We start from the raw sequence: 57045 nt of genomic DNA, 5'->3' as shown, positions 1-57045 counted from the left end.
TGCCGTTATTGATTCTAAATTATTTCAATTCATCATCATATTTGCCGGGTGATTGGCATCCATTCGTACGTATTTGATGTCAATATTACAAATTTTTAGATCAAGGAAATATTTGCAACCTATTTCCTATAAATTTATAGTATTGTTACAAATATTAATTTAAGACTTATACATTAAAATCCATGATCAATAATCCTTTGCTGCAGTGTTGTTGTTGTTTTTATTATTGTTTCATTTAAATTTCGGAAATAATTCTTATAACAAGTCATGCTGATTTTTTTAAGTAAAGTTTGCTTAATAATATAATTTATAAATGCTATAATCTAAATCAGAATAATATTAGATAAGTTAACTGTTTTCCTATTATGTAAAGCTGATTGAATATCTCATTAATTATTAAAAATGTTGCTGTCAAATAAAATTAACAATTATCTTATAATGTGCAATCTACTTTATATTGGTTCTTTAATTAAAACTTAACTTAAAAGTTTACGTTATAAATGTTATAGTAAATTTCATTAATATTAAGTAAGTTTTTTTTTGTATAATGTACGTGAATTGAATCTTTCAATAATTAATATAATTATTTTGTTAGGTATTATGCATGTATTTACAGTTGACTATAGTATTTATTAGTCCGTTTAAATGATGTTAGGTTTGTTCACAGGACTATTTCAAACAAAACGTGTTTACTTTTTTTAACACTATTATTTTGTTCATTATATTTTTTTTATATATATATATTTGTTCTCTTTTTCAATTTTACTAACTTTTAATTATTGCATGTTTAAGTTTTAAACAAAAACTCGGTGCGAACATAAAAGTTTTATGTGAATTTTTGCGCAGTTTTATGATGGAAATAAAATAGCTATATAAATATATTTTTTTTATGATGTTTTCATAGAATTACATACATTACATTAAGAAAACCATAAAAAAAATAAATTGAAATGGAAACCGTATATAATAGATTCATTAGAAAATATGCCTATGGCAGTACCTACTCTAGTAAAAAATAATAGTTTCTATAGTCGTTTGTATATTTGTAGAATTGATAGAAAATAAGAAATCAGATCAATATTTTTTTTTTAAGTTTTATACAACAAATGTGAATTTATTTTGTCAGAAAATAATGAAAAAAAGATTCGAAAATAAATTCAAAACATACGATATTTGCAATTATAGTTTCGATTTTACGTTGATGAATGTTTTGATCTATTTTTATTTATGAATTTAAGTTATTTGAAAAATGTAATATCCATTTCTCAAATAAATGCATACAAACTATATATAAACAAATACTGTTGAGTTACATTTTGATTTATGAAAATATTTCAATTATAATACTTTGCAAAATATCAACACAGAAAGAATATTAAATGGTAAATTTAGTTGAAAATTATCACTGTTCATCTTTAGTATTTGTAAAGCAATAAATAATAAAGATGATGAAAATGATTACATTATCTCTTATAAGTAGATATAAAAAAAACAAACAAAGTAAAATTTATCTGAAAATTTATTTCAAAGTAAAAGAGATATATCAGCGTAAATTTCTTAAAAACATATAAATATTTGCAGTTATTTACATAAGTCATCATTTTCATATATTTTTTAGATCTGAGTATGTAATTAAAGATTCTAGTTAAATAATTTGGTCAAAACTGTGCGTTTACTGGTACAGTATAAATAAAATACAATAATAAATTTAATATAAAAAAAGCAGTTGAAAAACTCTGCACTAATGCACTAATATATTTTTTTTCATACTTCATATTGCAAAGTAATATCAGTAATAACTAGGTAATGTTTGAAATAAGTAGCAACTGATGCAAATGCAGTTCTTTTTCAATTTTTATAGACAACGGAATCAATAATAGTCAAAAGTTATTGGTAAACCTGATATGCATTTATGTCTCATGTCAATTAGAGTATAGATGAAGGCAGCATAAAATTAAAATCAATTTGGATAAAAAAAATAACACTGTTACATTGTTTGTTCTATATTAGTATTTTTGTAAGCAATTGGTATTTGTACTACTTTTTGCACAGCTGCAGAGCGCACTTGTTTGTTTTAGCTAAGTACTTTAGTTGGCTTTGTCGAATGCACTGAAAGCGCATATTTGGGAGTAGCTGTGAACATCAGCGCTAAAGATCCACCTGCAAATGCTAATAATTAAAGGAAAAGAATGCCACTATAGCGTTCTAGCTGTGAAAGTAATGAAGGAAGCATTGTATGTAAGGGTATTGAACAACATGTAAATAGGATGAGAATATATCGTGTCTTTCTTGTCCAAGCATTGTCAGTCCAATTAGAACAACAAGGGAAATGTGCTGAACCTCAGCTGTACTCAAAGCAATTCATTTATGATCTTAAATATATCGTATTTTGTTGTTAAAATTTAAATTAATTAGCATTACAAAATTATATTTGTAATAAAAATTATTTATTTTTGGTTTGTTTATAATCGAAAGAGTATATAATTTTATGTTTAATTATTAAACAGCAATACCTCGCGTGGTGTGGCTTCGATCAGTCCGGATTTACTATAGTACAATTTTAAAATCTCAAAAGAAGCTAAATTTTAATTGTGTAAAATAAAAATAAATTCTAGAAAATAAGTAAATCTCTTTTTGTGAGATATAAGATTAAAGTCCTGGATTAGTCCGGTTTCAAATAGTCAGGAACCTCAGATTTTTACATATAAAATTAACTTTCAATTATTTCATTTATAAACAGTAAACATTTATTATTAATTAAGATAATATAGTAATTATATATTATAATTATATCTTTTATAGCGTACAAATATCGCGCAGTGCGTATTCACCTTTCTATTCACAAATGAATGTTAAACCGCAGACGTTTAAATTGAAATTACATTGAAAAGCATGCAATGAAATACGGAGGTAATAATATTTATTTACCAAAGTCTTTCATCCTATTAATGATATTTATATAAAATTGCATAATAAAAATAAAATATAGGGAGAAGAAAATTACAACAATGGGGGGAAATCCTTGGAAACGCATTTACCGGAAATTATTCTGCAAGAATATAATGGCTTTATAAATAAAAGTTAATGCGGTGCTTCACTTTTTTATCCTCTATCTCGTGTAATTGCAATAATCAATGTAAAAAACCATATTTCCATTGAGAAATAAAATGTGCATCCCTATTTAATAATACTGGAAAGTAGGTTTAAAAGCTGCTTGCTCTTGTCCCATTTGTTTTATACGCATATATATATATATTTTTCATGCACTCCGTAAAATTTATATTATGAATGCGATTTTAATGCCGAAACAATGAGAAATAATATTGTGTATTTTTTGAATATTAATTGAACGCAGTTATTTCAGAATGTCGATATGCAAATTAAGGCTATTTATTTTGAATATGAAGCGTATAACTCTGGATATTATGTATATCGAGAAAACGTCCATATTATTGTGATGCATTTGCTATTAAAAATGGATTTTATTTTGTCCGGTATTTTTTTAAATTTTAAATAAAAGTTTAAAAGTTTATTAAAGATTATAAAAAAGTACATTGTTATATTTATAAATAGAATTAATTCAAATTTGGACCGATGTCTAGGTTGGACTACTAGCAAAATATGTCATTATATCCTTGTAAAGTATATTTATGTAGGTATATTAGTTTTTATGACTATAGTTGTTTTAATAATATAGTTCAATATTAGTGTTAGCTAAAATATATTCAATTTGTCAATATAACCGCTTAACCATTTTGTCCTAGGTGGTACTAGGTACCAACCAAAAGTTGTTGTTCAAGGAGTTAAGAAAAGATAATTTAAGTATACTTAACATAGGACGACTTTAAATATGTTAACTTAACTTAAAATGACTTAATTTAAGTTTTTTTTATATATATACGGCCCTATTTCTAAAACCCTTTTGGTTGTTGTTTTCACACAATGGATTTTATTGTTGATGAGATTTGTATCACATTTTATGATAGAGACAACCATAGACACTGCACTATCAGCCTTCCTTAATTTAAGTTAAGAGGACAATATTAAGCAGACTTAAATTATGAAAATGATTTAATTAAACTTAAAATGACTTACTTTGATTATAATTTACATAACAACTGAAGTAGATATTAACTTAATTTGAATACAGTTACTCATGATGAATTTTGTTAAACTGAGTCGAGTATAGTAGATATCAGTTGCCCAATTTGGACCGCCGTCTAGTTTGAACCACTAATAAAATATGCCATTAAGCATAGGTTTATGTTTATGCGTTGTTTATCTGAAAACTGACAAAAACATGTTTTTTTCCAAGTAATGATACTTATTTCAAACTACGCTGGACGCGTATTTCTTATTTTTTGACATATGGACATATTATATATAAAATAATGAAAGTCTAACACTAATACACAAAGCTTTACAATTTTATTGAATGAACATTTTACTAGAGATTTTTATTGTAATTGCTTTTTAAATTTTAAATATTGGATATAAAAAAAAATCGGAGAGAAATTCCACGTGCGTTTAAGAAAATAAAATAAAGCGAGATGTTTTCATCCGTCCAGAACATAGGAATTCCAGCACAGTTTTTCTTCTCCCCCCGTTAGAAACTGAAGGCTTTGGTTGAATCCATTAATATTTCAAACGCTGGACGCAGCATATAAAATGTATGTGCGGCACACACTAAGCAACTGTATCTCTTCAAATATTTACAGCCGCAGTGAAAATTATTATTTTAGAAGGGAAGTTCGGATAGGAAGGACGAAAGAAGAAAAAAACGAAGCCACAAACATGAAAAAATAAGGGACGTCTGGTATCAAACACATTGCCGAAGCGAAATCGAGCCTTCAAATAACGCTCGTAAAGATATCGAATGTCGACGTAATGCGATTTTAATATTTTTGTGTGCAACTTTCTGAAAAAGTGAATAAAAAAAAAAAACAGTACAGTCATATACTTTAATACATATATCGCAGTGGAATTTAGCGTCGTAAATAAGTTTTCGATCACAGATTAAGTTCCGCTTGTAAAGCCAACTAAGTATATGAAGTCTACGAAGAAGTGAAAGGGGTTTACAAAACTAAATAAATACACACGGATGTAAGGCAATGCGCAGTTGGGACTTTTGCCTCCGATTGCCAATTCATTTTTAATTTCCTATCGGAAACGTTTTCCGATACTTATTTGCTCAGGAAAATACTTGAGCTTAAGAACGTGGTTTGGGGGGAGGCAATTCAATCAATCGGCGGATTGATTTATTGCAGTTTCCGTTTTTCCGCTTTTGTTTAAAAGGGCAAATTAAGTTTGCTGCGGCTTTTGTGCGCTTTGAAATATTAGGAAGGGCCCTTCCGTGCCCTAGATGGAACGTCGATTAGTGCGCTATTAGAGGAACTCTTTGGGTAATTGTCTTCCTCACCGCACCTCGCAACCTTCTCCAGCAAACCCTCGAGCTATCTTCAATGAGTATATGAGATGAGAGTGTGTTTTAGAGGCCATCACAAAGACCCGAAAGATTCCTGCCTTTCGGGCTCTGCCTTATCGCAAAAGAAGAACAGACGAGTCGAGGCGGCTGCGATCATCAAAGGGATGTACTGTTTTAATTAGATATTTCGCAATTACAACTAGCTCTTTGGGCATCGCGGCGTATGTTTATTCAGGATCGGGATTTCAGTTAACCACAAATTAAAATATTTAGTTTCTACTCTACCGAGATTGCATTTTGCAAATACCTAACTAAACTTATTAAAGTGAAATATAGTCGATTCCGCATAACGGGACACACCGGGACTAGTACATTTTGTCCCGATTAAGCGGCTGGTCCAATTATTCAAAGTTCCACAAAAATTACAGGATTAGTGTTTTTTAATATTGTATTTTTGCTTAGGTTTGTTTCCGTTCTTTAGGATTTGTCCCTAATAAGCAGCTATTCCGATCAACCGTTGTCCCAACTAAGAGGAATTGACTGTAGTGTATAGCCCTTGCATTTGTAACTCAGTGCATATTTAACTTAGTCCTTTAATTGTGGACGGAAATATCCTTACATTTGGAATTCAGGTCATCGTAAGTATCATAAGTATGATCACCAAATACACATTTATATTTAACAAAACCAATATAATCTTCCCTATTTGTCAGGGCAACCCCTATTTATCTGCTGAACAGAAACCAAGATGTTTTGAAAGCGTACACCCCAAATTTATGAGACAATTTTTGGAAATATTTTGTGATATATAACATATAAAAAACGTACTCCAATTCTCATATTCAATATTCTTTTCGTATTTTGAAACTTGGTTATCTTTTTATGCGGTAGATACGTTCCACAGGAAAACGCATAAAAATAAATCGCACAAAAAAGGACTAGACACACGTATGAAAATAAAGGATACGTTCCATAATTTTTTAAAACCGCATAAAACTAAATCAATGAGTTACAATATACCGAAATTGCATAAAAAAGGGTTTATTAAATTTCAGAAAAATAATTAGTCTTACTATATTCTTTCTGAATAAAAACTTTAACAGTCATAGACAAGTTTATTAAATTTCAGCAAAATATAATCATAACATATTCTTTCTAAATTTATACGGAAAAATTTTACAAAAAAAATACAGAAATTTTTTATGAAAGTTAATCTTTCTTCACATTTTTTTCTTTAGAATTATCGTTGCTATATGAGAGTGTTCAGCATAATTTGCGAACTGGTTCGAAATCACTTTCATCACTAGAAAAGATAGTCAGCATATATGTTGATTTTTTTCCCTTGACAATATAATCCGTGATTAAACTTTGCTATTGCTATATCCATAAATGCAATTCTGAAGCTCGCGTTGAAACTTGAATGCTCGTTGCTTCTTGAAATAAAAACCGCATAACTTCAAAACCGCATAAAAAGAGGACCTAGTGTACATACATTTTTTTCACATTTTTTTATTCACTATATTAACCTTTCTATCTATTTCAATAAGTTTTATTATACTTTATATATTTTTATTCAATATATTTTATATTGCCAATTTTCAGTAAATTTCTTTAATATTCTAAAAATTAAATGTAAAACGCATTTAATTGACGTTTTCCGTAAAAATTATGTTTATATCGATGCATGTTGTTATAATTAGTGTATATCCTTTCTTTAGTCATTAATGAAAACAATCATTTTTTTTAATTATTAATTACTTTATTTTGCATGTAATAAATGTTTATAGTTTTTACAGTTTTCAAAGTATGAAGAACAGACATTTGGAAGTCGTAATCCTGGGTGTAAAAAATACGAGCTATAAAATTAAGGATAATCTACGAACAACCCCAAAAATACTCCATTTATTACATTTCATTAATTCCAATTTGGTATGTTTATATTACTTTATTACTGGATTTAAGTGCCAATAAAGGGTATTGCTGTAATTGTTATGTCTTTATTGTGGTTCAGAGAAATAAAATGTATAATAATCAAATTAAAAAAGAAGAAACAACAGTTTTTTTTTTTACAATTTGTCAATGATTGTAAATTTGTAATTCATGACACATCGACATAAAATAACAATGAAAGAAAATATTAGATTATCTAGAGTTTTGAAAGCAACTGTCAATACTCATTACATTGGTATTGTTTACATTGATAACTAAATAATATAACATATTTGACAGTAGTTGCTTTTGAGTTAAGTTGGAATTTCACGACCAAAAAATATATTTTTTTTGAGAAAAATATAATAGTCACCAAATATATTTCAAAATGGAAAATTTTAATCCAAATAACGTGAATTTACAAAGAAGAGATGACAAATCGAAGCAATTGACTAATGAACAACTTGAAAAAGCTCTTACAGTGTATGAAAAACAAAGAAAAATTAGAACACGGTTCTACTGATAGTTGGATTATTCAATTTAAGCCACAACCAATATTGATTTATTTAAACGTTCTCGCTTTGGGTATTTTTACCCTATTTAATGATTTTAACATGAATCTTCTTCAAAAACAATTTATGAATTGATTGACGTTTTTATAATATTACAAACGTGTATCGAATCAATTATGCTAATAGGGGGAGGCAATTCCAATAAATTTCCTCATATAAATATGGTAAAACTTTTCACGACTAGCTGAAATGTATACAAAATGTATTTGTTCAAAAGAAGCATTCAACAAGGCTAAATGTCACTTTAACTAAATTTGGATTACACTAAAATTATTTGTATTTAATTATATTGTGTTAATAAAATGAATTTCATATTTTTTTATATTTAATTTTAGTTTTTGTAAAAATTATTAAAATGTATACCATATATTCGGACAGAGGGATTAAAATAATAAAGATATAAATAAATACAATAAAACAGTAATCAATGCAACAATACCTCGCCTAATGTGCTTCGAATATTCCGGATTGACTATAGTTTGCTTTCAAATTTGTAATTTGTAATTTATGATTAAATGTAAGTTTAATTAACTTAAATATAGGTAAAATCTAAAATAATACCAGTTACAATTAAAAATGTATATATTTCATAACTAATAATTACTTAAAAAAAGTATTAACATAATTAAGATTATTAAAAATAAGTTGAAAATATTTACATACAAGATTTTTGTTGTTGTTTACTTTAAAATCAGAAGAAATATTTTAAAATTTCCTAACATATTTAAAAGATAATTAATTATTTAGTATTGTTGTTTTCATCTAGTCAATAAATTATAATTATTATGAAAAGATATATTTTAATTAAAATTAAATTCCATCGCAGCATCTAAGAAATATATAAAATCAAATAATTTAACGAGATTTTTATCATTCAGTTACATTTTTGTATGTATAATGGAACCTCGGTTTCCAGACAAAATTTCAGTTCAATACATTTCAATAGAAAAATATTAGAAAAATGATTTCTGTTTAGATGGAAAGACTGCAGTCAATAGCCTTTTGTATTTTTTTATAATAAATTTTGTTTGTCATTGTTTTTGTATACATGAAATATTGTTTTTTCCTTTATACAAATCACTTTTGTGTTATTTTTTTTGTATATATGTAGTTCCTCGATTACTCCGGTTTCAAACAGTGCATAACCGATTACCCGGACTATGCAAAGTATTGTTATATACTCAGTAATAATGAAAAAGTTGGTCACAACATCAGAAGCTGTATTCTGAAACGAGATTTGTTTGTTTTGTTGTGTTGGACTATTTACGAAGGTAAATAAAAATAAAGTAAACTTGTTTTTTATACAGTGACGACTCTATTTTTCCCCTAGCCCGTGTCATTAAATCAAGGGAACCACCGGACCCGAAAACAAACACATCCTACTCGTATTATCTAACCAAGGCATCATGCATTATAATTAATTTTAACGCTAACTGAACAGTCCGCACCCTGCGCAAGGGGGTTGCTTGATAACACCGCATCCCCTAATTATTCCGGCAAAATACGGGGCGCAATTATTTACGAGACTTCGCGCCTAGTTAGCGGCCTACAAAACAAAAATCCTGCCACCATTTCCGCATCCCTTTAAATAGGTCTGCTGACGTCTGTTTTTTTTTTCACATTTCCACCCTACGTTGTTGTTTTTGTTTCGTATCAAGCGAAAGGCGCGCTAATTATTTTAATATTCATGGATTTTAATTTAAATTGAAATATGCATTTTATGTATCACTATTTACGTTGGTTTTCCTTGTAAAACCCAATTTCGGCGCTCCGAAGTTCCGTTACTTTGTTAAGCGGTCCAGAAACTTGGGAGACGTAGCAGGAGGTGGAGGAAAGAATCCTCGGGGCATTTAAATTGCCTGCACAATAGCCTACGCGCAGTCATGTAACATTTAAGATACAGCTTCCACAATGGCCTGTGTAAATACCTGATCTTTTTGGGTGATGAATTATAAAACGATTGGGTATGTTCCTCTTCTTCCTTTTCCTTCCTTCCTCCACTACCATCCAACATCCATCCAAGCTGCGTGCCACACAACAATGAATGATTTATGCACGCGAGAAAAACCCGTGTTACATTTGAACAATTAATCTCTGGGAAACCTTGAACATTAATTTGCGTACAGGTCTGAACGCGGGAGGAGGGCTTAAATCATGCGAAATGCGCTCAATTAATTTCAGTCAATTGGTTTGAGTAGCAGTCTTGGCGTAGCTCAGTTCATTAATCCCACTTGCAGAGGCTGTTTGTTGAGGGAAATCTGGTGCTGTGTTGGCATTTTCTTCTTTTTGTTTCTTTGTTTGGTTTACTCTCCCACCGGAAAATACATTAATCCCGTTTAGTTGGTTGCCTGTTTTAAATTAATTATTGGTTAATCAAGGTTTCTGCTATATTTTCCTATAATACTACATGTGTTTCTATCGATTAGAACAACATAACTATTATTAATAACAGAATTATGTATTACAGTTACTGCTCTGTTAAGGTACATAAATTATGTAAGTAAACTTTAATAGGATGATTAATTTACATATAAATACATCTGCACATGTAGAAATTTGGTTTGATAAAGTAGTTAGTTCTTGGTAGATAAACTAGACAAATATAAGTTAATAGAATAATTCAGATATAAATGAATGTATATACAATCTCTTTCGCACGAAAATGCTTGACGATCATGACGCTCTGACGTCAGCTACGTAATTATGTTGGAAATTATTATTTCGTTCACACTAACGTACTGGACGTTCGTACGAACGTACATTTTAATGTTAGACTACGAAATCATGCTGGAAATTATTTTTAATGGCAGATCCTTCTCTAATAAATTCAATATATGGTGTTTGCTTGATTAATGTACATAAATTAAGCGAATGTACGTTAATAGGATGATAAATTAACATATGAAATCTTCGTTTGCACTAAATACTCGACGATCATATTAACGTACACTCTGACGTCAGATTGCATAATCAGGTTGGAAATTATTATCAACTGCAAATCTTATCTAATGAATTTAATATACAGTTAACGTACATCAATTAAGCAAATGTACGTTAGTACGATGATAAATTAACATATAAGCAAGTTTCTATGTACTACTTAACAGTTACCCTCTGACCAGTTTCGAGTGAGAAGCTACTACTTTTACCCTGGTAGAATAAATCGACATCATCACTTTTGTTGCTAATTTTTTTTTGTCTTACTTTAACTGGGGCGATTTGCACCTTCTGCGCTCCATACCATGAACTGCTGCTTGGTTTCCAGGTCAAACTTATAGAATTCATTAAGATTCATTATCTGTTACGATTTTACTAATAGCGCGAGAATATCCTGGAACTCATTCAGCGAATTTATTCGTGCAGCCAAAGTGATTATTTAATATTTGCGACAAAACCATGCCAATCAAGCCCAGTTCATCAACCTTCACCAGGGCTACATTTCTAACATTGGTCGAATATTTCGGGAAACCTTCACGAGGTTCGTCCTCAACAGAAAAATGTCCGGTCAGAAATCTTTAAACCTACTTGGAAATAGATGCATTCACTCCATATACATTTTGGCATTCCTGAAAAATTTGCATAGGTTGTCGTCGAAATCCATAGAGAATGACAAAACAAGTTTGTTGCTGTGTTGGTGGTGGAATTTCTTCCAACCTTACATCACTAATCTTGCACTTTCTCCTATCCGTTCTGACCAATCTTCTTGAAATTTGACATGAAATATCGCTAGACTTAAACAAATTGAGAAACAACTTTTGTTTTTTCAAAAACGAATTAGTTAATGCCAACTTAGCGAACTTTTGTTAGACCCCACGTAAATATTTATAATAATTTGGTATACATTTAAGATTTTCGTTCGCACTAACATATATATTTTAACGTTAGACTATGCAAATATACTGGATCCCTCTCTGATCCCTCTCTGATAAATTTGTTAAATAGTTCGTGCTTGGTTAACGTACATAAATTAAACAAATATACGTTAATAGAATAATGCACATATAAATAAATATATTTATATTTTTTGGTATATGGGTGAAATATTCGTCTGTACTAACGTATTCAACATTCATGTGAATGTATATATTGTATGTTAAAAGTTAGTATTTAGAGCAGATTTATTATACAGTTAGCGCTTTGTCAACATCCACAAATTAAGCGAATATACGTTAATAGAGTGATGAATTCATATATAAATGTATTTACTAAATTTTGGTATATATACGGTATACTCGTTCGCACTAAAGTACTGAATATTAATACAAAGATACTTTGATGTCAGAATGCGCATGATGTAGAAAATTCCTATACTCAGCTTTCAGACGGAGTATTTAAATTTTCATTCTAGGAGTGCCTATTTCACTTTAAACGACAAATGAAATACGACTTGATACGAAACAAAATAGAAAGCACATTAATATGACTTGAACAAATTTCATGTTGCATTATATTGCTAATAATAATTTAATATTATAAATGTATCGTGAACAGTCTGGTCCTGACATATTTGTACGTTCTTACGAACATTGTACATTAGTTTGTTCAGAAGCTGTAAATAAAAATGTACGTATAATCAAACGTATGTTAAAAGTGAGTAAGTATTCATATAAGATGTATAATGGGAATAGTATATTTTGTTTTGTAAATTTAATTTAATTTATTTATATAGTATGTTCATGCTTTAGTTAATAAATATTGCGGTATTAGTAAGAACAAAGTAGAATAAATTAATACTTAAGAAAGAGACTTAAAAAAGCATTGTTCTCGAATTGCTTTATTGTACAATATGAAACATTTCAAGCGAAAATTAAATCCTTATGAAATTAATTCAATAAATTAAAAACTACGGACTATACACGTGTCGCAAAACAGCCTTCTTTCATTCTTTTCATTTCTATTTTTAATAATAAATTCTCCAAAAAAAAAAATGTAATAAAAAACTTTGGCTTAATGGTTTAACTTTGCGGACATTTCGCCACAGCAGAAGGGAAAACCGCTTTATAACAATGCGGGGAATAGCAAGCAAATGCATTATATAATTTGCATTTTGCCCACCTGCATTCGCAAATTACACGTTACCTGTTGTTTCCTTTTTCTCTTAGATTTTCGACGTGCTTTGTGGTCATAAATGCATTATAATGTAATTTTGAATTGATTTTCTCTGGTTTTTTTCAAGTTCAAATATTTAATGTGTTATATAATTGAGCCAGTTTTGATGCGTGGGAAGCGCCCACGAGGTTCAGGATCTTCCAATTTATGTGCGTTTAAGTTTCCTGGAATTGCCTTTAATAAATGTTAATAGGGAAACGGGTAATTCTCAAAAAATCGATTAAAACGGCGCCGAAAAAAAATAGATTAAATAAACGTGCGTTAATGGTTTAAACTGTTACGAAAATAGAAACGTGATGAAAGGGCGCCGCAGGCGGTGATCACGCTGAAATCCGAAGCCTCGAAGCATTCTGTTCATCAGCACCGGCGAATGAAAATGCGAATTTAATTCATTGAAATAAAGTGAAAAAGAAGTTTTCCTGTTTGCGAAATTGATGATGAAAGCTTCGTTCTTATTTTCCCCTTGATCCCCGTGTTTCTGCAGGAGGCGGATTACGTAAACGCACTGTGTGAAAGGTAATTGGGGGAATATGCATTGAGGCAGCGCGCCATTTCTCATTTCCGGACGGGGGTCGTCTATTTCCGCCGCGGATGGGGCTTCGGTTTCCCATTTTTCAATTTGATTGTAAAACTAATATTTCATTACAGCAGCTTCCCGCATAAAAATTTTGAGCACGTTTTCAGCGAGTCATATCCCTTTCGGGTCATGAAACACCTGAAATATACTGATGCAGCAGTGCTGTGCGGTTTTCTTTGACAGTTCAGTCAAAGGTGAAGCCAAATCATATCATGTATTACTTGTATGCTGCCTCACTCAAATCCAACGTTCGTGTGGATGTTTAATATTGTATAGTATTTCATTTTTATTTATGTTTTATGAAGACAGAGTGTATATTTATAGTTTATTTATTTCAATACACGCTTTTCGTATTTTTTTTACTACTATTTTTTACTTAATTGACTAAATTTTAGAAATTAAGTGAATTTTATCCACTTCAAATATGTTTATATATTTATATCAATTAAAAGATTTGCATTTTGTTAATGTTTTCCACCATTAGTGTATATTTTATATCATAATTATAACACTTTTTGAATTAACAAGCATAACTAAATTATATTTAGATTATTTTAGATTTTTAGTTTCATTTAAAGCACATAAATTGAACAAAATTTTAATTAATCTTATAAAATTTTAATCTATTTTTCTGTGTATATTTTATGCATATAAAATTCAACTTTCATGAAGGCGCTTCGTATGCTTTTACTCCTTTTTATATTTTCTATAATATTTCGAAGAATGTATAACAAGACGAAAATGTAATAATTAATATTAAACTTAAAGTTGATTTCAAGATACAAAATATTAATATCGTTTATTATCAAATATATTACTGGAAACTTATATAAAATATGATAAAGTGTACTAAACACTTACTGTTGGTTTTTATGGAATTAGATGATACTTAATCTAAATTGTCAATAACTGTTGAGTGGACATGTAGACATTATATTGTTTCATACTATAGAGTAGGATTAGCAAACCGGGGTAACTTAATTATTGGGGTAATGTAGACGTTAAAATATTGTACATTATTTAATGTTAAAAGCTGCAAAAGCTTCTAAAGTTTCATATGAGAAAGCAGTCAAAAAGTTGCTGTTTCTTGCAATAATCTATACTTTTCTCCGTTTGAAATCAATTGAGTAACATAGATGTAAATATATTTATATTTTGGGATAATAGCAGATATCATAACCTGTTATAATTTATCACTTTCCCTAACAAAATATGAAACAAAATTATCATTTACTGTTCAGTTTCACAAACTTGTGGAAATTACATTGTTTGATAATATAGGGTAGGGGTTAGCAAATCGAGGAGAATTACCCCAAATAACGTAAAAATAAAATTCTTGGGGAAAATGTGGAAGTTAAAATATTGTACATTTTTGGATGTTAAAAGCTGCAAAAACTTCTAAAGTTTGTCATCTACCCTCTTCTCCCTTCAAATCAAGGGAGTAATATCGATGTAAATATTTTGGGGTAATATGAGAAATAGGTTCCCAATCTCTGCTATAGAGGGAGAGCAAGTGCATACTTGAAAGCAAATGGTATGGACAGCATATTTTCGTATAATTCAATGTAATTCTAGGTTGTTTACTTTTATATTAATTTTACTAAGTAATTTCCAATATAATTCACACAATATTTTCACAAATATTTAATGTAGGTTTACGAATATTTGTAAACAAATAATATATCTATAAAAGTTCAAATTATTTTATATAATTTAATTAGTGTTGATGTATGTTGTTCAACTTTTAATATTAACGTAGGGCAGAAAGAGCTGGTTAATAATACAAAGATATTTTTTGTTTTATTATTATTTCTTAACGTATTAAATGGAATTTATCATATTTATTGGCAAATAGTTTTTTTCCCCGAATATTGTTTTATTATACTGAATATTTTTAATCATAATATCGTGATACGCTATATAAATTTAGATTTTACTAATTGAACAACATAATATTTGTTGACACAAGCAATTTCATCAACATAAATATGCTTCTAAGTTTAATTAAATTTATGAAACTTGAATGAAAATATTAGTATTTTAAAAATATCTGTAATATTGTAATTTTTAATGAAATTTATATTTAACCAATCACATGAACTAAAATAATAAAATTTCGAATATAATTTGAATGAAACAGCAATCAGAATGCAGGTACGATAAAATGCCCACAAAAAATCCTTTTGATTTATTTATTGAAACACGTCCACTGTAATAAATAATAAAGCACGTTTCAATATTTAAATATGTCACCGCTTTTTGTTATATTACTGCAAAATCGTTTATTGCAGCATGTCACAGCATGCCGACATATATTGTTTATCTTTTTTTAGTTCAATGCTGTTTTTTGTATTCACATATTTGTTAGTAATATTCGTTCGTTGCGAATTCCATATTTTATTTCATAAATTTGTTATGATTTTTCACATTCCGTGACAAAATATGAAAAATAGTATATTCATAGAATCAGACAAAGTAAACCTATTAATGATTATAGAAAACTAACATTTTTTGATCAGAAAGACCAAAAATCAATAACTTATTGCAATGATTAAAGTGTTTTTATTTTTATTTTATAGTTTTTGTTTGTAATTATTTATGTAAATGTTTATTAAATCATTATGCAAAAATGTATACTGTGTATTCTGTGTTATAGCGTTAATAATATTGGCGTTGTTTGATCAATCAATAATAACAAACGTTACATAATAATATGCCATATAGCAAAAGTTTATTTGCGGTTAACAACAAAAGTTTATCGATCCCACTGAACATGTGTATTTTCTACGTCTGCTATTATATCCTGTTGTAGTCCTTTCGGTCTTCCCCGAGGCTAGTATTGTAGGATACGCTTGTGGTCTTCCTCTTTACATATACATATACATGCAGATAAGTTTTTCCTTACTTCTCATTTTCAAAGCTATTTTGATGTGAACAAAAATATACTTGTTGAATACATTTCTTTTTGATTATATTATATTTTCTTATTGCTCAACCAATTGCATTTATTCCTATATTTCATATTTAATGTATGCCTTATTTTTGGACAATTTAACACCAAATTAAATTTTAATTGAACAAACTATAGTTTATGTTTTTTATAAGATTTTTTTGTCATAAGATTATTATTTATTTCTGTTTTAATAATAAATTTTGAAATTTTGTTCTATTTAGATATTATGGTTTACTTTATAATATTTTATTTCTGTTGTTTTCCAACTTCTAATTAACTTCTTAATACTACTATACTACTAAATACAATTTGGAATATATATTTACAAGTGTTATTATTTTCTTTTGTTGCAGTTGTAATAAATAATATAAAAAAGATTATATGATTACTTTGTTGTAATATTAATTTGATGTTTTCATGTTTTTTTTTGTGTGTGTGTAAATTAGGCATTTGTAAGATGTTGAAAGCATAAGAAATGAAAGGACTTTTACAAATAATAAAACACGAACGAGATATTTATCAAAACGGCTAGAATGAAACGGCACTCGGTGTCCAAGAAATATGAGTTTGGCCGGCCTTTGAGGAGCTAAGGTTACGAACCGTTTCAACCTTTTCGTTGATAGACCAATTTATAATATTTGTGGTTCAATCTTTGGATCATCTATTACAACTGACTCAATTTATTTTAAAGCGGAAAATATTGTACAACTTTAAAAGAACACAATTTCTTATCTTAATTACAATAAAAAATAATATATTAATTACATTTGTTGTATTACAAAATTATGAAATATTACAAAAGTAGCAATATTTATTATAAATAGAATTTGAATTAATAATATTTAACGTGTATCAACTTGAGACAAAGTGAAGTATACTTTAGTACAATTGTCGACATTTGTATTAACAAAAGGCTGAAGAACTTCTTGATATCAAAAACTAAATTTCTTCTAATAATGAAGAAACTGTATTTTCTTGTAATAAGATTATTTAAAAAAAAATAGAAATTCGCTGAAAATTTAATGTATCAGTTTCTTTATTTACTAACATAATGTAAAATGTTTCTATTTGTGACCAATATCTTCTTTTAAATAAATATAATATAAATAGAATTTAAAACTAATGTGCAGATATTGAATTTGTAGGAAATACGGAATGTTTTATTAACTGTATGTATACATATTTAATTGGTTTTAAATATGGATATAAATATGAAAATACCAAAATGTATGAAATGCGGAGTTGTTAAATAACATAATTCTAAGTTAAATTTTGACTTGACTAATCATTTTATTTTTATTTGATTTATTACTTAAGTAATTTTTATAATTATTTCATTTTTCAACAATATTTATCAATGATTTAATACATTAATATACATCACTGTATAAATAAAAAAAAAACTATAAGTCGGTATTTACAGTCTGGCTTCAATCAGTCCGCATTTGAAATTTTAATTGAATGAAATAAATATAAATTCTAAAAAAATATTATTTTATACATAAATAATCTTTTTGCGCAAGTTAATTTTCTAAGAATTTATTTCCTAGATTAGTCCGGTTACAGACAGTCTTCGACTATTCAAAGTATTTTAGTATAATGACGTAAATTACACAAATGTTTATAGGTAAGTATACATTTGTGTAATTTACATCATTTCACAGAAATAAAACAAATTGTTTAGTAATTACAATTAAATTTTTAAATATCAACTTATTTTGTTTTCACTTATATTATGTTTACTATCGTCAGAATAAAGTAAATATTATTTTTCTTCGATTGAATTCAATCAATTATAAGTAAACCCGAATCGAGTTTTCTGACCACCGCAGTTTGCACAGTGTCGTAAACACAAGCACTTCGTGCGATCGCCTCCCTTCGATGAACAAACAACATCATACGAAATACATGAAAATCGAATGCACTTCTATTCTATACACAAGTCCACTATCATAAACGAACTTGAAAGCGATAGCCATTCCAGATTATAAGTAATTATGTTTCTCAAATTAATTAAAAGCTCGTACAATATCTAATTTAAGTACTTTTTCATTAAAATAATGAAATATATACATTTTTTTTCAGGAAATTGTATTTACTTAGAGCCCTATTTCATAAAAATATTTTTAACATATAAAAATCATGAAATATCGGAATAGGAATAGTTTTGTATCGAATTAATAAAATTAGATCAATAAGTACACCATTGATTTATTTTTTTTGTACAATAAGTCATTTGAAATTCATACGGTTATTGATAAAATTGTACACTCTGTCATAAAAGTATATAGAATAGGAACAGTTTATTATCAAAGTATAATAGCATAAGTAGTTTTATGTGACATTATTTTAAAATTGTTTGAGAAATTTTAATTCATACTTCATTTAATTTTTTTGTATAAATTGAGAATTTTATAAGACTTTCAAATATTTTATAATTTTAAAATTGTTTCCCAAATTAATTCGAGTATGAATTGATATTATTTTTTGTATAAATTGAGAATGTTCTAAGACATTCAAAAATTTTACAATTATCGATAAAATAGTATGCACAAAATCAATGCACAAGATATAATGTCATAAAAGTTACCTCCTCTTTCTTTATAGTTTATTTCATGAATATTATGAAACATACAAAAAAGAATGGACTATTATCAAAGATTCAGATCATATGAAGTTTTGATGTTTTGGAGATGCTCGAAAATACTTTAGTTTAATAGTACAGTAAAACCTGTTTTTGTGCCATTTTATCATGAAATCTAACCAATTCCAACGACGTTGGCACCATTATAATGTTTTGCATATTTACGGGAACGCGACAGCTAATGCCAACTCGGCGACGGTCATGTCGGCGACGGATACTCAAAATAATATTTTTAAGAAACTCACTTATTTCGTATTTTTTTATGTGATCCCTATCCACAGCATAAAATAAGGTTTTACTGTATTTCTATAAATAAAATTATTTGAACAAATAATTCAATTTTTGATTATATTTTTAAAAATATTATAATTTTATAAGACATTCGAAAATCATACTATATGCGATGAAACAGCAATAAAACAAAAGTACTTATACTGAGTTTTATAAAAGAAGCGTTACTTTTTATCACATTGTTTTTTTTTATTAGAATATTTTCATTAAAGTTTTTTTTATCCTGATTAATAATATGCTCGGAACCAATTAATTTTTATTTTTTTATTTAACAAATAATGATTTTTTTTTGTAAATATATAATATACCTAAATTATGTTTTTCATGAAACATTGAAAAATCGAATGTTCGAAAGTAGTTCATTTTTATTCTGTTGAATTTTGTAAACTGACCAAAAATAATAATAATAAAACAAAATTTGCTAAAACTCATATCCGGAAACCCTTCCGAAACATTAAATTAAATTGCGAGTTGTTATGGCTCATGACAAGAACTTTATTGACGAGGAGTCATGTACACGGTTTTACGTTGATGCCGAGCATTAATCCCATACACTGTCGAAGCCTAAACACCTCCATTACAAAATTGCAGGACTTTAGCTGACAGGAAGATGGAGCATCGTACAATAAGAATTTTACTAAGAAAAAAAAAACATTTGATTTGTCTTGTCCTTACGGTTTTTTTATTTATAATATTAAAAAAAGTTAAAGTATATTCTCACTATTAACGTCTATGAATATTGCTTAAGGTGAACACACTAGGGTTTACACAGTGAGTTTTATTAAAAGAAGATGTTGCGTTTTTCTTCTTGCAGCTCGTACGAAGTTAATTACCGTTTGCTCCAGTTCTGCGACAACCTTTGTGGAAGAAAAGAAAACAAAGAAGGCGAGCAGGGAATAAAACAGGCAAGTTTATTTAATAATCCCGAGGATCTCATGTGAAGTTTTCCAGTGCAAACATTTCCAAAATATCCATAATGTTTAAATTTAAATTAGAATTTTCTCTGGATTTAATTAACAGAGCAGCACAGCCGCAGCGGAATGCTCGGTATTTAATATCATCTAGGAAATGTACAATATTTCCATGCACGTGCACATGCAATATGTGAAATATTGAGCTAACGCACGATGATAGTTTTATTTTTACTAATATAATTTTATAACTGTGTAATTATTTCATTTTTAGCTATGATTGATATTGACAAGTGTTTATGTAATCCTTAATAAATGGTATTTGCTTAAATAACAATGGTTTATTTCATAAATTCAAGGTTTCTAAGAAAGTTAACAATATTTAAGTAGCACAACAAAACAAATTACAACAACTATAATTTCGGTTTCAGAATAAACTTTTCCTTCCTCAATAGTGTAACTAAGTTCCCCTTTCTTTGTAAATAAAGATAAGTTCTTCTATATTTTATCTATTCGTAGCGTTGATTTTTATTCTTTCAACCTAGATTAATATTTTATTAATTGCCTTTGTTTTGTTTACATTTTTTGAACAAAATATTGTCATAATTGTTTGAATAAGCTCCGCAATTGGATTATACCCATTTCACATTGATTCTTATTGGGTAAATGATTTCTGCTTTCAATTTTCAAACGAATTATTGGATTGTCTGGAAAGTTCGTGCCGATTTTTCACGAAAATTTAAAATCAAAATATAAATTTTTAGATATGTATGCACCATTTTTGATCTATAAACCTTTATTCATCTTTCACGAAACTTAAACATTACATTCTTTGATGGTCGTTTTTAATGTCTTGATGTTAATGGAATTTTGCAAAGACCCAAATTTGTGGAAATCACATGTCGTGTAGTGCGGGTTATTCTCGATCAATGTATTGATTTCATCATTATTACTAGTAGAACTTTAAGACTGAAATCGTCAGCTCTAAATTTAGAAAATTATGTTTCTAAAGTTCATTTAGCTAAAGCAACTTCTCCGTAAGCAGAATATATCTTAGTTATTGCTTAGAGGCATTTTTGGTATTACAGTAATAGAAAAGTATAAAAGTCTAAAATGCACTTTGTTTTCTTCCAGAGTACTAAATATGTCAGTTTAATATGATCCAAACCAAACTTTATCCAAAGACGGTTGAAATCTCACTTTTTAGAATACATACACAAGTTCATTCATCGGCACGGATTTTCAGGATAACCCGACATGTTGTAGTCTCGGTTCTCGAACAAAATTAATTTTAGTTAACAATGGTTACGTTGATTCTTCAGCAGTATTAAAAACATACAATTAAACTTAATTCTATTGTAAATACTCGATTTTTGACAAAAATAATAATTGCCAGTACAATCGTCATTTAAATTAAGTGCGATTTTGTTTTGCAACGTGTGGAATGATTGAAATGTTGCATCGACAACGGGAACGTGAATATCAATTGTTCTGAATTTTGTTTGTTTTTTTTTATCATTGTTGTTGAAAGTTTTAATTGACGTGGATGAAATGAATTGCGTCGAAATGAAAGCGCTTTGAGTTTTGATGCCGAGCATTTTTATATTTTCTACGGTATTATTAGTTTTTATATTTCGCTCGTCACATCACAGAATCAATGAGATTTGTTTTATTCAATATATGTTTTTGTTTTTGTATTTGTAAAATGCTTGTATAATTCTGCCCAATGTGTTGACAAACTTTACACTTTTGACCAATTGATACTCTCACGAATGAAATCTGTTTAGAAATGGTTCATTGAAATGATGGCTAAAATATTGAAACTTCATTCACTTTAAAATCCAGTCTGAAACATTTCAACACATTGAAAAAGACAAAGAATTTTTTGGTATTTTAAATAGACAAAAACTATATTGAAAACATATTGTTATCACTAATTATTTCCAGAAAAGGTGATAGCAGATAAATTTTTTGAAATGGATTTATTTCCAAAAAACTGCATTTGTAGTATAAAATTTTTACTTTTATATTATATTATTACTATATAATATTATTACTATATAATATATTTTTACCAAAACAAAATAAAATTTATGAAAATACTGAGCTTCAAGAATTGTTTGTTCAGTGCAGTTTTATTTCATTTAAGAAACGATTAAAGTTGATGTATACTAATAATGTCCATCAGACCAAAAACGTAAATAATCTATTGCAAGGCTTATCAGAATGCGTGTTTACGACCATCTTGGGGATTGTTACCTATTTTAAGAGCTGCTGCGCTCTCAAGAACTAATTACAGCATAGCTTATAATATTAATGGATTTAATCATAAGCATCCAAGGATACATGCATGTCTTCCCATAGAAACTACCAATTTATCGATGCAAACTGAATGTATGTTGATAAACTAGTATAATATTACTGAACAAGACATTGTTTTCTTGATAGTTTAAATAACAAATATTGCATATATACAATATTACTAAAGATTCAATGATCACAACGAAAGGTTACATGACATTAGACTAGAACAACTAGAAACTCTAATATTGCAATTGGTTGCATATTATATTCAGTTAACAGTTTTAAGAATCGTAGAGTATAACACAAGTATAAACATTAGTTTTCACACAAAAGGATGTTTTAAATATTGTGCCGCATTGAGTAAGACGTGGCGAAGTAATTGAAGTTTGCTTGTAACACTAATTAATAGTTTATAACTTCTAGTTAACAACTTATATAATTCTTCCACCAATGTAACAAAAAAAATATTCGACTAAATAAATGAAAATATCGAAGATAAATATAAATAGAAAAATACCAATTTATTATTTTCAAATTGAATATTTCTTGTTCAAAGAGATGGCATGTTCCTTTTCTCAAAATATACGATAGATAGAAAATTGATTGGCTGTACGAGGAAAGGAAGGGCAAGTTAACCTCTTGTTTCTTGAAACGTAACGTGCATTTTATAGAAAGTTAATAAAAGACATTTTGCAAGGAGAATCTTGCATGATTTAAACGTATATTATAGTGAAACGTTCATGAATCAATAGGAGCTAATTGAATTTCCCGCAAGGATATATTTAGTATAACCTGAATTACGAAAGCGATATATTATGAATTTATATTTTGGAGTAATAGAGTTTGAGAATTCCATTTTAAATTTCCCGGTCATAAAAAGATATTTACTAGGTTCTTTGATATATTATGATTATGAATATAGAAGAAAATTAAAGTATATTAAAAAACTAGTCTATAAACTCGAACAACAACTAGAAATTAGATTAATATTCATATAGTATAATTTCTCAAAAAAAATAAGTTGTGGTCAATATGTTGAAATAATTTGAATAAACAACTGATAAAAACTGATTTTCAATCTCAATCAAATTTGATGTACAAACAATGTTCGAACAACTAGAAATTTTATTAAAAAAGGACAAAAACTGTTTTTAAAACTCGAACAAAAATTAAAAATTTGTAATAGATTAATTTCTCAAACAAAAATTGTCGTTATAATATTTAATCATCTTGAAATTCGAATGAAAATAATTGACAAAAATCTTGATAGGAAACTCGAATAAAAACTCGAAATTGGAATAAATATTACAACATTAGACATTCAGTTTAATTTCTCAAATAGATATCATGAAATGAATTACCATAAAATCTGCATTTGTATGTCGAACAAAAACCCAAAAGTCGTATAAATAATCACATAAAACACAATAGAGTGGTAGTAATAATATCCGAAAGTTGGAAAAAATAATTATGATACAGTAGTAACAATAATATTAGAACAACTTGAAATTTAAAAAAATCAAGTAGTGGTAATAATGAAACATAACTGTCAACAAATGGATTTGTTTTGTATTAACATTTACAATTTAATTTAGTTATTCATAAATAATAATAGTTCAATCAATGTTAATTTATTTGTAAAAAAAAATAATAAACATATGTTACTATATCAATTGAAACGAATACAAATTTTATATGTCAGTTGAAGAATCTCAACTATCATCATAAACATTTTATTACAATATGATACTAGTTTTATTTCATCTGACAGTAGTGAAAACAGCACAATTTTCCAGTCTACCTGTCATATAGTCACCGAAATGCGCACAATACAAAATATCACACAAATGAGCGAAAGAAAAAGACTGAGAGAAGAAAACAAAAACAAGTTATTATGTCTGCTTGTATTTCAGAATTTTAATTAACAAATAGTAGTGCATAGGTAAAGCTCTACTGTATTCGGCAAAAGCATTTCCTACCCTATATTCGGTTGCAATCACGTTAATAACATTCCCGTCAAGGCGTTTGCATTTTGCGTAATTAAATTACAAAACTGTGAGTTTGAGTGTGTATATACCTCTGTTCATGTGCGTCGTATATATATGTGTTTGTATGGATTTGCACTTGCTGTGCTTTTAGAAGCAAATATTTATTAATGTAACGAGATTTCGTTTACCTACGATTTTCATTGTAGCGCAGCAACAATCCAACGTTGCTCTGCTAATCTATCTTCCCTTGTCTGCATTCCATTCTGCGCTCTAAATGCGCGCACACACACACTCTCTCTCATAGCTATACTAAAAGCATCTCCGAGTAAGTGTGTGTGTCGAGTTACCATCAACCCGTCGACTTCTTTGTTCAAATGGAAGGAAACGTTGCATATTATAAATACTTAAAAAAACATATACTCTCGCTCGGTGTGTTTAGGTTTAGGTGCATTCGTTCCGGAGGCACGTGCGAACATTGATTTTTTGCAAACGGAAAATGAAACTTTAATTGATCCACGGAACACCTGCTGCTCGGATATAAACGCTTCGGTGGACTCATTAAATAAATAATCAAAACTGGAATACCTTCGATGCACGTTTCGCACATCCAATCGATATAAAGAATATAATATTGATATTATATACAATATTTCATGAAATACCAGTTATTAGTTAATTTATAAAATAACATCAATAGAAAATAAAGTATTCTATATTTTTATACTTTTTGTCCTATTTTTCGAGTTAGTTTGTTTTTTTTTTCTGTCTAGAATCCACGCAGGTACACCATGTACAAAATAATAAAATAATGTAATATAAACAATAACGGTGTTACATAACATTTCGTTTTCTTTTCCAGAAGCAGTAAAGATAGAAAAATCAACATCATGTCCGGCGGAACTTCGACCTCACCTGAGCCTCATGCAAGTGCGCCACCTGCTTGTGCGCCTCCTGCTTGGATTTGTCCATCTGAGTACACCGAATTTTTAGGTTTTTGAAAAATAAAAGAATGTGCTGTTTCTTTGTGCTTAATTATTATAAATGAAGGAAAAAAAAAAAACAATTTTGTTGAAGTTTGGGCAAAAATATCAGATACCTTTGGGAATTCAATTGTTAACTAAGTGCCGTTTTAGAAGAAGACCTTAGTTTCTGGAATTGAAACTATGATTGTCAAAGGTACAAAGTTTTTGCTGACAAATCTGATTTTTTTTACTTTTTTTTTTATAGGTGAAGTTCAAAATTTATATCTGTCCAGAGTCATGTAGATGTTTAAATATATCACAATTATCTTTTGAAAAAAGTAAGGTTAGAATAAATTGATAGTTGTCACTGAAGATGTGAGAAGCTTAAGTCAATTTTAGACATTATATGCTTTTTATTTCCAGGAAAACATACATTTTATATAAGCAATAAAAAAACAGACATTACGTTGTAGACAATCCAATATTTTTAATACATACACTAGTTATTTCACAGAATAACATATTAAACGAATAACTGCCACATTATGATAGATACGGTTAACACTATTGTCCTTAGTTTGTCATAAAAATACTATTAACATCGATTACATTTTATTCATAAAAAATATTTCACTGTTGCTCCTGTTTTATGTATGTGCAGCGTTTGTAGCTCCTCTTTACCTATGTTCGGCTTTGAAAACGTTTGAAATGTTAATGGGAAACAAGCACAAAGTCAAAGAGATTACACGAGCGACGAAATAATAAAAATGCAGTAAAACTATATAAAATATCGAAAACATTGTAAAGTACCCAAGTTTTTGTATATAATATTGTGGTTAATATTCATTAGTATATTTATAATATCGTTGTATTTTTCAATTTATATAACTAAAACCAATATGGTTTTAAATATGTCAAATATAATTGAGAAAATTTGATTTAAACTCTATAATTTCATATAAATTTAATTGGGTTGACAGGTCTATACTATATTAGGTTATGTTAGGTTACGTTAGGTTACATTAGATTGTGAAGTTCTATTAGCTTATGTCAGGTTAGTTTCGATTGAGTTAGGTTATGCAAAAAGTAATTATGTGCAACGAAAAAAAAACTGTGGTTAACGTATGTAATTTCATTATTATATTATGGAATAAGTGATTATTATTTCATACATATTTTACTATATTTGTATATGTAATTATAGAATATTTTTCGCAAAAAATATTATTTGTTTAATTATGTAATTAATAACTAATTATCTCTTGTTTCTTCACGTTATTAAAAATTAATTGTTACGTTTTTTTTAATTAATTGATAACTCCTAATGTAGTTGTCATTAAATAATAAAAAAAATACAATTTTAATTGAAAAAATAGTTGTTTTTCTTAAATTTAACTATTAAATCTACTGTTTTTCAATTTACACTTTGAATTAATTTTCATAAATAATTAAATTATTGTCAATAAAATAACAAATTGTTATTTCTTTAATCAAAAGTTACTTTAAAAGTAGAAAAGCCCTTAAAATGCAGTGTGAATTATATATATAAAAAAACAACTAGAAAAAAAAACTAAGTTTCACGTACTGTGTAAATTGGCTGAAAACTTTCTTCTTGGATGGAATAAAGAAGCAGTTGAAATGTTGGAATAAGTTCTGAGCAGTCGACTGGCATAAAGACAAGTTACATTTCTGATGCAAGTCGGCAATTACAAAAAAATACTTTTATGATAACATTAATTATCTTTATCAATGTTCATTCTAATGAGAAAATTAATCTATTTTGTATACTTGTGAAATACGTCAAAAATAATGGATTTAATAAATCTAATATCTTACACGCTTTGAAATCGTACTAATCGAGGACTTTAAAATTGCGCAAAAAGAAACTTGATTGTGTAATGGAAAAATAATGTAAAAAAGAATTTTTAAAATTTTCGTACGAAGTATTGTTTACTGTTATATAAATACGTTTTTTTTTAAATTTATTTGCTGTTTTTTCAGTAAATATGGTAATTATTATTTCGTTCAAAATATAAATACAATTTTTTTATTAATATTGGAAGATTTAACTGAAAGTAGTATTTGTGTTTGTTATTTATGTACTTTAATTAATTTTGTAGGAAAATATATTACACATTCATAATGTTAATTATTATATATCCACCTTTCCTATTATATAAACTGAAAACTAATTTTCTCATATATAAAATTCATTTTATAAAATCCAAAATATATACGTAATTACTATTTAAAATATGTAAAATTGTAGTTCATATATATTAATCATAAAAATAAAGTTATTTATATGAAAGTTTAGTTGCGCAAAGTAAAAATAAATTTTATAAAATTAGTACACACATTTTTTTATACAAACATTATTGTTATTTTCTCAATAAAAAAAAAAACTTGACTGTACATTTGTGTGTAGTTTATTGTTGTATATTAAATACCTCGATTTGTCCAAAATCAAATAGTGCGGGATATGGACATAACAGATTACTCGCACTAGTTGCTATATTTTAATTAGAGCAGCGTTTCTCAAACTTTTTGGTTCGCGAATTAGAAAATCATCCCGGAATGATCTATCATCAATTTTTCTGCATATAAAATAATATTTTCTAGATTATTTAATTTAGATAAGTAATGCTTCGTTAAGCAATACTAATCTGTAGTATTATAGTTTATCTTCTTGCTATTTTATATTTTTTCATATTCAGAATTGGATTAATGTACGGACTTTAGGGGCTACAGCACAGAGGCTTCCGCTATGTAAAGGCTAATTAATTTAAAAGTTATTTAATTTGGATTTATGCATCCATTTTATAAATTATGTACCAAACATTGAAAACTTCTGATATCCTGTAGTAAACAATGAAATAATTTATTAATTTACTTAATAATAAAATAACATAAGAAATTAAATGTTATATAGTAATCACTATGGTTTATATAATTACGAACTTAAAAAAAAAAATCGGTTTTCGTATCTCAACTTTTCTACGAATCTGAATTTAAACATATATTTTTATTTTTAATAATTTGGATACAATCTTGATAATATTTGTACAAAAACTTAATGAAGATAGTTAAAGAAATAAGCCGTATTTGTCTTAACGTTCTGTGGGTATGGTAAATTAACTAAAAACTTTACTGAACTAAAACTTTACAAATAATTTAAGTTTTTTTTTTTTTCAATTCACGTAACAGAGACGATTTTGTGTCAACATTTTTATCTTTTTAATCAAATAATTAAAATAATTAATTATTTGATTCAAACCCTAGAAATCAGCTTAAATGAAAATTAGTATATTTGTAAAGTTGTATATTCAAACCCTAGAAATCAGATTAAATGAAAATTAGTATATATTCAAGAAATTAACTTTTAATAAATGTCAACTTATTTTCAGGAATATATAGAAAAGACTGAAAACGTCGTAACAAATAAAATGTTTAGTATTAATATATGGTAAAACAGTTAAATTTTCATGATTTCAAGAATATAGTGAACAATATTGCTAGTTAGAAATGTATTAATCCTAATTAACGTGGTTTCCTATAGAAAATGCTCTATTTTTCCTATTCATATAAGGATCGTTTTAAGGTTTGTATCAACTGATTCATCGTGACGTAAGCATAGCGCCGATTTCTTAACCATATAAAGAGATTTTTCTAATAAACTTCGCCTTTTTTTATGACCAATATTTATTTAATAATAACAATAATAAAAAAACGTTGCCAATTTGTAGATACTACAAAGTATAATTCAAATTTCTTAATTTATAAATATTTGTAATTTTAACTTATTTATATAATTTTATGGTAATTCATGTAAATTGCCGTTATAAAGATTTAATTAGCATTAATCTGGGCTTAAAAATTGCATTCTTATATTTTCGAACATTTTGTCAATAAATGTTTTCAATAGTTTAAATAATTTAACATTATAGTCAAAATGGTTTCGAACAATATCAAATCGCATTTAGTGAAGAGATTGTTTTTGAACAGAGGGAATTTTAATTCAAAGAAATTACTTATTATTGTTACTTTATGCAGTTTATGTTAAAAAATAAATAATTATACACATTTTTCATGTACAATAAATTTTAGGTTATTTATCTACTTCATTTAGTTTATCGAAATTGCAGTCACTAATAGTATTAATAATATATAAATATAATAATAATATATAAATAATATATAAATGTAAAGTGTACAACACTGAGTAGGATTACAACTAAGTAAAAAACTGGGACAAGTTATTTGAATCTAGCTAGCTATTGTTATATTGCTGAAACGTCTTATAAATAGTGAATTTGGTTTGTGGTGGTAGGAATTGTATACCTAGGTGAACTTCGAGTTCCGCATGGTAGTCCTGCCTCAATGATATTTCATCTGCAGCTACTAGTTTTTTTTCTTCAGTTAAACTGGCTACAACTATAGAGCATAGATAACTTTGTCGACGTGGCATTATCTACGTTCAAGTAGGAATGCATAAAAATAATATTTTTCAGCGGAAAAGTTTCTCGTCGAGTGGAAACTGCAATACAAACAGACGCAATCTTACGGAACGCTATTCAATTGAAATGATTTATATTGTGGTGGAAAAAGTGGTAAAATTTGCGGAAACTCTTTATTTGAACGCACCCGGATGTTTAAGCCATAAATATCAGTTCCGTTTTATTCTCTAATTTTATTCTGAATTTTGGATAATATTATAATAAATTAAGCGACGCGAAAAACTGTACATGAATTAGGTGTGGACAAACAATTAATTGGTAATTGCAAGTGCACATCAAAGTGAAAATTTATGCGCTGCACGTACAGTGAGAGTATTTGAAATAATTATTTTCATGTAATTTAGGAAATAATTACGTTCAATTATGCAGCCAGGTTTTGCATGAAATTCCCTCGATGACAATAAAATCAATTTGCATCGAACGGCTATAAAATAATACTCATTATAGGCATGCAAGTGAACTATCAAAATTGAGAGAGTGAGCAGAATGCATTTACATTTTACGAGGACAAAATTGAAACTTAATTAACTTCCATAAACAGTATCTTTCATTAAATGCGCAATATGAATGCGAATTTGTATCGATCGCAAAAAGCATATCCGAGAAGATTTAGTTACAATAACCCAAAACTAAACGGACAATAAACAAACGCATGAAATGAAAAAAAAAATGTAGGATACAAAATTGGGAAACGTGATGATGATCGTTTATCATTTGTAATAGGATTTGCTGGGCAATGCGAATAACGAAAATCCACGAAATAAATACAATGGATGGCTGTATTGGTTGTAACCTGGTTTAAATGTGTGCGCTGTTAATAATTCCGTTTGTTCTAGTCGGCCGTGTAACAAGCTCGGCATTTGCGATCGTCTGCCTAACAAACGTTAATTACAATTAATACATTCGTCAAACAATCCATTAATGTTCGTGATTACATTTTGCTATTCGCGCTTTCTGGTTCATTTAGCAGTTCAGTAAAACCTGTTTCTGTGCGGTAGATAAAAAAAGATTTACGATATACAAGAGAAAGTTCATCCAAACAAAAGTAAATAATTAAATTATACATGGAAACATTTTAAAAATACTTAATTTCACATTTTACATATGGAGACGTTTTCAAAATGCAGCCTGTAATTGCAAATGATTGTAGAAACTCAAAAAAAAATTCAAAAATACATACAATTTTGAACAGTATAAAAAATTACAATACATTACTATAAATGTCTTTAATTACTAAATAAATAAAATATAGACAAAAATGTATCTTCTCATTATATATTTCAATAACAATTCTTCATATTGTTGAAGAATTCGATTTTCCTCTTCACGGTATCTTTTTGTAGATACCAATGAAAGTTAAACAATAAATAATTCCAATATATGATTCGAATATGAAAAAAATGCAATTTTCAAATACTAAATTGCATGTTACTTCTTAAATGTTACTAACTGAGAAAAATTGTGTTTGGGATTCGAAGCAGTATTCGGAAATCAATGCGTTTTTTAATTTGTTTTTTGTTCGAGAACCAATTGAAACAATTCAAGGAAATATTTTCAGAGTAAACATTTTAAAACATTTTTTTTCACAGATGCTTATATTTTTGGTTAAGTTTGTTATATATCAAAGTTTGACATACTTTAATATATAACATATTTGTTATTAAATTTAGTAATATTTCTCTAAGTTAATTTAAAAATTTCTAATTTTTATACTTTTCATCTGTGTAATCACTCTATGGCCCGTGTGTCAGTTTTGTAATTTAAAACTTGAATAAAATCATTTAAATGCGTGTTCCATTTCCATTTTCATAGAAATGTTTCTCCTAAAAAAAGTTTGTTCTATGTTATTTGTTAGAAAGAATTACTTGAAGTTACCTTATATGTATTTAGTTTAGATTCAAATTGGAAGAAGTTAATGAAGATATAATAATAATATTATAGTATAAAGATATTAATTACCTTAATAATTATAATTTTGTTAGATAATTGGTTATAAAAGCTACATTGAAAATAAATAGCTTACAATTTATCATTATTGCATGGATCATTTCACAGAATAAAAATGAAACGAAGGAAAGAATAGTTCCTGTTTGCACTATTTTGTTAGAAAATAAATGGGATTGTCGTGAGTTATGGACCGTCCACAGAAGGATAAATTTAGAGAGATTTAGGTATTCAACTGGTGCTATTTCACTATATCAGTGGTGATATTTAGCCTCACAAAATTTACGATTATGTTCACATCAGAACTACATAACTTATTTAGTAATGTATATAGGAATTATCTATTATACTGTTATAATAAATATTTTATTGATTAATCAATAGAACATAAATATGTTTTGATATTATTTATTATTTAATAAATTTAATTAAAAGAAATTTTAAAATGATTATACAGTTGGATCGGATTATGCTCGTTCAGCAAGGTTCTTCTGTATTATGTAATTAAGAGAATAATTTCTATTTGATATTTGAGTACAAAAAAAATAGTTGACAAAAAATGATACGATATTATGTAAATAAATAAAATTTATATAATAAATAAAGTTTTCTTAAATGTAAAAATATTGTGCGCCCAGGTATGATTACGTATTTGTGTTGGATAGTGTAGAGAAGAAAGAATGAAGATGAAGTGGAACGTTTAAAAGTTGACTACGTTGCTATTTCAGAAGTAACTTTCTCGTGAGAAATTCGCAAGGCGGAGATAAGAAAAGTAACAAAGTGCTTATCACACGGCATCTCGTATAAAAATCGTGGGGAATTCCCCCGTAGCCATTTATTCCTAACCAGAAATGTTGTTCTCCACGGAATACTCATGGGACGAAATACTTCCATCAGGAGTTCCCTTCAATTTTAAATTACTTCTGGCATTGTTCTTCACGTCGAAAAAGGAGGAGCTCTTTCGATTAATGGCATTATTGTGAATTGATCTTCGAGAGGAACAAATGAATGGATCTTTGTGCGGGACAAAATGAACTATTTGTATTTGGAACGACGAAAATAAAAGAAGGGAGGCCGACGTTTCCGAATCGTTTCATGCGCGAATATTGTGTATCGGCTTACACGATATTTTATACGTGGAAGACTATAAATTCGAACACGCGATATTCTTGATGAGTGGCTCCACTCTGCAAACGTATTGATTCCAAAGGGAATAACAACGTTAACTGAAACAAAAGAGGATCAATCGACATAAAAGAAGGATATAATATCAGTGAGAGAAGTCCAATGAATAATTTCTGCTTTACGAATTTCAATAAAAACAAAGTTTTGCTCATTTTTATTTACCTAATGTAAATGGGAAGTGAAATTGTGTACAGTATTTAAAAAAAAAATGGGGTCAAAAAACTGGATGTTTTTTTTATATCAAAATCAATTATTATCAAACAAATTTAGTTAGATTTTATATTAAAATTACGTAATCATAATAAACTTAGCTTACTTATTAATATACAATTGTCATCCAATCCATTCCAGGGATTTCCAGCCTGCTTATTTATTACTTATTGAACTTTTATTCTTCAACTTTTATAACTTTCTTTGTAACTTTTCACCTAAATTTAGTTGTCTTTCATTTCTCGGCAACAATTAAAAATATTTCCTGCCTGTTTACTTATTATTTACTAAACTTTTTGCAATATTTGTTTTTATATCTCCTTGAATTTGCCGGGAATAATAATCGCGAAAATCCATGTTCAATTTATCAATGATATTTAGTATAAATTATTTTTGTATTCATATTTTATTATTCTCTTGTTATTTAATAATATTTGAAGATATATTCCAAAATCTATTATTTTAATAATTTTGTTAAGTTAGAATAATAATAAGTTTGATATATAAATAAATAATATCAAATTACTAAATATTTCTTTCTACAAAGATAAAAAAATAATTGTACATATCCTTATGTTAAGATACTTTTTCTTATATACTTTATGGTAAGAAGATGAAATGAAATTTTCATTAATCTTAAATATTGAACTCAATGAAAATTTCTTCATGTTATCTATGTTATTCTATAGTTATATAAATATGGAAAATATACTTAGTTGGCTTTACAAAATTTAAAATAAATATGTAAATGTCAATCAATGCAAAATTATTGAATTTTTTTTATCGGGAATTGGTGTTCAAGATATTGTAACCATGTTTAAGCATTTATTGTATAAATTAATTAATGTTTTAAACTTTACGAAATTTTAATTTAATATGAATAGTGCGAAATATTCGAAGTAGATCACATGTTGGAAATTAATATAATATATAGTTGAAAGTTTAAGATATATTGTGTATAAGTATAATAATTAGGTATATATTCTAGAATATTAAAAAAGGGGATTAATAAATTTTACACTTTTAGTTCAATTTTGAACGGAAATTAGGAATTGTCAATTAACATACCAAAATGAAGGGAAATGGAAAAATATACTACCTATTCATGTTACTATTTGTAATTTAAATTTTTATCCATGAACAGAGAAAAAAAATCTTGGATACTGAAGTAAATATGTAGTAATGGAAATATTTCGAGAGGATAAGAAACCAAGAAACTTCAATGAGAATTCGAAGAAAATTAAGGTAAGTTTATTATATGTTTTTGAAAGTTTGTAAGATATATTGTTTGTGTTTAATAATGTGTATATTCCAGTACATCAAAAACCCGTTTGTATACGTAATTTTTAAAAGAAACCAATCTAAAGACAATTATTTCATCCATCGAAGTGTGGTCCATCCGCTTCGATGAACCCTAATCATGTCTCTTCTCTTTTAAAGTTCCCCAACAGAACACGACTTTAATCTGGTCAACGACTCTCTTCCACAGACTTGTCAAAACCTTTTTCCCCCAAGGATAAGATGAAATAACTCATAATCCATTATTAATGTTTTCACCATCACCAAATCATTTCCAGCTTCCAAAACTACGTACAAATTAACGCCTTCCACCATTATTCTGATGTTTGACTTTACTTCGTGGAATAGAAATTGAATGTTTAATAAGCTCGGCTCAAAGGGTTGCCCTTCTTTCGTATGCACCGCGTTTAATCAGAGCCCTTTTGGACGTTCCCTTTTTTATGTTTGAATAGCCTCTAGTTTGTTTTTATTCTCCTTTTGGAAAATTATGACAAGGATTTGTGATCAATATGGAACTGCACGTATCGCATTGTTGTCATCCTCCGTTGTTTCGTTCCTTTGGTGGTGTCGGCTATAACTCGAATATTGGCCACTCGGATTATCCCTGCATAATCCATTTTACTTGACACAAGTGAAACCTCGTTTACGGCTGATTTTTATTCCGCTCGTAAAAGACCGATGAGCGGATTCGCTTTTTATTGCATTACGTAAGTTTGTCGAGGGACTTATCCTTCGTTGCTCCCCAAGTCTTTCCCAGACTAGTTATAGCTTCGTTTGCAAGAGTTTCACAATTTTAACTTTCTATCCATCAAGTTTAAAGCACTTTACATGCAATAATGCTAAAGTACTTCCATAAATACCTCAAACATATCTTTTAATTTGATAAGAAGGTCACATATTTTCTTCCATTTTTTTATATCAGATTTTGTTGCGAAGTTTTATAACTAAATGGTCATTGATCATTTCTTCTATGAAGATCATCGTAAACGTAACTATTAAATATTAATATTACTAAATTACATTAAAAAAATAAACTTCAAATTAATTTTATATAATTGGGAACATTGTAAAAAAACACAGTCGTAAAATGAAGTCGTTTCACCATTTATTTTCCATCTTTTATCCATTATTTTTGTTTAAGAAGTTCACATCTAAATGGACACCAATCATGATTTTAAGGGTTAATCAATAAACAAACATAATGCAAAAACGATTTTGATCACATTTTTATCACTAGCATTAGTAACTTTAAAATAAAAAATAGGTAATAATTCTCAATAACAAGTCTTCTTTACATGGGATGTTTTAATTAAGTTATTTCAAACAATTGTATATATTTACTTGAATTTAACTTATTATTTGTAAGCTTCTTAATATTTTCAAATTAATGATGTACTAATTAGTATTCTCCCTTTCCCTTTGTATAATTAACATAATACAATACATATTTACAATCTGAAATAAAGCAGTATTGTTTAGTTAAGTCTTACCTCAACAAAGAATGTAGCGCTTTTCTTAGACCCGCCACTTTTGAAACGAAAATCAAAGGGAACTTTAATATCCCTTTTCTTATCACCACATTTCGTATATATTATGTAATTTTCTGATATTGAAATCGGAAAACCATGTTGAAAAACTTATTGTCTATAGAAATTGTCAGTAAAAATGTCTTAATTTTTATGTTATGATTTTGATTGTAACGCAGTTATTTTTTGAGTTATATTATTTGGAAGGAAATTAGAAATAATTAAAATAAATTTGATTTGTGTTAAATGTTGTTTCTTGTTAATTTACGTTTTTATAAATGAATTAATTTAATTATATACAGATTGAAATGATGTTGGGTATTAAAATTTAGCAATGTAATGTAAAGAAATTATAAGAAATAATCTCATTAGGTATTACAATTCTCTTTGTATACTTAAAGGGACAACAAAACGCAATTTAGAATCAAAGACAAAGAGACGAAAAGATTTTCATCATTTCAAAGTTTATAAGACCTATATAAATGCAAATTTTCTTTAAAAGATATTCTTATATACTCTAGTGATTTAAAACGACTTTAATTTTAAAATACGAAACGATATTTTGTTTAATCATTGTAAATTTTCTAACCAATTATTTTGATATAATGGATTATTACTTATGTAATGAAGAATTACATAATAATTAAATTTATTGGTGTTATCGACAGATATTTCATTTGTAATTGTAGGAAATATTATTAATTCTGTAAAATATTTGGGAATCCTCCTCGATCTTAAATTTATCCACATTTCCCATTTATCTCTTTGAGGAGCGGTGGGACACGCATTGTTCCAGATTTTAAACATGCCTAGTGGGGCAATTATTATATGTCTCTAGAAAATTTCCAGGAAAAGCATGAATTTCATAGGACAGTAGAAGATATTTATTTAGAATCCATTCTATCGATGTTGATTTAGTTGACGAAGTTGTCTGATTCAGTTGTCTGGGTCTAGAAATTTAGGAATTTCTGACCGCTTGATTAAAACATCCTACCATTCCGATCCCTGACCTTCCGTAGCTCCTTGGAAAACCTTCATCTATAAATCCATTTGCCGTCCTATCCTGGATTATGGTTTCCCTTTTCTTTCCCACTGAAGAAAAAAAATATTCGCATTCGGACTATCTTCTTAGACCCATTCCACAATCCTTCCAATGATAAAACCAAAATTGCTCATCTTCTCGAGATGAGAGGTATCTTTCCTTTAAATTTATTTTCAAAGACACATATATTTCCTCTCTCTCTCTCTCTCTCCAAATTCTGTATCCCTTGAATGAAAATATCCTTCCCAAATTTAACTATAATTATGTCCTTCTTTCATTCAAGTAACTGATGTACATGAATATTTTTATTTGGTTCCTTCCAAGCAAAAATACTTGGTCTATAATTCTATAGTCAGTTGCATTTGTTATAAGTTGATCAAATTGTTATTTTATATATTTAGTGTTGTTTCCTTTTCAATTTATATTTATATATTTTTTTATTACAGTTTTGGATGCATTTTCATTTTTTTTTTGTTATGTAATTTTTCTCATAATTATTCAATTAATTAAATTAATACATGCATTGTTATAATGTGAAAATTGAATAAAATAAAAGTTTTTTATGTAGATTATCAATGTTAATAAATAAGGATTTTTTTACAAATAATCATGTAAATTAAAATTAATTAAATTATGCTTATTAAATTAATTAAATTCTTATTTATCAATTTTTATTGGAACTAATTTGAGCCAAAGTCTTTACGACCGAAGTTTTTCCGCCAAATTAACGTTTATATTTTAACATTTTGTGTATATTCAACATAATATTCGTACAGTCTGTAATTAATAATTACATAATTTTAAAAGCTACGAATTATGTAATTTTATAACATTATATTTATAACTATAATCCAAAATCCGGAAGTAAAAACACAATTGCCGCTGCTTAGCATTCCGTCGACCGTGCAAACATTTCGCTCGGAAGTTTGAATTAAACTGCAAAGAAATAACGGTACCATTTTTGCATACGTAACGAATATGATGCAATTTTCATTTATTACCATGCAAATTGATACTAATTGCAGAGGGGAATTAACGAAACGAAATACAACGCAAAACGTTCGAGCGTTCATTGTGCACACAATATATTTATTTAAAAATGAGACGCATTGTACATTTTTTTATTGCATAGGAAATATAATTCGTTTATTATTTGTATTAAAAAAAAGAATAATTGTTTGCATTAATAAGAAGTTAAATACAGCACAATCTTGCATATTTAGTTTGAAACCGGACTAATTTAAGTTAAGTGCGGCTCCCATTGAAATAATCGGTGTATTTTTAATACTATTTGTTATGGTGTGGCTCTTTAGTATATGAAAATATATTCAAGTGGCTCTATAATATCTAAAACAGAATGCGACTCTCATTGATCTCATGTGTGCTCACCCCTGTTTAAAGTTTGAATTCTGTCTGCGAATAGTCTTTACATATGATGCAAACTGAGTCGTGTTTATCCCTTCGTTACCATATGACAACACTTTGAATAATTTAGGTATACTCAATATCCTTTGTGTACGTGCTTGGCTTGATCCTTTAAGTTAACTTTGTGGTCAAACTATATACGAAAGGACTTTACTGTTGGACATGTATATATAATCGTTTACATATTTTGATTGACAGAATAACATATACGAAGGGTCTAACAAAAGTTCGTTGGTTGGAAAAAATAAATAAAATAAAAACAATTTTATTTTAATATATTAAATTTTCATTATTGTAATTTCTATACATAATTTCAATATATTTCTATACATTTCATAAGTCAGTAGAGCCACAAACATTTCTCAAAATCGGCTTTTTGGGGCTTTTCAACCCCTTCATTTATTTTTAATTTTCGTATAAGGTTCTGGGCGAATTTCATTGATGACAGAGAGCGTAGGAAAGTTGTTGGTTATTTCAGTAGTGTGAGTGTTTCCCAACAAATTTTTGAAAATTTGTAGTAAGCAAGTTTCTGTGTACTACTTAACAGTTACCCAGTTGCATAGGCTTGAGATGACGTCGAAATCCGTGGCAAAACAAATTTATTGCTGTGTTGGTGGATTTTCTTTTATCCATTCTTACCAATCTTCATGAAATTTAACATGAAATATCATTAGACTTTAACAAATTGACTTAGCGAACTTTTGTTAGACCCCTCATATTTATGAATTGGTGTTATAATATTATTCGGTTATTAATTTATTATGTAATGTTAAAAATAAATAGATTGTCAATATTTACAAGGAAATGATTAATTTAATTTTTTACATTAAAATCAATTATTATAATTATCATTCAGAGAGCATACAATGAAAAAGAAAAAAAAAATATCCCGAATAGTCCGGGTAATCGGTTCCGAACTAACCGAGGACAAACGGCATAAAAACTGTACAAAAAGAGATTTAGCCATAGGCATAATTGAATTAATTATTACAACAAATACTATATATAAAAATCTTTAGGGCGTCGAAAAGACCTATAATCAATAGTTCTTTGGAACAGTTATTTATTTAAATTTTATTATGATTGTATAAATATGTTTTAATTTTTTTTATTTGTTTCAAAAAATATTATTAGTAATATTATCTAGAATTTGAATAGTAATAATAATGTTTATTCTCAGAAACTAACATTGACGTAGCGGAAATGGAATTGACCAGCTGGATCTAGGGGGAATAATTCACATCGAACGAAGGGCTTTTCCAGCTGGAAAATAATTCAAAAGGCACTCGACTGTCATCCCAAAATCCCACTACATTTGTAGTTATTAAAAATAAATCCGTGGCTGGATAGATTTTCGAAATGGAACCAAATCCATCCAGAAAGTTATTTTTTTGAGAAAAATCTATATATTTTATTATAAACTACAAAATAAAAAGCTTAATACAATATAAAATTGATCTTTATTTATTAATTGAAAACATATATCTAATTACGTTTATATCAATAGTCTGCATAATACAGACCAAATTCGATAATTATTTTGACATTTATTATTTATTTAAAATTAATAAAATAATAATAATTATATTTATTGCAACAATAAACTACAAAAATATAAACTCAATACTATAATATAAGAAGAAAAATGGGGTATTTAGAATTGTTATTTTGGTTTTGGGTTTATATATTTTTATATTGAAGTTCATGTTTTATACAATTTAGTTTTTCAAATTTATTTGCATTTGTCAGTCATACCAGTATTTTGTAAAGTGCGCCAAGTGGTCTTAAACTGCCGACCCGCGGGCCGCATCCGGCCCAGAGCAATTTTAAGCGACCCTGGTATACATTTCAATTATGTATTATGTAGTTTTGGAGACATACAAATATGGATTGACCTTAGTGAACTGCTATTAAATAGACAAAAATAATAGATGGGGTAAATGGCTAAGTCGCCTTAACCACGATTTCGTTGGCGCCGGTTCGAATCCTGGTCAAGTCAGGCTCTTTGTGAGCCCTCTCGGGCCATTGTTCATCATGAATGGACAGCTAAATGAAAGAGGTTCAGCATATGGACATTCAGCCAAGTCGATGGACAATGACAGTGTTAAGACGGCATCCAACCAACAAAGTACAGAAGAATATAATGGTAAAAACTTCCATTGGGAAGTTTACCAAACAAAAATGTCTACCAACATTAGATTTAATTAAGGGAATAAGATTGTAAATTAAATATACTATGACATAATAAAAAAAGAGAATTAATAGGTCTCTATGCTTCTAAGCCACGTGGCCACGATTAGGTAATATGGGAGAAATTCAAGCCCATCAAATGCTTTCGTGCATTCGGCTCTAGAGTATAAAACGGTTGGGAACCACTGTTTCAGACAATAAACTAGTAGGAATTGTAACAGTTAGGAAACTATATTATACTCCTTCGATCACGAAGTCCGTTAACAATATCTATTGAGTGAACCTTGCTAGTTATTATATTTCTTGGACTGGATAATCGTCTTCAGCATAGGTAACTTAACACTTGAATATTCTAAGAACTCGTATATAAATAATTGTAATGTATTTACAAAAGTATTATTAAATAATAATTTATCCTTCTTTTGATAAAAAATCTTTCATATTATTTTCATTCATGAATACAGTTTTTGCACCAGTTTTTTTTAGTGAAATAATTAAATAATATCCTACAGTTCAAATTTATATAAAAAAACTTACTACTATTTATATTTGCGTATCATCCTATAATTATTTCATTCATATTGAAATAAATAATGTAATTAATTTAATTTTAATCAAAGTAATTTAATTAATAAATGAAAGTTTATTTAATATTGTTAATCAATATATTAATTATTAGTGATTAGTGACTATTTCTTAAAATGTATTGTACCCACTATTGTTATTATATAAGTACAAAATTATAAATTTTATGTTGTTTTTCAGTTTAATTATATTTCAGTTGAAAATTAAAATTTGAAAGAAATACAAAAAATGCGTGTAGTAAAATATATAAATATTAATATAAAAATAAGCTTAATTAAAGCTTTCATATTCCATAAAGCTTATTTTAATGCACTTTATATTTAATTAAAACTTAAGGGTAGATTCGACTTGATCGATAACTCTTTCTCAAATGGTGGCAAATAAATATTTTTAAATAAAATGAAATTAATTATTGCAACTAATGCATTATCTATTTAATATAGGTTAGGGGTAAAAATGAAATTATTGATGGTGATGAGAACGTTTGCCAATAAAAAGATTTTCAAAATGGTATTTTTTCATAAAATTTTGCAAAAAAATAGTTTTCACTTGAATAGATTAAAGTAAAGTACACAAAGTAAAGAAATCAATTGTACCCCAAAGATAGTATTCAAATTGTTACATGATTTATTTCTTTTCAAAACCTTGGAGAAATGCCGGCGTATGCCAAGCCCTAATATAAGTGGAAAACACTTCCTAATATTACAACTAAATTAAATTAAATTATTTTAAAGCACACTTCAGCATGCTCGAAAGTATATTTATTGAGTAGAAGTTAAATAATGTGTAATAAGGGATAAACTTTGAACTAGTTTTACTATTATTTTCATATTAATCATTTTGAACTAATAAATCAATAAAAATAAACATATACTATTACATTAATGATCCTAAATCCATACAAAACGCTACTGACTGCAGTATTTTCTGTATAACACTAAAAAATAAAACTTTATGAAACTTTTAATGTTGAAATAAAGAATGTATATTTGTATATTACTATTAGCATTAACCCTTTGCGGACATACGGCGTATATATCCGCCATACCCTTTAACAGAATATACATATTCAAAATTGTATGATTTCTGTGGTGATGCAAACATCTTAGTTCGAAGCGAGGAACCACTTGTGTTTGGTTCACAGCAGTTTCAGTTTTTACATTTGATTTATTTATTTAACAATTTTTAAATTTTATTTGGCCACTTTTTTCTTATGTTAGATATATATTATAAATACATATATAACTTCTTTTGTTTTAATCTATTAATATTAATAAACTTTTGATTGTAATTCTTTTAACGTAATATTAATACAGCAGTACCTCGCATAGTCCGGGTAATCAGTTCCGCTATTTTAAATTGGACTAATCAAGGAACAAAATAAAATAGACATAAATCGCACAAACAAAGCTTCCAAGGAAGAAAATGTATACAAATATAATTTTGTATAATAATTTTTATAATTTATATTTATGTTCTTCAATTAAAATTTAGTGTGTTTTGAAATTTCTAAACCGAACAGTAGTGAAGCCGGACTATACAAGGTATTGCGGTACAAAAATAAAAGTTACTTAAGTAAGATTATAAATCATGATGATGATAAAGTAACATTCCATTAAAATCTCGAAGGCTTAAGTTTACTTAAGTAAGTTGGAACTGCAGAAAATAACGTAGGACGCAAGTTACAGTTGAAACATTTAAGAAAAGTTATTTTGTGCGATAAATCTAGGTGTAGTTAAAAAGTTAGAGGCATGATTAATAGCACTCCAAAAAGTTCGCGCTGTGGGCGATTTCTGCTCTGGTTATTCATCAATAATTCAGTTTAAATGTAATTTAAGGTAAACGCGAAGGCGCAAAGTTAATAGGAGCGTAAATAAATAGACAAATAAATGAACGCACGTGGTGGTTGGTGGTGTATGCAATGCGCAAAAAGAAGAACGGGTTTGACAAGGGTAGAACAGTTAGGATTTTCAGTTGGCTAGAGGAGAATCCGCTTCTGAAACTGCTGGAACGTATTCAAATGAGACGACGGAAGCATGCGAAATATTTAATAGAATTTGAGATGCATAAAAAAAATACAGTTTCCACCACTACTTTGATTAAAATAAAATTGCGGATTCGTATACGAAAACGATGCGGAGTTTATTTCACTTTGCCATCAGTATATTCGGTTTGCGCAAATATTTCGTGTGAGCAAAGTGCTTTGCGCAACTGTCGTAATTTCGAATTTATAACACTGTAGTTACAGCTGGATGCTGTTTATTTGTTGTCCGTCCAATTACATGGTTAAAATGACCTGGTTATAGCAGATAACACAGTCTCTGTATGGAATGTTCCGTTTTTACATAATCGATGCGATGCATGCATGCATAGCCCTTGAAGTATTCATTAAATCCGTTATTAATTAAAGGAAGTTCTGCATGAGTGGTCATTAGGAATTAATGTACTATTTAATATTACTAATTAGATGTCCATATGGCCGGATAATTTAGTAGAGAAATATAGCTGGACCAATCATAAATACAATTAGTGTTAGATAAAATATTTCCAATTAATTGTCAAAATTTCCTAATTTTCACTACAACTTGCCTAAATTGGACTGGTTAAGTTGGAAGAAAAAGTTAAAGTGAAAAACAATAAAGTAATATTAAATTTAAATATTTCCTTCTTAAAAAAATAAAAGAAATGTATAAGTGGTCCAAATTAGGAAACTGTTACTTCTTTTTAAATTTTATTATACCTTGATTTCAGTATCTTATACCTTCGATAGCTCAGTTGGTAGAGCGGTGGACTGTAGAAAGTTTAATCCAAATACGGATTTGATGTAGATATCCATAGGTCACTGGTTCAAATCCGGTTCGAAGGATTCTTTTTATAAAACAAAGTAATAACAACAAAAAGATAAATCTTAAATAAATTTACAAACAATTTTATGTAGTTATCGATTTACACTTTTCCAAATACAAATTTTGTTACTTTCACTTAGTTCAGATTAAGCTTTGATGTAAATAATTTTATTGAAAAACTACGAAGAGTAAATAGAAAATATTAAAAAAAATTAACATTCAATCGCTTGAATCTGTTTCATCGGAGATGGCGTGGGATACATTTGTAACCTACATTAATTACTTGCTTATAGTATACAATTTTGGGTAATAAGAAGCAATGTATTTTAATGACTTTAATTACTTTATAAATCTATTATAAAATCCTAAAATTATGAAGAAACAAAGATGACATATTAAAAAGGCTTTATTGTTTACAAATCTAATACAAATAATTACCATTTTCTTCTGGTAATCTTTGAAAACGCACTTATTGCATAATATACAAAAAATTATTGTTGTTCTGTCATCTTTTCTAATACCAATATGACACGGTCCGTTTCCAGTTTTGTGTATTTTTGGTTCTGGAACATTTTTTCCCAACTTAAATTATTGAATTTTTCGATTCCGAGAATAAAACTACATTTAATTCTTAGGTATTTTGAAATCAATTCAATATAAAGTTTCTACTACCGCAATAAGCACACTATAAACTAAGATTAATGAGTTTGGACCAAGCTTGGTAGATGACTTTTCAGAACGCTGGGATACACTTGTCTCCCGTGCATACACTACAGTGTTAAACACATTTTAACTTTGAGAAATCTTGGAATATAATAAAAGTATAAAGAATTCAGCTTCAGGTTTTCCATTAATTTTCAAGAAGATAGTTATTGCATATTACAAATAATTAATTACAAAATTACTATTTTCTTCGATTTTTTATTTTTCTGCAAATAAATATACCTTCGATAGCTCAGTTGGTAGAGCGGTGGACTGTAGAAAGTTTAATCCAAAAACGGATTTAATATAGATATCCATAGGTCACTGGTTCAAATCCGGTTCGAAGGATACTTTTAAAGATTATAAATAAATTTCTTGGATAATAATTCTTCTAAACACATACTGTTATGTTATATATTGATCACACTAATAAACTTGGAATAAGTTCCATAAATGTACTATGTTTTTTGTAGGATGTGAAATATAAAAATATTTTGTTTTGAACATATGATATCCCAACCGTTGGTAAAATATGACAACTCAAACTTTTATAAAAGTTAAAGTGTCGGTGATCATAAAATCCTATGAGAATTGAAAGTTTTACATTAAAATAAAAAAGAAATACATGTAATTTTGCAATAACATTGATTTTGAATAAATATTATTACATTAATCGATAATAATGCTTTTTAATTAATTTTTATATTATATTAAAGAATAGTATTAATAATACTTGAGCATGCAAAATATTCTAGAGCAATAAAATATTGACTTCTTTCCTGACCAATTGCTTTGATTAGACCGATATTTTTAGACGCATAAAACGCACTTTATATATAATCTAATTATTTGTTATCTTCTTTTTAATATTACAAACATATTATTTGTATTATAACTTTCTTTTCATCATGATAAGAATTTGAATTATATTTTATTTTACTGTTTTATTTGATTTTCTTTATTTTTATTATGGTTGTAAATTTGATTTCCCTTTTTGTGGTCAATAAAATTATATTCTAAATAATGAATACTTGTCAATTAGATTTTTAATGTGATATTTACAGAAAAACTTAATTTTAACATGTTATACAATTTTATTATACCTCAATTTCTGCATTTCATACCTTCGATAGCTCAGTTGGTAGAGCGGTGGACTGTAGAAAGTTTAATCCAAATACGGATTTGATGTAGATATCCATAGGTCACTGGTTCAAATCCGGTTCGAAGGATTCTTTTTATACAAAAAGTATAATAAGATAATTATAATTAATAAACAAAAATGTTTGCTAATCAAATTTTCATATATATATTTTTTGTCACTTGTCACAACTAGCAAAGTTAAAAAGAATAAATCGTTCATATTTCCAAAAGTTAATTTAATTAATGTTATTATATTTGTTTTGTCAATATTTGCTTGATTAATAAAATATTACGACAAACTATTGACGTAAATATTTGAAGAAATCATAAAATACTCATGATCTTAAAATATATCACAAACATTAAAATATAGTAGAGAAATATTAACACTGTGGAGTTTATGGTTGTGAAGATTCGATGGTTGTGAATTTGATCCGAACCGAGATCTAAAAGTATTAAATCATAACACTAGATTAATTTTATTTCAACTAAACATTTATTTCTTAAATTACTTTTCTTTAAATTGTATTAAAATAAACTGTTCTGTAATCAATGGAAATATAATTACCAAGAAATAAATTTTTAAAGGTAGGACAATATAATACTTATAATAAATACTTATTTCTTAAATTAGTTTTATGTAAGACATTTTAAAAGGTTTGCTTCGCAAATCTAGGAATAAAATGTATCATAATTTGTATTATGTAATCATTACAAAAAAAGTAAAATTTCATGAGATAATTGATTATATATTCATTATGTTGAGTCTTTTAGTTCGTTCGTTAATAAAAAATACTATTCTGTAATCAATGGCAATATAATTGCCAAGAAATAAATTCTTAAATGTAGGACAAATAAATTTGTAATTTATTGATGTTACCATAACGAACAGTATAATAACTGATTATTACATACAGAAATAGAATCCGGACTACGCGATATTGAAATTAAAATGTTGCAGTTTCTTTTATGCATCAAGATTGAATCGCGGTTATTATGTAAGAAAGGCATGCATGGAATGAGCAATTTGCATAATGCGATCGTTTGAACGCAACCGTCTTGAATTTATTTCTCCCCCTAACCTTGCACATTGGGAACTTTGGCTTTACCAAAGTCGTGCGGCATTGATTCTGCGGGGAGATATTTTTCGTCGGCAAGACTAAACGACACTCCAGAAATTGTTTGTTGCTGCCTTTATCTCTCACGTCATAAATATAAACCTTCCCCTTGCAAAAGAATACTCAGAGGATTTATAGTGGGACATCTTGACTCTAATCTGTTGTCTCGCTCGAGATCTAAGCCATCCATAAATCAAACAAAAAAAATATTACAAACAATTATAATGTTTAAATAATAATATTCATTTAATTACATTTTAATTTTGTACATATATAATTTTTTTCTTCATCCTCTTAAGAAAATAGAAAAGAAAAATCTATATACTTTATAAGGATACAAATAAATATATTTCTATTTTTTTCCTCAATAATTCAAAATTGTAACTTGTAAGTAAGTACTTTATGTTGTTATAAATCAAATCTATCGAGGATCAAATATTTAAAGCATCTAAGAATCACTTTTGACATTTAAAATCATAGAATGATATATTTGAAGCTTGCTCTAAATTTGTGCATATATCATTTAGTTTTCATTCTCATATACAGTCATACCTTGGTTTACGTTACCTCTAATAACAAAGCTTCGATATATTTCATGTCAAAAAAAATAATATCAAAAAAATGAAATGAAGTTATCTAGATTTCTATAGTTAACCGACATAATTTTGTGGAACGGATCTACTTTTAATCGTGGTATGGCTATATAAATGCTATTTATCAATAATTTATAAAAGAATCCTTCGAACCGGATTTGAACCAGTGACCTATGGATATCTACATCAAATCCGTATTTGGATTAAACTTTCTACAGTCCACCGCTCTACCAACTGAGCTATCGAAGGTATGAAATGCAGAAATCGAGGTATAATAAAATTGTAGAAAATGTTAAAATTAAGTTTTTTCGTAAATATTAAATTAAAAACCTAATTGACAAGTATTCATTAATTAGAATATAATGTTATTGACCACAAAAAGGGAAATCAAAATTACAACCTTTATTATAGTAAAAAAAATCAAATGAAACAGTAAAATAAAATATAATACAAATACTTATCAGGAGGAAAAGGAAGTTATAATACAAATTATATATTTGTAATATTAAAAACAAACAAATAATTAGATTATATATAAAGTTTGAAAGATTTGTACGAGTTTTTCCTAATAAAATAAAATTAAATAAAAAATATCGGACTAATCAAAAGCAATTACTGAAGAAAAAAGTAAATATTTTATTGCTCTTGAATATTTTGCTTGCACAAGTATTATGAATACTATTCTTTAATATATTATAAAAATCAATCGAAATCCATTGTTATCGATTAATGTAATAATATTTATTCAAAATCAATGTTATTGCATTTTAACGTAAAACTTTCAATTCTCATAGGATTTTATGTCGGTGATGTCCTTCTTTAACTTTTATAAAAGTTTGAGTTGTCATATATTACCAACGCTTGGGATACGATATCTTCAAAACAAAATATTTTTATATTTCACATCCTTATTAAGAACTTTAACGTTTCTGTTTACTTGTCTTATTATACGTTTCTCTATGGAAGACGAATTTAGTAGATTCTTATCATTGCTTTATAATTTTTATGAAAATGATTATTTAAATAATGACTATCCATTTACCAGGAAGGGAATTTATGTTCGACTTTCCTATTATTCTTAATAGTTGTATTATTGTTGAATCTATTAACGTCAAAATCTAGAAGATGCGGTAAATTTTATAAACTAACTAGTTATTAATCAAATTTAGTAGATTTAAACAAATAGAAAAGTTTGAATTATTACTGACTAACGAATTAATCAAAGAAGAAAAAAACATTGTTGGAAGAAGTATTAAATCATTCTTTATTTCAAGAGAATATTTAGTACAAAACAGGTTATTATTATACAGTACATTACGTGTTTAGAAGAATTATTATACAAGAAATTTATTTATAATCTTTAAAAGTATCCTTCGAACCGGATTTGAACCAGTGACCTATGGATATCTATATTAAATTCGTTTTTGAATTAAACTTTCTACAGTCCACCGCTCTACCAACTGAGCTATCGAAGGTATATTTATTTGCAGAAAAATAAAAAATCGAAAAAAATAGTAATTTTATAATTAATTATTGGTTATATACAATAACTATGTTCTTCAAAATTAATGGAAAACCTGAAGCTGAATTCTTGATAGTTCTTTGATATTCCAAGATTTCTCAAAGTTAACACTGTAGTGTATGCACGGGAGACAAGTGTATCCCAGCGTTCTGAAAAGTCACCTACCATGCTTGGTTCAGACTCCATTTAATCTTAGTTTATAGTGTGCTTATTGCGGTAGTAGAAACTTTAGATTGAATTGATTTGAAAATACCTAAGAATTAAATGTAGTTTTATTCTCGGAATCAAAAAATCCAATAATTTAAGTTGGGAAAAAATGTTCCAGAACCAAAATTACACAAAACTGGAAATGGACCGTGTCATATTGCTATTATAAAAGATGACAGAATAACGATAAACTTTTGTATATTATGTAATAAGTGCGTCTTAAAAGATTACCAGGAGAAAATGGTAATTATTTGTATTAGATGTGTAAACAACAAAGCCTTATGCATATGTCATGTATGTTTCTTCTTTTTTTTTTAAGTCATTAAAATATATTGCTTCTTATTACCTAAAATTATATACTATAAACAAGTCATTAATGTGGGTTACAAATGTATCCTACGCCATCTCCGACGATGGAAAGCGCTTGAATGTTAATTAATTTTTTTTTATTATTTGCAATGTACTCTTCGAAGTTTGTCAATAAAATTATTTACATCGAAGCTTAATCTGAAGTAAGTGTAAGTAACAAAATATGTATTTGGAAAAGTGTAAATCAATAACTACATAAAATTGTTTGTAAATGTATTTAAGATTTATCTTTTTGTTGTTATTACATTGTTTTATAAAAAGAATCCTTCGAACCGGATTTGAACCAGTGACCTATGGATATCTATATCATATCCGTATCTGGATTAAACTTTCTACAGTCCACCGCTCTACCAACTGAGCTATCGAAGGTGTATTTATTTGCATAAAAATAAAAAAAATCGAAAAATGTAATTACTAATTTGTAATATTCAAGAATTATGTTCTTCAAATTTAATGGAAAACCTCATGCTAAATTATTTTTGCTATTTCAAGATTTCTTAGAAAATACGACACAAGAACAAAAAAAAAACTGAACAGTATGTAATTTTTGCTTTTATTTTTAATACTTTATGCTTGTAAAGTAAAAAAATTAAAAAAAACATTTTGCTTTTTTTAACTAAAATAATACTATAAGGAAGTAATTAAAGTGGGATACGAATGTACCATACGCGACCTCCGAAAAAATTGGTGAAGTTCAAATTTGTAATAATAAAACTTAATGCATCTTTTAAGTTATAAAAAAATAATTGAAAACTAATTTCGTAATAGTTCTTTAAATTTCTGACATTTCTTGGTTAAAATTTTATATTGTAATTTTATAAGAGATATGGAAACGGATGGGGGAGCTGTGGTGTTGTGTTGGGTGCCCAGCCACCAGGAGAGAAAGGAAGAAGAAGAGTCTTAATAATTTAGTAATAATATTCATTTGTAAAATAAATATTTCCAAAGTTTTACAGAATGTTATCAATCATTTCTTGACGATGAAGAACTGTATCTGTGACAATGGGTTATACAAAGTATGTGAAAACTCCGTTCCATTACTCATCCAAAACATAGATTTATCTCGTGATCGTTTTGCAATAGAGACAAAATAGGGCTTGCAAGAACCCGCGGCAATGTTTCCAAAGCCAATACGTCAATCATCCTTGAACAAACGCGTGTAAAGCGCGACAACCCGACAACTTTTTTTTATATGTTACATAAAATGCAAATTCATGTTTATGAATTTATCAAACATGAAAAGCTTATTTTATATATTAAATATATACATAATATAATGCAAATTATTAGTAAATATCAAAAAATATTTAAGACTGGCATTAGGACAAGTTTTTCTAATAACTAACATCTACAAACAAAATTTGCTTCTAAAGTAAGCTATAAGTGAAATCTATTAAATGTCAAAATAAAAAAATTGAAAATCGAAATTACTTTATTGCCCAATCATTTTTATATATTTTTTTTATAAAATTATATTTTTGGGATAATTTAGTCAAGACAGCATTTTTTTTAAATTAATTATGTTTTATAAACAATTTATATATTTGTAAAAAAAAGGGAATAATCAAGTTTTTCCAGTAATTCAATATTTTCAAAAATTAAGTTGTAAACTACAAATCCATTTTATACAACTATACAAATATATGTGGTTAAAATATATTTCTCCCAATGTATATACTCTAAACCCTCCTATAACACGGTACTTTCATTGTACAGTTTTCAAATAACGCGAGACATAAATTGCAACAGCGTTTATATCACGCGGTTCTCGGTAGATGAAAATATAGATGAAGAATGGATTAAATAATTTCAATTGAAAAAGAGACTTACTTTAGGTTATAAATTAATTCGAGTTAAAAAAAAATTTCATTGAGAATTATGATAGTTTAAGCGGAAATGGCATGTAAATACTGACGCACTTTAGAAATATAAAAAAATATAAATCATAGTTTAATGTTATAATTTTTAAGTTTATGCAACTATTTATTATAAATGTCGCTTTGAAAATTAATGGAAAACCTAAGGTAAATTCTTGATAGTTCTTTGCTATTCCAAGATTTCTTAAGTTTAAAATCTATTTAGTGTGACGGGAGACAAATTTTACTTTTATTAAAAAAAATCACTAATTTTATAAATTCATGCAATAATAATAAATTTGTGTTTGTTGCAACAATTAATAATTTGTTTTATTTTTTCATATTTAACAAACATACATATTTGGCTATATTATCCTGTATACTTTCTTTATAAGATTTAATAAGTTGTAGTTGTAATTCAATAGTAAATGTGGTGATTTCAAAGTGTTCTCGTTGTGCGTACGCATTATGAATGGCGCACATTCTATTAAGCACGAATTAATCATAATTCCATCGCTGGCGGTAATAAATTGCAGAAAGTTTAGTGGAGCCGGGACAGAAATATGTGGTTTATGTCACTAATGCCTTACGAACGAGATGTGCCTTCTAAAAGCTCTCCAACTCGAAAATATAGAAGTAAACTTTGTACTTTATTTATTTATTTTTTGTTTCCCTTCTCAAACGCCAGATAGTCAAGTGAAGTATGAAATAGTTTGGTAAGTTTCTCGCATTTTACTAATTGTCAGTAAACTCTTCGTGGAAGTTATGTGTCTATTTTATTTATAGTTCATTTTTAAGAGTAAACAGTACATTTTGGACTGATGTTACATATCATTATTATTATTATGTAATTAATAATTGATAATTATAATTGCACGAAGTCAGCAGTAAATATTGTATTTCGAATATAAATTATATATTATAATTGCAAATAATATGTATGACATAATTATATTACATATAGTTAGATTTTAATAAAATTAATAATTTAATAATAATTATTTTTACAAATAAATGCGGGAATATTAGCTACGGGCTACTGAATATTGCCATTCAATATTAAATTTAATTATTAAATATTAAAGTTAATATGTATTATATAATAATTAAAATATCCAATAATCGAATATAAATGATAAATAAAGTAAAATTTCTTTTATTTCTTTCGAAAAACCTTTTATTAAAATAATTCTGTAATTCCAAATAATAGATTTTGAAAATAACAGAAAATGTAAAAGATTTCTTATATAGATTAAATAATTAATCAGTGACCTTTCATACATTTTTTAATAATTAATTTTCAATTAAAATAATACATTTTGATGAATTGATTATAGTAATAATAATGTTTATTGCAACAGTTAAAAAACAACATATACAGAAATAAAAAGATTCACAATAATTATGTTAGAAAATCAGTAATTCAAACATAAAAATAAAAAAACTCCATAGGGAGTCGTCAGTGAGCAATTTTCCAAATGACTGCTAAATTTTATCTATTTTATGAATTTGATGGGGGAAGGGCAGGCAGCAATGATTAAATATTTTTAAGGGAGGCGTAGTAACATGAAGTTTGGAAACCACTGTTTTAGACAGATATTAAAACCGACTACCCGCACTCTGTGAGGTAGTGTTTTATAAAGACACAATTAACACTTTTCTAGATAAGATAATTTACTGATTTTTTTATTAAGTAATAATAAAAATTGGAAACAATGAAAATAAAAAAATGCAATATTAATATATAAAATCAATGAATTTATGTAAAGACATTTATTTTCGTTGCAGATTTTTTATGCGAGGAAGGTTATTTAGTGTCAAGAGGCATATACATTCTTAAAGTAAAGACTTTGTGGCCTTAATAAGACTAGAAAATCAATGATCAAGTATTCATAAGCAGTGTTTTTATAGCTAAGTTGCATTTTTTTTCAATACCTCATGTAACTATTATTTCTTCAGTGTTTATGAGCAGCATATTCTCATCATATATTTAATATCAATAGAAACTATTCGTATATAATAATAGTTGCAATTATTTATATCAATTTTATTTCATACATTTTGATCTACATAATAAATTAATATAATCATATTTTTATCGTACAGAAAGAGCTATAGTCAGTAGCATTTTGCAGTATTGAATCTTTTTTGCTTCATTACTATTAGTGTTGTGTAATAAGGATTATAATTATTAATATTTGTAGATATAAATAAAATCAGTATTATATAATATAATCTTTTAAATTAGTCAGAATAATACTTTTATCATCGATTATTTAATCTTGGTCAGAAATTGTAGGACAATGATTTGTCTGTAAATGCCTTTTATAAAAACTTTATATGAATATGAATGAATAATTTTTATTATTTATTTCTTTAATATTACTTTTATTATTGATTATGAAATCTTGGGTAGAAATATATTAATCGATATTTTTTTTATTTGTTCTCACTTTATTTTTGTTATTCATTATATTTCAATAAAATGTAATTTATTTAATTCACGCGTTAAAAAAGTTCTTCTTGTTCTTTACTGTTCATGCATTAATTTTAATACAATATATATTTTTAATTATGTCTTCATTTCACTGTACAATCATTTTCTTCATTAAATCTACAGTCCTTGAATATAATATTAATAAATTGCTGTTGGTAGTTATGAGTTCCACTAAGGATGAAAAGGAAGTTCATTTTTTATATATATATATTTTCGTATAACTGAATTAATTTTAAAATATACAAATTTTATATTTGTTTTTGCAATTTTCTTATTTTTTTTTCTTCACTTTTCCTTAAATAACACTATTTTTTGTTTTAATTGAATTTGCCTTCAAATATAAGATTTTAAATTTAATTTATCTTTTCTTTCAATACTTTTTGTAGAACTTTTAAATGATGATTAAGAGTTTATCATCTTTTCACTTTATTTTTCTTATAATTTGTCTTCTTTGTTTATTTTTTCTTATAAAAAGACATACATAAATATGAAACCATTATATTTTTTTAATATTACTTATGACGACATTTATTTCAACAATTTACATGAATAATTACAGACGAAAATATTTTAAATAAATAAACACATGATTTACTATAACCTGTTAATAAAAGTAAGTCTTTCCGTTTAAATGCTTATTATTTTTCATATTTATTTTAATAATTAATTGAAAAATATTAGAATTAAATTTGAAACAATTGTAATACATATTTCGATTTATACAGTGAATAAACTTGACATATATTTTGGTCCTTACTTGAATTTATTCTCCTTTTATATTAAATCGAAATCGCCTAAGGCTCCTCAAACTGAAGTATATCAACGTAATGCAGTTTAACATCAAACTGATGTTGAAATGTATGTGTGGTATAGTCGCCGCTTTTCACGCAACAGAAGTTATGGTAATAGCACTTTGGTCCGGTATAAACAAATATTATTACTGCTATTAATGCCTAAACGAAACTAGAAATTTGCAGTTCCAGTTAAACTAATAACGAGTCAAGGATGTAAGCGATATCCTTCGGTTAATGTTATTTTAGGGCCGTTTGCGTTTCTGATTTCACGGGTCCTCCGACGTGCGGCCTTTCACTTAACCCTCATCAAAGGGCTAATTAATGGTACAATTTAAATTTGCCTAAACCGCAATACGCAACTCCTTTGTCGCGCCATCCATTCCTAATAATAATGTTCACTATTCGCATCGAATAGTTTATTTGCTTTCCCTCAGCCCTATTCGCAGTCTGTTCTTTAAATTTATTATGTGAGAAGTTCGAATTGGGCGCCACTTCTCCAAGTTCTAATTACACGGATTAAATTGATGCAGCAATTATAGATGGATTCCGGAGCGAGAACTTCGGGAATCGCGTCAATAATTTACGGATCATCAAAAACTAAGCTTCCAAAATGGGTGATTAGTTCAGGAGCTGTGTTAATGGTTGTTATATTCTTGAGTGCAATCCAAAAGATTTGTGGGTTCATACTTGGATTTGTTTTATTTATTTGACTTTTGAAGAATGTATCAACGGTTTTTTTTTCCTAAAATAATATTTTGGAACTGCAGAAATATACCTAAATAAAAAATTTCTCAATATTGTTATTATATAAATACAAAATTCCCTGAAATACAAAATACTTTTTCATTGGTTCACGTAACTACATAACTATTTTTATATATTAATTGTAATTTAATAAATACGTTTTTTTCTTAAATTTAAAAACCGGTTTTATAATTTCATAAACAAAACAAAAACTAATTTTGAACCGGTTTTTTAAAATTAAAAAACTTTAGTTTGTACTTTTTGGGTTTTTATTGAAAATCGTGTTATGATATTATTTATAGCATTAAATAACTACAAAATTGGGTAATATAGAAACTATTCCTTCATTGTTTACTGAACATGTAAACAATACATTTTCTGGAAATATTGAAATTCTCTTCAAGTTTTCTATTACTATTACTATTTTTTTACATTTAAATTGTAGGTTTTAAAAAACTATTTATTAAACCGATTTTTTAAAATCAAGATACTTCAAGTTGTACATTTCAGTTGTCTCAAAAATCTCTGTTATTTATTTGATTTAATAAATACACAATTTTCTGAAATAGAAAATAGTTCTTGGTTACAGAACTTGAAAACGTTAAAATTTCAAGAAATATTGAAATACTTTCAAATAATTTTCTAATAAAATGGATATAAATTGATTGAACTATTTTTTACATTTAAATTGAAGTTTAATAAACTTTTATTGAAAACGATCAAATTACAGGAAATATTGAAATACTCTTCAAAGAGTTTTCTAATAAAATGATAACGATTTTAATGAACTAAATTAATATATATTACATAAACATTGTATTTTTATAAAAATGAGTTTTTCTTAAATTTTAAAACAAGTTTTTTGATTTCATAAATTTATTAAAGAAAACTATTTTTTAAGCCGGTGCTTTTTGGTTGTTTTTTGAAAATCATGTTATTGTTTATAGTATTAAATAATTACAAAATTGGGTGAAATATTAAATATTCCTTCATTGGTTATTAAACATGTAAATAACAAAATTTCAAGAAATATTAAATACTCATGAAAGACTTTTCTAGTTAAAATGAT

The 57045-nt window shown here is 27.3% G+C and overlaps 6 non-coding genes across 6 annotated transcripts; 3 read left to right on the top strand and 3 right to left on the bottom strand.

Moving 5' to 3' along the window:
* The first annotated feature begins 44348 nt into the window (after positions 1 to 44348).
* Positions 44349 to 44454, top strand: Trnay-gua. The gene is made up of 2 exons: positions 44349 to 44385; positions 44419 to 44454. It is a non-coding gene; the product is annotated as a tRNA-Tyr (tRNA).
* A 924-nt stretch (positions 44455 to 45378) lies between these two features.
* Trnay-gua lies at positions 45379 to 45484 on the top strand. Its single transcript has 2 exons — positions 45379 to 45415; positions 45449 to 45484. It is a non-coding gene; the product is annotated as a tRNA-Tyr (tRNA).
* A 775-nt stretch (positions 45485 to 46259) lies between these two features.
* On the top strand, positions 46260 to 46365 carry Trnay-gua. Its single transcript has 2 exons — positions 46260 to 46296; positions 46330 to 46365. It is a non-coding gene; the product is annotated as a tRNA-Tyr (tRNA).
* Positions 46366 to 48130: 1765 nt separating this feature from the next.
* Trnay-gua lies at positions 48131 to 48236 on the bottom strand. Its single transcript has 2 exons — positions 48200 to 48236; positions 48131 to 48166 (listed from the first exon to the last, which is right to left on the bottom strand). It is a non-coding gene; the product is annotated as a tRNA-Tyr (tRNA).
* A 1120-nt stretch (positions 48237 to 49356) lies between these two features.
* On the bottom strand, positions 49357 to 49462 carry Trnay-gua. The gene is made up of 2 exons: positions 49426 to 49462; positions 49357 to 49392 (listed from the first exon to the last, which is right to left on the bottom strand). It is a non-coding gene; the product is annotated as a tRNA-Tyr (tRNA).
* Positions 49463 to 50348: 886 nt separating this feature from the next.
* On the bottom strand, positions 50349 to 50454 carry Trnay-gua. The gene is made up of 2 exons: positions 50418 to 50454; positions 50349 to 50384 (listed from the first exon to the last, which is right to left on the bottom strand). It is a non-coding gene; the product is annotated as a tRNA-Tyr (tRNA).
* Positions 50455 to 57045: the final 6591 nt, after the last annotated feature.

The sequence above is a fragment of the Nicrophorus vespilloides genome, unplaced genomic scaffold, assembly GCF_001412225.1.
Source record: "Nicrophorus vespilloides isolate i.1.1-1 unplaced genomic scaffold, Nicve_v1.0, whole genome shotgun sequence".
Lineage (NCBI taxonomy): Eukaryota > Metazoa > Arthropoda > Insecta > Coleoptera > Silphidae > Nicrophorus > Nicrophorus vespilloides.
Note: the sequence above shows the minus strand (reverse complement) of the source record. Positions and strands in the feature narration are given on the sequence as shown.